We start from the raw sequence: 72,089 nt of genomic DNA on the forward strand, positions 1-72,089 counted from the left end.
TAAGTACTACGTTAATTATAAAAAAAAAGATCATTGTTGCCATCAAAAGTAACTCGTCGAGTGGAGCATTGGCGATTGATCGCCAATAAAATCTGCCATGACTTTGAGGCTTACTTACGAAAACTAGTCACACAAAGACACACTTGGAGCAGTATCTGACCTGTAAAAGTTGCCATAATTAAACTCGCCTGGCGTGCTAAGAAAACGCTCGCTTTCATTCGCCAAACGCCGACGATTCATCGTGCCCCTACTAAGATGGCGGGCGCAGCCGCCATCTTTTGGTGGGCACGGCTTCACTCTTGCGCAATAATCGCCACTCCAGCAATTTTTTTTATCCTCCTTGGGCGAACCCCACTCCACACTACTTGTTGAGGAAAAAATGAAGTTGTCAGCGGGCAAAAACGGATGTGCCACAGAAAGTGGGCAAACCCCATTGTTCACAACTGCTACATCAAAAATTGGTTGAGTTTTAACTCTTGCATACCTAGTAATAACGAGCAAAAGATGTTTGCCTTGGTTTTGCGGAGACTATGTGCATGCACAGTGTTTCATTAAAGGTAGGCTTTATTGAAAAAGTGATGGCGAAACCACCCTGACGTCGCAATTTAGTTGTGGCGCTGCAGCTGTGGACGGCAAAGGCTAGTGGAAGCATTTCAGCATCGTTTCGCTCTTTCCTTCGTTGCATTCCGTTCTTCAGTTCGTCTCTCCACCTTGTGTTTTTCGTACGCTCTCTGCTAGTATCATGCACAGGTGCCACGGGTGCGGCGAGTATCATGTTTGGTCAACGCGACGATGGCGAGCTGCTTTCGCTGCTGCAAGCGACGTGCATTCTGCGACCCCAACATCCACACCACCCGCCACGACGAATGAACTCGAATAGCACAACTCCATTCGTTTGCGAGCATTTAGAAGTCTAGCAACGGGGTTCCGTAGAAAGCGGAGCCTCCTCCAGCAGTGCATAAAAGGAGTGTAGACAACAAAGATATTCTACGGTAATTTTACTTTTTAAGAGCGGAGCTGTTTCAGCCGACCGTTAGTCCGTGCAAAGCGAACAGAAAGCTATCATCATCATCATGAACCGGCACGTGCTCTCTTCTTCCTTTTACCCTCTTCACCCTTTCTTCATCTGCTTCGCTCTCAGAACACATGCACCGATTTGTTCGGCGTGGGGTACAATAACTCCGATGGGTGAGAGAACGAGTACAAAGAGAGAGAGAGAGGGGGGAAGAGAGAGAAACAATGCTACGAAAGATAGAAAAGGGCAGAAAGACACAGAAATAAACTCAGATAGTAAGATCTAGAAAGAAACAGACAATAGAGATCGAAAGAAGAGAGAGCACGACACAAAGAAAAAAAGAGAAAGGGAGAGAATACAAAAAAAAGACAGAAATGAATAGAGAGGCAGAGAGAGAAAGAGATAAAAAGAAAGAAGAAACGAGAAATAGACGGAGAGAGAAAGAAAGATAGAAAGAGGTTGTAAGTCAGCGCTGTGTGTGTTTCCTTCCTGTGTCCCCGTCGTAGTTTCGCGCTGTGTGTTTCACTATGCTATACCAACATGCCCAAATTTGCTCTATTGCAAAGAAAGAGCGAGAAAGAGAAAGAAATAGGTAGAGAAGGAAAGAATTAGCAAGAAACATTGACAAAGGAGAAATAGAGAAAACAGAGAGAAAGAGAAAAAAACGCAAGACCTGCGCGGAAAGCGCAGCACAGTCACAGCGAAAGCTGGAAGAGCGGCATTTCTAGAGCCTGTTGTAAACTCTCTTGCGGCTAGTAATACAAGTACACATGGAACGTACCCACTACTCCACAAATAATAATTTTTGTGAAGTTGGGAAGCACCCACTACGCCATTATTCGTCACTCTCCGGATAAACCACGTACCCGCTACACATCTCTAAGGTATTATGTGCACTTTGTTGATGCGACGGCGGATGACGATGACGAATTTCGGCAGAGCCCATTGTAATGGGTTGGAAGCTTTAAACAACCCACCAGTTACGTAATTCGCATTGTGTGACACCCGGTCGTTATTTCACACTCCCACCACACCATATAACATACGTTGACGTGAGAAAGAGTGAGGGAAAGGGCTTTATTGAAACCCAGGGCAAATTGATCATTGGGGCCTTATGGGCTTCCTAGGCAAGCAATAGAGGTGCACTTGCGAGGAACCCACTACTCTTTACATCATCATAATTCTTGTGAAGTAGGGAAGCAGCCACTATGCCACTTTTTGTCATTCTACGAAAAACCGTGGTGCCCACTACACATCTGTAAGGCATTATGTGAACTTTGTTGGTGCTGCGCCTGATGATGATGAATAATTATGGCTGATCCCTTTGTAATGGGTTGGAAGTATTCCACGACCCACTCGTCGCGCAATTCGCAATGTGTGACGCCTGGTTACAGAATTAGCGTTGTGTGACACCCGGTTACTATTTTGCTCTTCTACCACGCTATATTACATATGTTAAGAAAGGGAAAATATACAGCCACCCATTTGTAGCACGAAGCCACAAGAAAATCCATAGAGGCTTTATTTCTGAGATATCCGTATGGATTTCCTTGTGGCTTTGTGCTACAAACGGGTGGTTGTCTATTTTCCCTTTCTTAACCCTTCCGCCCCCTTGCGGAATTCCGCAGAACTGATTTTCAACATTGCATATGTTAATGTGGTTCCTTCCCGACATGAAGCCTGTATACGGTCATTCCTTCAACGCTATGCTGAACCCATTAGCAGGTACCTTCATTTCATATTTACATAGTCAATTAGCGATTGTCGTCTTCCGGCGGACTGGAAAATCGCGAAAGTCGTGCCAGTGCACAAACCTGGTGAAACTTCTGTCCCATCCGACTACCGGCCAATTTCTTTAACTTGCACTAGTTGCAAAATACTCGAGCACATTATCTCAAAATTAATAACTAAGTATGTAGAAGAAAACAACCTCATCTCTCTTTCTCAGCATGGGTTCAGAAGTGGGCTTTCTACTGTCACTCAACTCGCAGAGGCTATACATGACATTGGGATGGCAGTAAACGAACAATCGCAAATCCATGTAATTTTTTTAGACTTCTTTAAGGCCTTCGACCGCGTCTCCCACTCTAAACTCATCACTAAACTCATAGAAAAAAGCCGGCAGATCCCACGCATTGTGAGAATCGATGTAATGCGAAGCAGCCAGCAAGGAGCTGCATACATCGTCTTGTATGCCATTGAGGAAAATGCGTGTCATGGTTTTCAGGTTAACTCCTATTGTTTATGTTCGTCACACAGTAACGTCGCGCTATACCAATTTCGGGGTGGACCAAGCTAGCGAAACGGCCGCCAGCGCACCATGAGCGCGGTACGTAAGTCATGCTGTGTATGACATGCGTGTCATAATTTTCGTGTTAACTCGTGGTATTTATGTTCGTCACACAGTCACGTCCGAAGATACCAATTTCGGTGTATATCAAGCTAGCGAAACGGCCGCCAGCGCCCCATGAGCGTGGCACGTAAGTCATGCTGTACATGACATGCGTGTCATGACTTTCATGTTAACTCGTGTTATTTATGTTCATTACACAATCACGTCACAAGATACCAATTTCGGGGTAGACCAAGCTAGCGAAACGGCCGCCAGCGCACCATGAGCGCGGTACGTAAGTCATGCTGTACATGACATGCGTGTCATGACTTTCATGTTAACTCGTGTTATTTATGTTCATTACACAATCACGTCACAAGATACCAATTTCGGGGTAGACCAAGCTAGCGAAACGGCCGCCAGCGCCCCATGAGCGTGGCACGTAAGTCATGCTGTACATGACATGCGTGTCATGACTTTCATGTTAACTCGTGTTATTTATGTTCATTACACAATCACGTCACAAGATACCAATTTCGGGGTAGACCAAGCTAGCGAAACGGCCGCCAGCGCACCATGAGCGCGGTACGTAAGTCATGCTGTGTATGACATGCGTGTCATAATTTTCGTGTTAACTCGTGGTATTTATGTTCGTCACACAGTCACGTCCGAAGATACCAATTTCGGTGTATATCAAGCTAGCGAAACGGCCGCCAGCGCCCCATGAGCGTAGCACGTAAGTCATGCTGTACATGACATGCGTGTCATGACTTTCATGTTAACTCGTGTTATTTATGTTCATTACACAATCACGTCACAAGATACCAATTTCGGGGTAGACCAAGCTAGCGAAACGGCCGCCAGCGCACCATGAGCGCGGTACGTAAGTCATGCTGTACATGACATGCGTGTCATGACTTTCATGTTAACTCGTGTTATTTATGTTCATTACACAATCACGTCACAAGATACCAATTTCGGGGTAGACCAAGCTAGCGAAACGGCCGCCAGCGCACCATGAGCGCGGTACGTAAGTCATGCTGTGTATGACATGCGTGTCATAATTTTCGTGTTAACTCGTGGTATTTATGTTCGTTACACAATCACGTCACAAGATACCAATTTCGGGGTAGACCAAGCTAGCGAAACGGCCGCCAGCGCCCCATGAGCGTGGCACGTAAGTCATGCTGTACATGACATGCGTGTCATGACTTTCATGTTAACTCGTGTTATTTATGTTCATTACACAATCACGTCACAAGATACCAATTTCGGGGTAGATCAAGCTAGCGAAACGGCCGCCAGCGCCCCATGAGCGTGGCACGTAAGTCATGCTGTACATGACATGCGTGTCATAATTTTCGTGTTAACTCGTGGTATTTATGTTCGTCACACAGTCACGTCACAAGATACCAATTTCGGGGTAGATCAAGCTAGCGAAACGGCCGCCAGCGCCCCATGAGCGTGGCACGTAAGTCATGCTGTACATGACATGCGTGTCATAATTTTCGTGTTAACTCGTGGTATTTATGTTCGTCACACAGTCACGTCGCAAGATACCAATTTTGGTGTATATAAAGCTAGCGAAACGGCCGCCAGCGCACCATGAGCGGGGATGTAAATCATGCTGTACATGACATGCGTGTCATGATTTCCATGTTATGACTTGCCATTGATGTTTGTCATGCAGTCCTGTTACGCCATACAAATTTTGGTGTACATTCGATTAACCAAGCGACCAGGAGAGCACAAAGTCGTAGGCGGCTAGATAGATAGATAGATAGATAGATAGATAGATAGATAGATAGATAGATAGATAGATAGATAGATAGATAGATAGATAGATAGATAGATAGATAGATAGATAGATAGATAGATAGATAGATAGATAGATAGATACGCTCAAAGTCGCAGAAGTTCGCTAAGAAATGCTTCGCATTTAAAACCAGGCAATGGTCCAATAGTTGAATAGATTAGAGATTACCTTTCAGATCGCTACCAGTTTGTGCACTATAATGGACAGAATTCTGACACGGTTAAAGTCCTCTCGGGCGTTCTGCAGGGATCTGTTCTTGCTCCGCTCTTGTTCCTGTTATTCATAGATGACATTGTTGACACAGTAGACGTTAAAATTAGACTGTTTGCAGATGACTGCATGATTTAGAGTGAAATCAAAGACATTGGCAATCAGGTTGCCCTTAACAATTCTCTAAACAACGTAACCCAGTGGTGCCAAGACTGGTAGATGGTTATTAATTCTGAAAAAAAAACGGTCGCGATGAACATTAGCAGAAAGAAAAGCAAACTATTATTTCCATACTCACTTAATGGTGTCACCCTTCGCACAGCAACTCAGTACAAATATTTAGGGCTTTTAATATCATCTGACCTCAAGTGGACTGCGCATGTAGATCAGGTGACGAAAAAGGCAATGAACAAGTTGTTTTTTCTAAAACGGACGCTACGTTACGCTACCACAGATACGAAGCGCTTATCTTACATTACTTTTATAAGACCGATGCCGGAATATGCGAATATAGTATGGTTCGCTTCAACAAATACTGACATAGCTATGCTCCAGAGCGTACAGCGCAAGGCGGTAAGATTCATCTTTAACCGCTATAAGCGAACGGATTCCCCTTCCGAGCTTCTGCACCGAGCAGAGCTACCTACGCTCCGCGATAGAGCAAAAATACGCCGGTTGAAGTTTTTTTACCAATTGTTGAATGGCCACTTTAACACTAATGCCTCCGCCTTCACTGTTATGAAAGAAAAAGGGAAAGTGCGCCAGGAACATAACCTGATCTTCAAAGAATATTTCTGTCATAACAATACCACCCGTTTTTCATTTTTCCCTCGCGTAATAAGAGAATGGAATGCTCTTGATACGGCTACTGTAGCACAGCCAACAATTATTAAATTTCTAGAAAGTGTTGAATATCTCATGTCGGTGCTCCCGAGTTCTATGTGCTAACCTACTCGCGTACGGTTGAAAGCATTCACACTCTAACGTTTTATTTTATCTTCATCTTTTGGTTGTAGGCAATGTATTGCTATGCTTGTATGTTGTGTACATTAGTGATTCCCATGATCGCGACGCTTGCACGTGATGATGTCATTACTCTTGTGCGCGTTTTATTCTTATGTGCTCTTGTATTGGCCTCTGCATTACTTTGCTTGCATAATGTTTGTATGTTTGTATATTGTTTGTATCTTTTCCAGTAATAACCCTCAAGGAGGGTTGACAGTATCGTGTAAATAAAATAAATAAATAAATAAATAAATAAATAAAAATAAAATTTTCAGGCACTAGCATGGCTCTGTAGTACAATACTGGGCTCCCACGCAGAGGCTCCAGGTTCGAACCCCGTTCCATCCTGGATATTTCTTTTTTTTATTCTGCTTTCTTTTCTTATTCTCATTTCGCGCGATAGCGGTTACAGACACCGGCGGCGGCGGGCAACTACGGCGCCAAAAACAGCTGTTGTTGTGATCTCATAACAGCTTTCCCTGTAAAAGTTTCCTCTACGGCTTGAACGCGTAACATTTTATACCCCAATTTTGTCTAACCTAGCAATTAGTTATTACGCTGCGGCTGTCCTTAAACTTGCTCCGCATGGAGCATATATCCTCGACATCGTTTTTACCGATGACCTTGGAGACGTACCTGCTCCAGCCGGTCTGACGCAACAGAACGTGAGACCGCCGATGGAAACACGAGACAGGTTGCTCGCTGCGGCCAGAGCGTTTGTGTGATTCAACACCGTCGCGAGAAGATCGCTTGATTATTGCACCGCACCAACGTCTGAAGGGCGGAATATCTCGCGGGTGCTGTCGCTTACTTTGTTTTCAAGTACGCTGCGGGTGTACAGCTGTCTTTTTTTTTTTTACTTTCTCGTTTCGTTTCAGTTTGGCGGACTTCTGCAGAACTCAGTGTCTGCTTGCTTTAAAGTTTTCGTAGTGGTCGGCACTAAAACAGAGAAACGGAGGCAATAAATTGATTGATGAATTTTTCTTGGCCATCTTGAGGTGCAACATAAAAAAAAATTCGACGGATCCCACGTAACGTGGGAATGCATGTTATGCGAAACGTGCGGCGCGAAGGTGACTGGCGCGTAATTTTTACATTGAGCGAAACGTTACGAAATGATGCTAAAGATATGCGCAAATGGCACACGCACTCTACCATGTTGAAGCGTCGCACGTGTGTTATATAACCAGGTGTTTACAGTCGCGTAATGATGCCAACAGAAACATCAGACGCGGTAAGCTGATATGCAGTGCTTATACTTGTCCGTTATTATGGAGAACGCACGCATGTTTCACGAACCCGTGTGTATGTGTGGAAGGCGTTCTTCAAAGTTGTCAGGTAGACGGCGGCGAGCGGAATGTCTTTGTTATTGTAATTGGTTTGCTCAACGCAGACCACTCCGATTCCACTGCTTTGTGTGTTTTCTGTGTCTGGCGGCCGGCGAAGTGGGATACGGCCAACCTTATAAGCCTTATATGCGTCGTCGGCATCGTCTTGCGTCCTACGGCGTCGGAGACGAGTGGTACAAAAAATTATCATCACGTTATGGCGTCATGATATTACGTCATCATGACGTCACATATCGCAATAATTGGCGTCACAAATTCTGGCGTGACGTCATGTGACGTAACGCCACATAATGCCGTTGTAACGCTCTCTAAGCGGCGAACAAAACCAGAGAGCGCGCGACCACAAGAGAAGACAATAGACAGATTTAGTTGGGCGTCCGCAGCAACGTACGGACGCAGCCTGCCAGCCATTTCCTATGGCAGGCTGCGTCCGTACGTTGTTGCGGACGCTCATCTAAATCTGTCCAATAAAGACGGCGCATCGCAGGGGCACATGAAGCCACGGCTCGTGTTCCCTGCGGGCGTTGGACTCTGAATCAGCCGTCTCGTTCCTTCGCTCCTGTGGCATGACTACACTGTCATCACATGACACCGTAGCTTGGTCAAAGGTGGGCTGATCACGGAGGCAGTGCAAAACCAGGTGAGTTGCCTCCGATCCTGGAAGCAGTGCGAAACCACGCTAGGTGCACTTAAGTTTCAGAGGGTGCCGGAGCAGGATGAATACATTTAGGGAGCCTACATGACCGACCGTTCATATCGGTCCCTAATACATCCACTGGGAAGAAAACGAAGATGGCTTTCGCCTTCGAGCCGCCTTAGGTTCACGCACAAGGGACCCTTCGTTTTTTGCTTGTACACGAACTTCATTTGCTGAAGAGGACCCGTGGGGAAAGAAATTCTAGGATATAATATACCAATGCTATCATACAGCTGTGAACTAATGCGATGCGACAAGCGTTGAAAGCTAGGCGAGTTGGTGAGGTTTCATCTTCTAGCAAACTGCGCAAGAGACGGGACACAACAAGGAACGAAAGGGACAGACGAGCGCAGACTCACAAATGATTTTTTTTGTAAACATAGTCGACCTAAAAGTGTCCAGCAAAATAAAATGTGTCACAATCAAAATTTATCAGCGTACCGCAAACCCACACATGTTTTACACTGCCTCCATGATCAGCCCACCTTCGACCAAGCTACGATGTCATGAGATGACGGTGTAGGCTTACGCCACAGGAGCGAAGGAGCGAGACGGCTGAACCCAAATCTGACGCCAACAGGGAACACGAGCCGTGGCTTCACGTGCCACAGCGAAGCGCCGTCACCACCTTGCTAGCTGCGCTGGAGAAGTCATGTTTGCATGTCATGCATGAGAGTTTCAAAAAGCAGTCTGAAAGGCTCAACATCTCCGGGTATTCTGACCATGCGACAGGCACGGTGTGCAACAAGCTATTGCGTGTTGTTAAGGAGAAAGGAACGATGACCCAGGAGGAGGGTAATAAGTCCAAGGAGAAGCAATCACTTGCAGGCGTTCCTTATGTTGCCGGCCTTTCGCACGGTCTGAAAAAGACGGAAATGAAGTATTGTGTACGCGTAGCATTTTCAGCACCAGGCAAGATGTCAAAAGTTTGGAGAATGATGAGTGAAAGGAAAGAATCTGCTAGCATGGCACTTAGAAATCACTGCCACGTTCAACATAAGGAAGGAAACCAATATGTGCCATGCGCTGTGGGTGTTGTGTATCAGGTGCCCTTGACTTGCGGGAGGTGTTATATCAGTGAAAGCGGGCGGCGCAATAAAATTAGATTAAGAGAACACGGGCGTTCACTATCCAAGAGCCCGGGTTTGCGTTTGCCAGCGCACTGCAGGATGTTGCAAAGCTGTTTTTCATGATGCGAATGTCATCTCTAGAGATAGCAGATACATTGAGCGAAGAATAATAGAGGCTTTCCATATTAGAAGAAAGGGAGAAGGGTACGCCGGTGAACCCTATATAAGTCTGTCGGATAAGGAGTATGCATATCTCAGTTCTACATGCTATTGACTTACGTGGCCGTCCACGTACGCCTGTTAGAATTTGTGTGTGTGTTTTTTTGGTGTGGGTTTGCGGTACGCTGATAAACTTTAACTGAGATATGTTGCCTTTTGCTCGAAACTATTTAGGTCGACTACGTTTACAAAAGTTATGAATCAGCGCTCGTCTGTACCTTTCGTTCCTCCTTTGTGTCCCGTCTGCTGCGCAATTTGCTAGAACATGAATACGATGCAACAATACTACATTGCTTATTTTCGCAACACCTTCAGTTTCCTTTCCAGGACAGCAACAATGAGAGCGCGCGTGGTCAGGATTATGTGTGTGAGCGTACGTACTACTTTCGATTTTACATTCATGGGACGACATTTATCTATACATGTAGTATAGTTGTTGGGGCTTAACGTCCCAAAATCAGGATGTGATTACGAGGGATGCCGTTCTGGAGGGCTCCGGAAATTTCGACCACCTGGGGTTATTTAACGTGCCCCAAAATTTGAGTACACCGGCCTCAAGCACTTCGCCTGCACTGAAATGCTGCCGCCCCAGGCGGGATTCGATCCCGCGACCACCGGGTCAGCAGTCGAGCGCCATAACCATTAGAACAGCGTTGCGTCTCGTGTACCAGGCGTGGTCTAATCACATTTAGGTGGGCTTAGCGTGCTGCAACTAAAAGGATGCATGGGCAACTGTAACACGAGGTCGCACTCTGCAGAAGGTAACGTTGGTTGCAGCCAGGGGCGTAGCCAGAATTTTTTTTCAGGGGGGGGGGGGGTTCAAGCATACTTCATGTATTTTCACGCGTGCGTTTGTATCTGTGCGTGTACATATACGCAAGCAAAATAGAAAATTTTCGGGGGGGGGGGTCCTGAACCTCCCCCCCCCCCCCTTCGATACGCCTCTGGTTGCAGCGTCCTGTATAACAGTTCTGATTTTCAGCGCCCCAAAACATGGCCTGTCCTCTGTGGATTCTCGCGTACCGCAAGAAAAATCTCCGGTGAAAAGGAATGCCTACTGCATGTGCGCGACGCTAAGAATATTTTCTAGTACGAACTTCGCGTTCCACCTTCAGAGAGGTATGTTCTTCACGCCGTCAAGCAGGCCTTGCGGCTGCCGACAATAAAAGAAGCAGCCTTCGACCTCATTCATAGAACGCTTCCCGTTTCATTGGGTCAATGATGGGCACTGGGCGTTGTTCGGAGAAACAGACGCAGACATAACAGGAGCGCAGGTTTTCTTCCTTCAAAACGGCATTGTTCTAGAAATAGCTTCAGTGGAACGCAACTATAATGGACCTGTTTTGTTTGGTGAATAAATGTCATAAATCAGCGCAAAAAAGAGCCGTTATATGCGCTACCTAATTTCCCAACCTAACTGCTTATTGCTTTACTAAAACGAAAAAAACAGAAAGAAAAAAAAGAGCCTCGTCTACCCACAGCAAAATGGTGCCTGTCCCACTCGGTTACCAAACTACTGTAGTAAGCGCGCCGTTTAGTACATTAGGTAATACGCAGCGGAAGTTAAATATTCTCAGTTGTATTTTCAAAAAGACCGCCTCTTGTATAGACATTACGGAGTGGATACATTTTTCTATCCTTTGCCAACGTCTACCGTCTTATCTCTCCTACAAGAGACTTCCCCGTCGACTGGCGCGCCGCCAAGCCGACCGGCCGACAAGCGCGGAGTGGGTCCCTCTCTTCACGGAAACAAGTCGACGTCGGACGCCGTTGACGCGCGCCACCCGAAGGAGAAAGGCACGCGCGCTGCCGCCGCTGGACGCGCTATACGCCGTGGGCGCCGACAGCGTGGCGCTCCCTTTCGAAGGTTGGCCACGCCCACCGCCTCGAGATCTTTGTGGCTGAATAGGCGAGCACAATGGGCCCACTACTTGCCGTGTTCTCCGACTGCGAGGTCTGTGCGAAGGGAAGCTTTCTTAAATGCCGGGCTTCGTCGAAGTAATGCGGAAAGTCGGCGGTCATTGCGACCGAGTTCGGACGGCAATCTTTTTTATTTCGTGGCGTGAATTCGCGACTGCCTCTAACAGGCACTGTGCTAGTCAAGCGAAAGTGTTGTTCTGACACCGATGAGCTAAAAGCACCGTCTTGAATGTGGACAACTTTCTGCCCTCGATTCAACCTTGTATCAAGCTGCGTCAGTTGTGGCAGCGAAAAACCATCTTTGGACAAGAACTGTTATCTGCCTCGCCGTTGCTTCCAGTGTTCACCGCCGTTGGAGTACACCACGTTTTGCGTTTATCGAGGCGGCTACTGAGGTCACGGAGATACCCGAAAATGATTCCGCAGAAGAGCATCTGGCTAGTCTGGACGCTGTTGGTCATCGCAACGGCGCTGGCAGCGACGCCAGCCCCCGTGTCAGTGTTCCCGGTTCCGAATGAAGAGAGAGAAGGTGAGGATACAGCTGGTTCTTTGCTCGAATATAACACTCTGCCACTGCAGGCACGGAGCACCCTATGTCACCTCGTTGCCAAAGTGTCGTAGGTGCGCGCTATCGCACTCATGAAAAATGCATGAATGTTTGTTCATAGTCGTGGTGCCTACTACAGTGAGGAATTTGGAACCGTATTCGGAAAAAAAGTTTCTTATGCGTGAACCACTTCGCGTGAAAAGAATTCTGCCAATAGTGCTGCTGGACACATCATTACAAAAGGAAAGGCTTGAGATTCAGGCCCTAGAACACAATGCCCCAAAGCGGTAAAGTAATCGTGAAATCCCTACGAGCCAAGTGCAGGCATTTTGAAAGGGAACTTTCTGTTGGCAGGGGGACAACAAAGCCACGTGGATGGAAACGCTTGCCGTAATGCGAGAACGACTCCCGACACTATCTTCCGTGGCCCACTAATAATCGTTGGGGTTTTACGTCCCAAAACCCCGATATTATTATGAGGGACGCCGTAGCGGAGGGCTCCCAAAATTTAGACCACCTGGGGTTCTTTAACGTGCACCGAAATCTAAGTACACGGGCCTCAAGCATTCTCGCCTCCACCGAAAATGCGGTAGCCATGGTCAGGCTTATTTCCGGCGACCTTCGGGTCAGCAGTCGATTACCATGGCGGGTCTTTTATGGCCAACAACTGGGGCGAAATTCACAGATGTTTTCTTTGGGGAGCGATCGCTATCATTGATCAGCAGCCGGCTTCGCTAATGATACGGCCAACAACAGGATTGATCTAAACGTCATTTTAAGGACAATATTTGCGGAAGTTCTTTTTGTGAACAGCCAACAAATATCATCGCAGCCACAAATACTGTGAGATACTCAAGCATCCTCCATGCCGTGCTATCAGCCGTCGTGATAGCCTAATGCCTGAAGTGCTGCGCTGTTAAGCCCGAGGTTACGGGTTTGGTTTCTCGTCACGGCGGTCGTATTTAATTTGGCCGAAATGGAAGACCATCCATGTAGTCCATTCGTTAGGAGCTCAGATCCTCACCTGGTCAAAATTACTTGAAGAAAGTTCGCAAGAAGCCGCCCCTCATAATTATAACACTGTTTAAGTATGCAATGCCCGTGATTTTAGTCATTTTTATATCGATTAGCAGAACGTTGGTTAGCTGTCGACCACGCGTGTGCGCGATACTCTTCGCAGCGGGCTGTCAGCTGTGTTCACGCTGTAGCGAGCTGTTGTTGCGATTACACGAATGAATGCGACAATTACTCGCTAACTTCTACCCACGGCATTTCCACATTACTGAACTGAGCAGAAAAAAACATCTCTTTTAAAAAAAGAAAAAAATACCCAACAAATTGTACGCCCTTGACAACTTTCAGCTGAAGCAGCAGCACGGCCTTCGGCAACGTATGAAAGTGCAATATGCCACTTTGAAGAACCATTGAGGCGATTTATATGAAATGGCAAATATAAAATCGCACGCGATATACATAACGGTAGCATGAACATATATTACGTTAAAAGTAAACGTCCAAGCACAATGCATCATGTTAAGAAAATACAAAGACGGGCATGCACGGAACGCGCGAAAGCTGGAAGAGCGGGCTTACAGCACTGACCTCCATTAAAAATGCTGGACGGTGCATCCCCGCTCTGCGAGGCGGGCGCTTGTGAAGCCACCGGAAGGTCCCCTGTTTGTCCCGGAAGCTGACGTCTTCTGTCCGTCTCAATCGCGCATTCCAAATATTCCCGGGTGGCAGCTGTTGTTATGATCGTTTTTATTTTTTATTTTTTCAAACTCTGCGATTACGCCTCACTTTAGACGCCGACGAACGCTACACGAAATATGACAGACGCCGTGCCGACACCGTCCGAATACGGCGGAGTGCTGCAACATGCAAAATGCGTAAAAAGTAATGCAACATTGAGGTACTTACGCGTGAAATGTCTTTGCTGACGACTTTTCCGGTCGATTCGTACAGTTTACTGCGCTGCAGGCAGGTATTTCTTTTAAAAAAGAAGAGAAAAACTCTCTTCCGGGACAAAAACGCCGGCTTCCGGTGGCTTCACGCCCGCGTGCTCGATGCGCCATCCAGCTCCTCCTAGTGGAGATCAGTGGCTTACAGAGCCTTTTTGAGACATTCTTGGGGCAACTACTACAAGTACACTTGCATAGCGCCCACTGCATCATAAATCAGCATAATATTTGTGAAGTAGGGAAGCACCCACTACGCCATTATTCGTTATTCTGCGGAGAAGCGAGGTACCCGCTAGACACCTGTAAGTCATTATGTGCACTTTGTCGATGCAGCGACTGATGACGGTGAAGACTAATGGCTGAGCTCTTCGTAATGGGTTGAAAGCTTTCAACAACCCACTAGTTACGTAATTCGCAGTGTGTGATGCCCGGTCGTTGTTCTACTCTCTTACCACGCCATATTAAATATGTTAACGTGATCCCTTGGCAACTAATGCAAGTACACCTGCGAGGTACCCACTACGCCATAGACCATCATAATTTTTGAGTAGTAGGGAAGTGACCACTGCGCCATCATTCGTAATTTTTCGAAGAAGCGTGGTACCCGCTACACGTTTGTAAGGCATTATGGGCGCTTTGTTGATGCTGTGGCCGATGACGATGAAGAATTATGGCTGAAACAATGTAGAAACTTGAGCGAGTTGGTACATCTTCATCATGCGTAAGTGCAACGCGCACGGGAAACGACGGACGAAAAAGAAGCAAGGATGTGATAATCCTAGATATTTATATTGGCTTCCTTGCAATAAAATTTCAGTTGAGAGTTAGCGCTAGTCCTGTCTGCTTCTCTTTCGTCCGTCGTTTCCCGTGCGCGCTGCACTTTACGCATGATGACTCATGGCTGAGCCTTTTGTAACGGGTTGGAAGCTTTCAACAACCCGCTCGTTACGCAATTCGCATTGTGTGACGCCTGGTTGTCATTCTACTCTTCACAAAACCACTTCTTTATTCTGTATTATTTCTAATGGAGAGTACAAAATGCATTTGACTTGCTCAACAACGAGTCACAAGACACAGCAAAGAAAAGCGAACCCTTTAATTACGCCTTCTTTTGTTCACTAAGCATATGAAAATTTCTTGAGTTGTGAGCGGAGCTCCTACTACTTCCATGAAGATGTGCAGGCGTTCCAAAGGAAATCTTAAGCCTTTATTTACAGGAGATTTGCTTAAAGGGATACTAAAGAGCAAAACGATTTTTCTCATATCAGTAAAGTACTCTTTCACGATGCCAAAAACACTACGCTTGCTGCGAGAAGACGTTTAGTAAAGATGAAAACATGCAAAAACAAAATGTGGGTGGCGACGCCACCTTGAAGTTTCCGCATCATTCGCCGTGACGTCACATGTTTTGACGGCGCCTACTAGGGACTACGTAGTTCCTAATCGGTAAAAATGAAGTGCAGTGTTCTCTGGGGGGTGGGCATAGACTTAACATACCAAGTTAGTGGTAATTTTGTTGAGCCAATGGCGCCAAAATACGGTAAATGCACGTTGAAATTCGTGACGTCATACGAGGAGATTTCAACTCGAAATTTAAAAATGAAACTTTCAACTTGATTTTCTCCTCTATTAATAAACCTATGATGGCAAAATTAACGACATTAGAGTTCATACAGCACAATTTATCGATCTAAACCAAATGATTGTTTCTCTTTAGTGTCCCTTTAAGAGAACGGTGGCGTTTATGCGCACAGAAAATTTTATTAGTATTTTTTCGCCCCTAGCATTGACTGAACAATACCAGTCTTCAGCAGAGAAAGCCGAGCGAAATCTGCTTTTTCGAATAATATCCACTAATTTTCAAGCAGTGGTTTCTTCCTCTAAAATCCCAACGGAAAATGTCGGTGTCAAATAGAATGATTACAGATACGCTCGAGGGTCTTCTAAACCGGAGCTTTTTTTGTACCTATGATGCAAAATAGCAGCCGCGAACTGAATCCTAGATTCTTCTGGCTTGATAGGAATGTCTAAGCTGCAAGACATTTCTAGTTGGGATTCCTATTTGGCTCAAACGTGTAGGTCCAACTTGAAAGTCTCTTCCATTGTATCAGGTAGACTTGTCTCCATTGTAGATAAGGGAATCACAGTAAAATAGATAGTAAGAAATATATAATTCAATCTTAAATTTCACTGCAACATAATAGAAATAGGCGCAAAAGCAACGAAGAAAAATTAATAATATTTCAAAGGACTCGATACCTGGCATGTAGCCTCGACTTTAATAATAGGGATATCTGCACGCAGGTGTGAAGTCTGGTTAATGCGCATCGATAGCACAGTGCTATCATAGATGGACGCGTTTTAGAAAACACCCTCTAGACATGGTATTCCCTCGCAGCTTTGTCTGAGGCAGAATATCTCAAAGAATTTAATTTCTGTCAATATGATAACATGTGTCTTTTTTTCTTAGATTAGATTTTTTAAACACACGTGTGCTGTACAGCGCAGAGCCACCATTTAGGGCTGATTTTGCAGTGACGCGGAAATCACCTCCTTGATAGTGATAAAGTTGAAATATATATACACAATAACCTTCACAATATTTTTTATGGGCAAATATTTGTGATCGTGGAACTTGAGGTGAGCATGAGTGAGGTCACGCCTCTTTAGACTAAATCCTTACTCTATCGCTATATATATTCGCGATATGCTTTCTTAACTGGACTGAAAAACGATCGGAATGTGTCACAAGACCCTGGTGGGAGTGTAAAGGCTGTGAATTACAGTCACATAAACGAGCTTTTTTTTTTGCTCAATATGATTAGGATTTGTATTGTTAAATTGTAGTTTGAAAGTCACAATGGCATGTCGCGTTGCCTGACGGGCAAGCCTTTTAGTGCACGAATGAGATGTTCCGAATGCTGTACGGAGTCCGCTGCTATTTAGTAGAAAAAAAATTGCGCTTAAAATTAATCCGCATGTTATTTGGCATCTTCGCTTTATTCTCTGCTTATAAAAGAGTAAAAGGAGTTGACGTTCGGCTGAAAAAAAAAGAAAGAAAACCTGGAGCGCCGACGCCAGTAATCGGACCGATGACGGCGGGGTGATGCCGAGCGCCGAACGTGACCGATTAGCTCACCAGGCCACGGACGACACCTTGTCGCTTGTGATAAGCAAGGGTTTATCAATACACCACAAGCATTTGAAGGGCTGCATTTCACAAAACGCTTTAGGGAACAATGTTATGCCAATTGCGAGAAGTTGTGAATGGCTGCAATAGAAAGCTGAGCGCCAGGACTACATGCGATGTACTGACCATTATTATAACTTCCTTAGTTTTACCACAGTGAGCGTTTCTGTCCCGAAAAACAGGCCGCATATTTCGCCTTTTCCATAGACTCCCAATGTACAATCTTCAACTGCTCTGGGAGCAATAATGAAGCTTACTGCAATATGATCGCTGCAGTCGTCTCGTGCGTTTAGGTTCCCAGAAGCGCTCTGTGGTCTGCGTTTTTCAACATTCACCTTCTATGCTTAATTATTCGGGAAAAACTCGCTAAGTCCATTGAAAACGCGCTAGCTTCGCGCCGCGGCCGCCGGGGGCACTCGCTGTTATGTGTCCACAAAAGCTGCACGTGGACGAAGAAGAGGAAGAAGCGCGCGTGCCGGTTCACTTCTGTTCGCACTGCCCGACGCTTTAACAGCTCCTCTGTTCAAATTAATGTCGATCATCGCGGTAATTCGCAATAATTGGTAATTCACATGACCCCTGTCGGCGTTCGCTTCCTGAACTCCGATTTCAAGATGGTCGAATAAATCATGTAGCGCTCAGCTGCGTCTTTCTTTACACATCATAAACAGCTGCGCAGTTCGGGAAAATAACTTCTCTATTACTACCGCCGCACCAAGTTCGCGACAGACGTTGCTGGTGACATGGAAGGTTGGTTGAGAAAAACTGCTTTGAGAGATAAAAAATCTATTTTCGGAGATAACTGTTTCGATTCACCCAGCGCCGTGCACTCACAATTTGATTAAATGAGAACTACCACGAAACTTGGGCATTATAACTGCAGCTAAGTGTATTGACGCCGCAAGGGCTTTCCCATGTCATGCATGGGCCGCTCCTTCGGCCCATGCATGACATGGGACTCCTTCGGCCTATGCATTGATGGCGCTACCACGTGGCGTCGCTCTCAGCGCCGCAGCCCACTCGATCTCGCGACCCCTATCTAGCTCACTGTGATATTGCTTTTTATATTGTTATGATCTACTTTTTATCTCCTCTTCGGAATAATGTACGTAAAAACTGCAATGCACGTTTAATTTTCTTTACTTACAAGCCAAATTACAACAGAAATTTTGGTGAAAAAGAGCGGCAACGGTTGTAACAAATGCGGAAATAATGTCAATAGAGCCAACTCTCGATAAACAAGGCAGCAGATTAGCGGAAAATGATGGCATGAAGAGATGCAAATCTTCGAAAATGGGATGTCGCTTGAGGCAGTGTTTCTGCAAGCGGTCTTGTCTTCTTCAAGGCAGCAACGGCCTTCGTCAGCGCGTGTATGGTATGGTTCGTGCAGTCTCCCTCAGCCAAAAAAAAATGTGCGGGAGGAGAGGGGGGGGGGGGGGAGAGTGAGGAGATAATATGGGTTGCCCAATTGGGTGAGAAACACCACAATAAGAGAAAGAAAACAAAAATTCTGCGGGTAATGCAGCGCTAGTGTAGGTCTTGGTGTAGTTCTCAAATACTGCGCTCAGTGTAGCTCCACTGCCGTGAAACCTGAGCAAGTGCGTAGCACGGACAACCACACGATTCAATTGAAAATCGTGGGTTTGCCGAGGTGGTGGCGCCCTCTCGTGTGCGGCGCCGCTATCATCCGGGTGCTTCAGAAGCGTTTCTGGCGACTTTAGGCAGCTCATTGAGATGAATTCTTGGTTATTTCTGTAGTTTATATTATTTTCTTCCTTGTTTATTTTGCACTTGTTTTGAGCATTTTTAGCCTTGTCTTGGGACTATATTGACTGTATTGACCGCTGCATGGCCGTGCGACATGAGAGAGTGCATGGAGCATAGAGCTTCCTACACTTACCTAGAGAGAAAAGTGCCGCTGCGAGCTGTTGGACGCATGGTAATGCCGGGATATGTGAGCTTCGAACTTGACTCGCATTCGTATACTTCACTTAGAGCCAAGACACCTCGACAGCCCGGAAGACTCGTCCGGCTTCAACGCGTTCCTTGCGTCGAAATGGTTGATTTCTTACTGAACGAGCACGTAGTGAGCTATTTCTTTTTTATTATTGCAGAAAACAAGTTTTATTAACTATTGGAAACTTATGCGTCGATGTATAGTTTTACGAAGCGTAAAAAGTAACCAACGGCCGCTAAACTTGGCAGGCAGACGACAAAGGCGGCGTTATCTCTGCCACTGTTCGTCGTCTGTTTCTTTCTTCCGCCGTTTGGTTATGCCGTCAAGGTGAGTGGACGTTTATTTTAAAATATAATACGCGTAAATGTCATCTGCTTATAAAAGTTTTGTTTGAGAGAAGCTGTATTTGCGCAGTCGTATCCGCTTTTGAGCCGAAGTCTCGCTCAAATCCAGGCAACACAAGCCTCGCAGACACATATACCGTCATTCCCAGCGCTCCAACGGCGCCCCTTAAGAAATTCGCATAGATGGTGGCGCCAGATTTCCCTCTAGGTATTTTTGTAAGAAACTCTATGGCCTGGAGGACCAGTCGGGCCCCTAACGTGCTGCACACTGGAAAGGGCAGGGACAATGTCGGGCTCTTGTTCGCATCGGAAGTGTAGAAGGGGGAAGCATATCCGCTCAGTCATGATTGTCACATGTGAGCAGCAGCAAATGTTAATTTCGCGGTGATCATAATGGTTAGATTTTTATTAAAAAAAAGGCTCAAGTCTCGCTGGTTTTCGTTCTGTATCTGCCTCACCGGGTAAATTCAAGAGTTCCCCTTGAAACGTGTTTGGGGTGGAGTACACGAAGCATGCACATGCACGCGCTAACGTTTCTGCCTACAAACGAAGTTGCTCAAATGTTGGCTCCAGCGACACCTCTGTGCAAGGGTTTTTCTATCTCGATCTGTATAAGCCCCTCATACCACAGATAGCGCTAACAACCGGCATAAAGGGAGGAACGCTGCCGTAATTGCGGTGGAGCGTGCTATCAGTGCTGATAGTGAAACTTGTTTCTGGGGCAGATGATGCATGCTTACTGGAGTAAACAAGACGCACAACTGCCACAGAAAGACAAAAGACAGAGAACACCTTCTGTGTCGTCTTTATTCTCTACGGTCGTTGCGAGTCTTGTTTACTCGATCATATGCAGCTTTTCTGGATGGATGGATGGATGCTATGAGCGCCCTCTTTATAACGGGGCGGTGACAAGTGTGCGACCGGGTTCGACAAAAAAACTTTATTCTCTTTCTTGTTAGTGTTGACCTATTGCCTCTACTTCAATTAAATCTATGTTACTACAGGAAAAACACATAAATTCTCAGCCCAGTTCTCTGCCCTTTACGGCAGAATGTCCTTACTTTTTGCAATATTTATTTTTGTCCTTTCTCTCTAATTTTCTACCACCAGTACTCTAACCGTCCCTTACTTATTTCAATCGCGGGTGTGCTCAGCTTTCCATTGTTGTCCCTAAAACCCAAGGCTTAATGCAGGCTCGTGCCCAAACGTACACCTGGGTGGATATCTGCACATTCAATCAAAACATGTTCCGCCGTTTCCTTATCTTCCCCGCAGCATGTGCATTGTTCTTCTTTACTGAATCTCTCTTTATAACTACGAGTTCTAAGGCAACCCGATCTGGCTTCAAACAGTAAAGCGCTTCCCCTTGAATTATCGTAAAATGCCTCCCTCCTTATTTCATTTTCGCCCTTTCGGTAGTTACTCAAAGCCGGTTTTGTCTCCATATCTCTCGTCCAGTAAATCCTCTCCGCCTCTCTGAGTTTTCGCTTAACGCTGTTTGTTGACATATTGCTTACACTACCAGCTGTATATTTACTAGTGAGCCTCCTAGTTCTTTTTCTCCACTGTGTGTCCACACTTTTCCTATACAAATAACGGAACACCTTCTCTGCCCATCTACTCTCCTTCATATACCTTAGCCTTTCTTCGAACCTTATTTTGCTCTGTGCTTCCCTCGCCTCAAAATCTGCCCATCCCATATCGCCCTTTTACAGCCTCATTTGTCGTCTTCCCGTGAGCCCCCAACGCGAGGCGTCCCACAGTCCTTTGATTTACACCCATTTCCGATTGCACCTCTCTTTTATGCACACCACTGAGTTCCTAAATGTAAGCCTTACCATTACACCTTTCCACAGGCCTCGAAGCACCTCGTACCTTTTGTACCCCCACAGCGCTCTGTGCTTCATTATTGCAGCATTCCTCTTTCCTTTTGCTCCAGAGGCTTTTTCCTGTACTTCCATGTATCTATCACTCTAATTTACCCATACTCCAAGGCTCTTGTATTCGCTTACCCTCGGTATTTCATGGCCTTGTGTTGACACCGTCTGATCACAGGGATCATTGAATACCGTCAATCCACATTTTGTTACACTAAATCCTAGTCCTAGAGCTTCACCTTCCCTTCCGCATATATCCGCCAGCCGCTGTATGTCATCTCGACTGTCGACAAATAAGACGATATCGTCCGCACAAAATAAACCTGGAAGCTTCTGCTCAATCATCACGCCGCCCTGTTTGCGTGACAGATTAAAACCAGTGTTGCTACCTTCTAGCGCTTTTTCCATATTGACCATGCACAGCATGAATAACAGCGGAGACAAAGGACATCCCTGTCTCAGCGCCTTGCTAATTTCAACGTTCTCTTTGCTACTCATTCCTTCCCATTCCATGCAAACTGTATTTTCTCGGTATATCTCCCTCAAAAGCTGTATACAGTCGTCCCCTATGCCCATTGCTTTCAATATATCCCACCAAATTTCCTGATTAACGCTGTCGTAGGCCCCGGTGATGTCTAGAAAAGCCACGGGCAGGGGCCTATTTTCTATTTTAGATATTTTATACACTGAGTGAGAACAAACAGGTTATCGTCTAACCGCCTGACGATTCAAAATCTGTTCTGAAGCTCTCCCAACATATCGTTATGTTCTGCCCATGTTTGTATATTCATTTTTACTGCTTTAATCGCCAACCTGTATAGTACCGATGGTCTATACGAGCGAATCTTATCCTTTTCTCCCTTGCCTTTATAGATTAAGTTCATTCTACTTTTTAGCAAGCTGTGCGGCATTTGTCTGTCCTTTAAGCATTTTTCTACGGCTGTCAACAACGCTTCCTTAGTGTTATGTCCTATTTCGTTAATGAGGCTAACGGGAACCCCATCTAAACCGGCGGCAGTGAGCTTGGGAATTTTTCCTTCCACCTTTTTCCAGTTGAAATTCTCGCTTCTTTTCCCCAGCTGGTTCGAAAGAGATGTTAAGAGTTGCACCTCGACTCTTCCGCTGTCACTCCCCCTGAAGAAGGAATCGAGTTGATCCCGAAACGTCGGGAAATAAACCCATTTTTGGTTGGAGACCTTTGAAAGTCTTAATTAAGTAACCCAACCAGACAGGCACATCTGTCAAAATGTTCATCTTTAGCTCTTCGTCGGTTGCTCTCTCCGCCACACTTTTACTCACCGGGCAAATCACCTGGACGCTCTTTTTAAATGACTCGGCTGTTACCTTACGGATGTAACCTAGCGCTTCGTACCCTTCCAATTGATTTCCACCTTCATCTACAATATATTGTTGCATTGTGACAGACTTCCTACCTAGCGCCTTTATGTGGCCCCAAAATATCCCAGGCGCGGCCTTCTTTTTTACAGCGAAAGCTGTTATGAGATCATTTCGGCGGCCGTTTTTGGCGCCGTAGTTGTCCGCCGCCACCGCCGGTGTCCGTAACCACTATCGCTGGAAATAAGAAAAAAAAAAACGAAATAAGAAAAAAATTCCAGGATGGAACGACGTTCGAACCTGGGCTCTCTGCGCGGGAGCCCAGTATTCAACCTCTGAGCCATACCGGTTTTTTTTTCTTTATTGCCTTGCATACCAAGACTATTTACATACTCACAAAAAAAAAAGGTAGAGCTATACAATTACAAAGTGAAATTATGAACCGTCAGCACTGAGCTGACTACAATCAAAACTTTGGCATGCGCAACAATAGCCATACCGGTGCTTGAAACTGCTTTGCAAAAAGACCCTATACAGGCTTCATGACGGGAAGGAACCACAATAACATATGCAATATAGCGTGGTAGAAGAGTAAAATAAGCACCAAGCGTCGCACAACGCGGATTCTGTAACCAGGCGTCACACAATGCGAATTGCACAACGAGTGAGTTGTTGAATGCTTCCAACACATTACAGAGGGCTCCGCCATAATTCTTCGTCGTCATCAGGCACAGCATCAACAAAGTGCGCATAATGCCTTACATGTGCTTAGCAGGTACCACGGCTCTCCGTAGAATGACGAAAAATGACATAGTGCCTGCTTCCCTACTTATCAAAAATTACAATGATTTATAGCGTAGTGGGTTCCTCGCAAGTGCACTTGTATTGGTTGCCAAGGAAGCCCATAAGCGCATGATCCATTTCCTTGGGGTCTCAGTAAAGTTCTTCGCCCCCCCCCCCTTTCTACCACGTCAAAGTATGTTATACAGCATGGCGGGAGAGGGAAATAGCGACCGGGCGTCACCCATTGCAAATTACATAACTGGTGGGCCGTTTAAAGCTTCCAACCCATTACAAAGGGCTGAGCCATAATTCTCCATCGTCATCCGTCGTCGCTTCAACAAAGTGCACATAATGCCTTACAGACGTGTAGCTGGTGCCTCGCTTCTCCGCAAAATGACGAATATTGGCTTAGTAGATGCTTCCCAACTTCACAAAAATTGTGATTTATGGCGTAGTGGGTACCATGCTAGTGTACTTGTATTAGTAGTCCCAAGAGAGCATACAACGGGCTGTAGAAACGCCGCTCTTCTAGCTTTCGCTGTGGCTGTGCTGCGGTTTCAGCGCAGGCCTGGCGTTTTGTCGTGAATCTCTGTCACCCAGCGTTCAGTTTTACTTTTATTTTTGCCTCGACCAATTTCTGTACAACGGATTTTTTCTCTAAATATATTTCCCATATTTCCTTGACTTCGTCCTGCGGCCGCTTCTCCTTTTTTGCCGTTATATGCTCCCGTGATGCTTCGTGTCGTTTGTCGATTGCTTCCCGGATTTCCTTGTTCCATCAATTTTTTGGCTTTCTCTTTCCTTTCCAGCAAATAGTTTTCTTCTCTTTCCCGATCAGTCCTTGCCTGGTATTTCGCCTACTTCTTCCTCTACTGTTGCGGCTATATTTAATATTTGTTTGTCATTTAATTACGAGCTGCCAGACTTTGATTCCATGCTCTTATTTTCAGTTTCGTATCCCATTTGTAATGTTATTCGTTTATGATCACTACCCAAGCTTTTCATCCCTTCCTCGTCTATTCTCATTTCTCTCAGTTTGTGATAAATTCCTTCAGTCATGAGACAATAATCAATACTTGATTGCTTGTTTCCGACTTCCCGCGTGATCTGGCCTTCACAGTTAGGCCTCGTGTTAACTATCTCCAGACTATGCTGCTCGCAGAGATATAGTAGTAACTTCCTATTGGTGTCTGAATATCCGTCAACATCACGTATGTGGGCATTCATGCCCCATAGAAGAATGATTTCGGCCCCATTACCTAATTCCTTAATATCCGCGCTCATGCAATCCACTATCTCCTGATTCTTTTCTTTGTAGTTATTCCCCGTCCACAAGTAGGCATCCTCTAGCCACATTTCCTTTCCACCTATTGTGTCCAAAACCCAGATGCATAGGTCGGCAAACTCACTCATGAGTCGACTCACTCAGACTCGGATCGAGCCGTGATTCTGAGTGTGAGTGAGTCCGGGTGAATAATATTTTGGTGAGTTTGAGTCCGAGTGAGTCCGGTTGCGAAAAATTTCGCGGAATCTGAGTCCGAGTGAGTCCCGTTGAGGGAAAGTTTGGTGATTCTGAGTGCGAGTGAGTCCTAAGCGCAATATGTATTTCTTGAGTGAGTTTGAGTGAGCTCCGCGCTTTTTTGCCGATGTATGGTTCTATCTAAACAACCACAGCATTAATATCAGCCTTATTTCGGCTCACGTTTATACTCCCGTCGACTCACACATACTTCATAGCGCTATAGTGTTCATACGGCAGCTCAATATTTATTGATAAGCGGCCTGAGTTATTGGGGGGAGGGGGGGGGGGCAGGTGACCCTTCCCCTCCCCCCACAAGCTCTTGCACTGGTAGTTCTTGATAAAAATATCTCATGTGAGTTGTTTTTCAATAAAAATGTCCTTACTGGATTGCAACTACTGATAACTCATACTTGAAGTTTCGAGATCAAAAGGCGCCAAGTAGAGTACCATTTATGCGAGATATTGGCGTTGACACCATCATTGAAAAAAACTCATTATGCGCTAAGGGACTCACGAGTGGGCTCACTCAGACTCACTCAGACTTATATAAAGCCATGAGTCTGAGTTTGAGCGAGTCCGAGTGAGTAAGATTTTGTTGAGCTTGAGTCTGAGTGAGTCCGGCTGATAAAAATTTAAGCGAGTCTGAGTCCGAGTGAGTACAGTTGAGTAAAATTGTACTCAGTATGACTCCGAGTGAGATTTAAGGGCAAAATATATTTCATGAGGAAGTCTGAGTGAGCTGCATATTTTCTGCCAACCTATGCCCAGAGGTGCTCTGAACACGTCTGTTTCACTCTAACCCATTTGGCGCCGCGGTGAATTAGCATTCCTACAACCCTACCTTTCCTTTCTGATATGATCCTGTTACACCCTTCCCAAGCATAATTTTTAATATGTGGTGGCTCTTCCAAGTCTATAATGTGTGTTTATGTAACCGCATAAACACCTATCTGTTCTTTGTTTAGCTGCTCCTCAATCTCTAACCATTTTGCCTTTTTTCTGCCACCCTGCATGTTTATGTAACTAATTGCAACTCTCTTTGCCTTCTCCCTTTTTCTTTTACTTTTTTTCTGGTTTTTCGCAATACTACCTGTCAAAGCGTTCTCCTGGTTGTTTTCCCTGTTACTAGATACCCGGGACTCCGAAGGGCCCGTGTGCCCCCCCAAAAAGCTACTGCGCGTCCTGCCAGTCGCCAGCCCACCTCATGACCAAGCCTCTTATCGAAGTGAATTCTGTCTCTTTGGAAACCACCCCACCTGTGCACCTCCCTGTTTATATCCACTACCTCGAAACCCGTCTCTCGTCTAATTCGCCATATCTGTTTGCGTCGACAACCGCTCTTTGCAAGTTGCCGTTGCGCACTGGTACTTCCGGTACTGTGCATACTACAATTTGCACCTGGGGGTACACGGCGCGCATTTCCTCGACCCCTTTCACCAAGGTTGTCGCTAGTCCTGACGATTCTTTGTTCAAGACGTCATTTAGCCCTCCCGCAATCACCACGAGGTTACGTCTGTTAGCTTTAGCTGCGAGTTTTCCACTCGCTTGCCTCATGACTGACCCCAGCGTGTGTCCTGGGAACGTCCCTATCAAAACTCTCTTATCGCCTTTCACCCTCTCCTTGATTGCCTCTGCGCATCGGACTAAATTTGAGTCACCGGCGATAATAACCTGTTCAGACATTCCTTCTGAAACCTGCACCTGGCTGCTGACTAGGTGACTAGCGTGAGTCACGGACGGCTGCTGCCTTGTCCCCTCCCTTCCTCAAAACTACTTCCCGGTAGCTGGGCCCTGTGACCTCTGTATCTGCCTTTGTCATGCCTGATGTTCCCTTCGCTTCTTCCCCACGGGGGGTCGTGGCCTTAATGCTTCCGCCGTCACCTGCGTCTTCTTTGTTCGCTTTGATGACCTTCGATAGGTTCTCCTCGGCTGACCTGAGCCTTTCTCCCATGGCCGTCGTTTTCTCTCGCTCTGTCGCCAATGCATTCTCCAGCTCTGCGATTTTCGCCATGAGCCCACTCTGGAACTCCATCATGTTTTCCATTTTCTCCTCGAACTCGCATTGTCTACACTTGGCGTCACCTTCTTCTCCTTTCTCATCTGCACAAACTTCCATTTTCCATCCTACCCCGCAACCTGGACACTTTACGGTAATTTTGACCATGGCTAGATCAGTTCGCCGATGCCCAACTGTCACAACAAATAATGACGGCGTACTTAAATACACTGCCCTAAGCCAAAAAGAACCACATTAATAAATAAATACGCTACACTTCAAAGCAACTGTGCATGCACGTGGTCGGTCTACGCGCAGACCTCAGCCACGTGGTGGTAGGAAAAAAAACCACAGTACAAAGTACTACACAAAAAAAAAAACCGTACAACGTAATATACCCAATGAAGCTTTACGCTAGCGCCTTATGTACTCATAAAGCTACAGACAGAGGCAAGCTCGAATCATGCAAATACGCTTATCTGTCGCTGTCACTCCGGAGCTCTCGAAAAACACGTCTTTCCTCTTCAACTGCCGACGAACCTTTTCATGGATGGATGGATGCTATGAGCGCCCCCTTTATAACGAGGCGGTGACAAGTGTGCCACCAGGCTGGACAAAAAAAAAAACCCCTTTACTCTTCTTTTTCTTAGCGTTGGCCTAGTGTCTTTACTTCAATTAAAACTATTTTACTCCAGAAAAAAAAAGCAAGTTTTCAGCTCCGTTCTCTGCCCTTTACGGCAGAATGTCCTTATTTTTTTCCAATATTTATTTTTGTCCTTTCTCTATGGTTTTCTGCCACCAATACTATAACCGTCTCTTACTTATTTCAATAGCGGGTGTGTTAAGCTTTCCATTGTCTCTAAAACCCAAGGCGTCATGTAGGCTCGTGCCCAGACGTACACCTGGGTGGATATCTCCACATTCAATCAGAACATGCTCCGCCGTTTCCCTATCTTCCCCGCAGCACGTGCATTGTTCTTATTCTTTACTGACTCTCGCTTTATAACTACCCGTTCTAAGGCAAGCCGATCTCGCTTGAAACAGTAAAGCGCTTCCCTTTGAATGACCGTAAAATGCCTCCCTCCTTCACACACATAACATCCAGCGCCCCTGGCGGCCGCGGCGCGAAGCTAGCGAGTTTTCAATGGAAATAGCGAGTTTTCCCCGAATAATTAAGCATAGAAGGTGAATGTTGAACAACGCAGACCACAGAGCGCTTCTGGGAACCTAAACGCACGAGAAGACTGCAGCGATCATGTTGCAGTAAGCCTCATTGTTGTTCCCAGAGCAGTTAGAAATTGTGCATTGGGAGTCTAAGGAAACGGCGCAAAACGTGGCCTGTTTTTCGAGACAAAAACGCTCACCGTGGTAAAACTAAGCATGTTATAATGATGGTCAGTACATCGCATGTAGTCCTGACACTCAGCTTTCGATTGAAGCCATTTTCAACTTGTCGCAATGGGCATAACATTTTTCCCTAACGCGTTTATTGAAAAGCGGTCTTTCAAAAGGTTGTCGTATATTGATTAACCCCTGCTTACCCCCGGCGACAAGGCGTCGAACATGGCAGAGTGACCTAATCGCTCACGTTCGGAGGGCGGCATCAACTTGCCGTCATCGGTTCGATTCCTGGCGTCGGAGCTCCAGTTTTCTGTTCTTTTTTTTCAGCCCGTGACTTAGTTCCACAGCTTCCCACAAGATGTCGCCGCCGAAACAGGAGGCGGAGAAGACTTATTGGATGACAGCGATGGAAAAGAAGCCGGCTCTGAGTAACTACCGAAAAGGAAAAAACGAAATAAGGAGGGAAAGGTTTTATGATAATTCAAGGGGAAGCGCTTTACTGTTTGAAGCAAGGTCGGGCTGCCTGAGAACGCGTAGTTATAAAGCTGCCGTTTCCTTTTTCTCTTCGTTTTAGGACTTTTTAGTTCGTTTAATTTTTAGTTCCTTTAAGTCGCTTTAAGCTGTATGTCGGCACGGAACGAAAACCAAAAAATGAATTTGTATAGGTATTTGTATAGAAAAAGCGTTGACACGCAGTGGAGAAAAAGAACTAGGAGGCTCACCAGTAAATATACGGCTGGCAGTGCGGGCGATATGGCAACAAGGAGCATTAAGCGGAAGGTCAGAGAGGCGGAGAGGACTTATTGGATGACAGCGATGGAAAAGAAGCCGGCTCTGAGTAACTACCGAAAAGGAAAAAACGAAATAAGGAGGGAAAGGTTTTATGATAATTCAAGGGGAAGCGCTTTACTGTTTGAAGCAAGGTCGGGCTGCCTGAGAACGCGTAGTTATAAAGCGAGATATTCAGTAACGAAGAAGAACAATGTACATGCTGCGGGGGAACTAAGGAAACGATGGAACATGTACTGATTGAATGTGGCGATATTCACCCAGGTATACGTGTGGGCGCGAGTCTACATGTAGCCTTGGGTTTTAGGGACAACAATGGAAAGCTGAACACGCCCGCGATAGAAATAAGTAAGAGACGGTTAGAGTATTGGTGGCAGAAAAGTAGAGATAAAGTACAAAAATAAATAATTGGGGGGAAAAAAGGTTATTCTGCCTTAAGAGGCAGAGAGATGGACTGTGAATTTATATTTTTTGTTATAATAACATAGATTTAATCAATGTAGATAAGACATTAGGACAACATTAAACAAGGAAGTTTTTTTTCTTTTTTTATCCTTCGAGCCTGGTGGCAGACATGTCACCGCCCCGTTATAAAGGGGACGCTCATAGCATCCATCCATCCAAAAGAGTTTTCGTTTCAGTTTCGGTTTTTTATTCTAATCTTGAGCTGCCGTTTCCTTTTTCTCTTCGTTTTAGGACTTTTTAGTTCGTTTAATTTTTAGTTCCTTTAAGTCGCTTTAAGCTGTGTGTCGGCAGGGAACGAAAACCAAAAAATGAAAAAAATATATCCGAAACTTTATCTATTATTTCGCTCCAGAGTAAAACCGAAAATTTTAATCGTTTTTCGGTTCACGAGAAAACTTGGCAATCCGGAACAACTGAGGTCATGCAACGTGAGCAATTTTGCATATCTCATGGTACAGTGGCTGTGTTCCCATTCTGGACATCATCCTAGACAGTCTGCGCTGGCAGCTTAGAAGACAGCAGCGAGCCCATGTCCGAGAAACGGAACGCATCTGCATGACGTCTGCACGACGTGACGCCAGCTCGCGTCGAGAAGACAAAGCTAACGAAAACAGACGTAACTGTTATTTTTTTTACTTGTTTCGTGTTAAAATGTATGAGAAATTGAACTTAGCTCACATTGAGCGCCTGCAAAAGCGTCTGCTTATATTATAAATGTGAAGAAAGTAAAGTGGACGAAAAGATAACTTGCCGCTGGCAGGGACCGAACCTGCGAACTTCAAATAACGCGTCCGATGCTCTACCACTCAGCTACGGCGGAGGTACGGCGGCGGTTTCACTTTCATGTTATACAGATTCCTATGACGGAGGGATCAACCATGTTTTTTTCTTTTCACTCTGCTAGGTGACGCCACAGTGAGAGCTTGGGCACGTAAACGTTATTGCGCTGTCCCGATATACTAAAACGCGCTGTGCTCAGCCAACGTTAGCGCCGCGGCTATTCCCTTAACCCCCGCTATCACGGTAACACTAAACTAAAATGGTCTATCGCATGCGTAAATTATGAAAGGTAAGACGGCGTCCAAGCTATTGTGGTCAGCATTAACATATAGGGGGTATGCACTTGACGTCATCCGCGAGGAGCGCTAGTGGCGGGGTCACCATTTTGCAGGTCCGCGCGCTCGCCGCACGCGCAAAAAACTCGCTGCACGCGCTGTGTCCGAGATCCGCACGGCGACTTGAATGACTACAGACCTCCGGTACACCCCCTGCGCGCCGACGCACGGACAGCACGGACGTCGCGAGTGGACGGACCAGCAAAATGACGCGGCGATGGTGTTGCCGGCTTGCGGATCAAGGCTCAGTGCATATCCCATATATCGATAGCATATACGTAATAGTGCGATTTGTCTTCTCGGTGAGACCATTAGCTTGCGGATGGTAAGGAGGGCAGTGGTGATAAGAAGAACCACAAACGCGCAATAGTTAAAAAACGTCGGCGAGATATTGTCATTCACACAGTGATGACAACCCGTGGAGCGCCGTGACGCAATATCACCCGTTGTAGCGAAAAAAATCAAGAGCCTGACTGTCATAGGATTGTTATAGAAATCTCTATTTTATAAAAAAAATAGCCAGTCTCACGTTTCCGCTGTCCAATCTTCGTGTTTTTTTCTCAAAACGGGTGCGTATTGCGTCATTGCACTACAATTTTGTGTGTACTGATAACTGCGGTCTGCATGCCACGAGGAGGTTCCTAATTTTACACCTTTTTCTGTGCAGCCGACCGAGAATTCTGGATTGATCAGGGCCATTCGGGGATTGAGCAACGACTAAGGCTACTCCAAAACACACGCCGTGCTCGCCAGGTGGTTTTTTTTCTCGGCGATGGCATGGGTGTTTCCACGTTGACCGCGGCTCGGATCTACAAGGGCCAGCGACTGCGGCGCACAAGCGGCGAGGAGAGTGCACTGGCGTGGGACACGTTTCCGCACGTGTCGCTAGCCACGACGTACGGCCTCGACGTGCAGACATCGGACTCTGCGAACACGGCGACCGCCTATCTTTCAGGCGTCAAAGCCAACTTCGAGACTTTAGGCGTGGACTCTACGGTGAAGGTAGCTGCAACGTCACTACATCCTACATTTTTTTTTTTTCAGACGCTGTACATATACTGCAGATAGCGTGTGCAAATGAGCAATATTGCATTTGGCGTATCACTGCCCATTTTTTGAGCACTGGTCTTTGCACAGGCAGTCGAAACAAAACAGAAGTGTAAGGGAAAGTGGAGGCGTGATGTGAGAGAACTCGTTCAGCAGGAAGTGTCGCTGGAGCAAACTGTTCGACCGGAGAGCTTAGCGAAGACAAATCCCTTTATGAAAACGCTGGCTCAAGCGACACCTCTGCTCATCATTCCACATGTAATGACTGGAGGGCCGCTATTTCAACTACTGATGTCTCCTCTTAGAGACAGCACGCCCACGCGGCGCTCAAGTTGAGAAGAGACAAGTGAACCAAAAGCCCTACACCATCGGAAAGCAGGCGCACGACATTTATTAACTGCGAAGCATTTCTTAGCGAACCCAAGGTACTTTGAGCGTTTCTATCTATCTATCTATCTATCTATCTATCTATCTATCTATCTATCTATCTATCTATCTATCTATCTATCTATCTATCTATCTATCTATCTATCTATCTATCTATCTATCTATGTAACCGCCTACGTCTAGGTGCTGTCGTGATCGCGTCCATACCTTTGTTTACACCAAAATTAGCATGGGAGGGTGAGAGGGTTGACAAATATGACTGTATGGTCATGACATGAACAACGTGAAAATCCGGCTGCGTACGTCGTCAAACCCTTTCTTCCAGACTAGTATGGCACGTACCCGTTTACTACGGGCGGCTGCCGTATACGGGTATGCGCCACAGGTGATTGACAGTTTATATGTACCTAGGAGCGGCGAGGACAAACATTCGTACTTTAAATGCGAGAGCGTTAAGAAAAGCCGACATCGGCAGCGTTGACTCGACGAATGCAAAAACTAAAAATTTGCAGTGGCTTAGGTCGGCTATGCCAGGATATACGTAGCGTTAGCAAAGGTTCAGCTGATTATTCTGAGCTTTCCAGAATGTCTAGGATTAGCTTGATTGTCATGCTTACTGCTGCTCCAATGACACACATTCGGCCACATCGTTCAGAACCGGTAGACCTGGCGGCATGGCCGGGTAACGACACCCATTGGTAACGCTAAAGAGCGGAATGTTCTGCTTAACGAGAAAGTTCTTGCACGTTGTACAAACCTGCGCCACGGTTTCACCCCACTCAGGCGCCGCCACTAAACTCAACGTTTCACGCATGGCACTACATGGCGGCTTGAAGTCTTTCATGTGCCATAGTCTTTCACAAACGTCGCACACGTATCCAAACGGATTGTTTACGAAGTCCGTCTCGAAGGTCCGAGTCGCACTGGCGCTTTCGCTAAGTTTCACAGTATAGGCAGTCGATCGGCGAGCCTTGACGTCATCGACGGCGTCTTGTTGCTGCTGCAGAGGTGGTCGGGCACGTCGCTCAGCATCCTGGCGACGCCGCTTTGCTAAACGTTCGTCCCTTTCCTCCAGTGTCTCCGCAGCACGTTTAGCCTTCCTCTGTTCATTCTTCGTACGCTGAACCGCTAATTGCCACCCAACTACTTCGGGATGCGATGACATAAGCTTCTCGGCTCTTCTGCGCCGTTGAGCAGCATTGGCGCTCTCCTTCTCCATAGCGTTACCCACCTGCAAACGCCAGTCAGAGGCGCTATCAAGCGGCACCAGCGCATTGTCAGACGGCGACTGCACAGCGAAGGCGAATAGCTGCGCGCCGCCATGGCTACGACGTCACCCCTCTCGAATGTGCAGAGCAGCAGCGGCGAGTCGCGCGCGCCGGCGCCAGTCTGTCTGCCCGGCCGACGCCACTCCTCTCGCTCTCCGCCACCAGCAGCGGCGAGCCGCGCGCGGTGGTGGCGGAGAGCGCGTGAGATGCCGGCTCCGCACTGATCCTCGCGCATGCGCAGCACGGCTCATGATGACCCACGCGAAATCTGCTCCGGCTAGGCAAGTGTAGCTAACGCTACAAAAACCAGGATCCCAGTAGGAATCGAAGCCAAGTGTTCTGCGGGCAGTCAGGTAATCTACCACAGAGCCACGCCAGGCCTTGCAACTGAGTTCCAAAAGGCCCTATGCAGGCGTAACGTCGGTGCAACGTCAATTTTGGTTGCGGTACTGGCGGTTAAATTTTATAACAAAGAAATAAACGATGGAAGAACGGCAGACGGGGCGTGATGGTTCAGCATATTTGAAGTGTAAGACGCGACGACGACAACGGACAAAAGGGAGAGTGCACAAACACATTACAAATGTAGTCCTATGATACAGGCGTCATGTCGGGTTAACGTCAATTGTGGTGACAGCGCTGTCTGCGCTTTTATAGCCGTCTAATAAGCACTACATTTGTATTCGTATGATTCAGCAAGCTATATTTAAGCGTTTCTGGAGGCATACGCTTACGAAAGTTACGTATAATATTCACATCATCGCACCGTAAAGTGCACTTCGTTTCGATAATACTCACGTATGTGCTCTAACGTGAGTGCTGACGTTACGTCAGTCCATAGGTTACCTTTAAACGCCTGTGTTGTCGACGTGCCTGGAAATCCACGACGTGTACACAACTACTACACTTACAAAAAAACGTCGATCCACCTCGTAACGCTTGCCTCAAGGCCATAAAACACAGCATAGAACTACTCGCTGACTGCTTCGCATGAAACCGATTTCCACAAGGTGCGGGATCTGCCGAATTTTTTGGTGAAAGTGCTGCAAGGATTCGCCTTCGCTGTGCAGTCGCCGTCTGACACTGCGCTGGGGCCACTTGATAGCGCCTCTGACTAGTGTTTGCAGGTGGGTGACGCCATGGAGAAGGAGAGCGCAAATGCTGCTCGACGGCGCAGAAGAGCCGAGAAGCTTATCTCATCGGATCCCGAAGTAGTTGCTTGGCAATTAGCGGTTCAGCGTACGAAGAATGAACAGAAGAACGCGAATAATCCTAGACAATCTGGAACGCTAATAATATATACCTGAACATTTGCTAACGCTACGTATATCCTGGCATAGCCGAGCTAAGCCATTGGAAATTTTTTTTCTTGTACACTTTTTTTATGTGTGGTGTTTGTGATCTCTTTTTATCGAGTAGGGAGGTGTAACAATGTGGGTAATATATTATTGATGTATTTGCTCTTGAAAAGTGTTCCAGTTGTGCTCGTGTCGTCCCTGTTTCCTTCTTGAACATATGCCGTATCTTACAACATGCCCGTGATCTTGTATGCCCTCTCTTTGTAAGAGTCGGCAGAAGACGTGCAGTATTCAGAAATAAAAATAAAAGAAATAGACTAGTAGGTAAGGTAGATGAAGCTTTAAGTCATGTTCTCCAGTTCTCGTTTTATGCGTATAGCTTGCCCTTCACTGCTTTTTAATTAGTCACGAAAGCATTACGTCACGCTGCTTTATACGTCTGCGTCGTTGATCTTAAGTCTAGATTTTGAGCATCCCAGCAACGTTCATCAAGGATTCTGACACAAGTAGCAGCCAAAAGCAATACTTTGGACAAGAACGACGCAATCTTGATTTTAAATGTGCCTATTATTGACAGTAAGCGAGAGAATACCTGTGCTTTGCACGGAAGCCAGCTGTCACGGCACTTACACACGTTAATTGAAGGCGCGCCACTGTTTTGCGGATGGATGGGTGCAAAACTTTATTGACAGTCGTGAGTTGCACGACTCAGCGCGCAGCGGGCCTCTACCACGTCAGGCCAAGACCGAGCGCCGCATCGCGGGCCGATCTGGACAGTCCGTCTATTCACCTCGTGATCTCTGAGTGGCGCCCTCTCGCGTGTGACGTCAGAGAGAGAATTCGGGCGCCGCTCTTCGCGCTCGCTCGCTATCTGAAGGCTGCTCGATGCTGCTGGCCAGTCTGTTTTGCTCGACTTATCGAGACATTACTGGGCAAGTTCCTAAAGCAAATTGTTCTGAATGTTCAAGCAAAATGTCCAGCGAAATCAAGCGTTATTGCCGTCAGGAGCACGTTCAGTGTGGATTGCTCCTGCTGTCATCTCCTAGCCACCACTGTGCACGTCTGCATGTATGGTGATGATTTCTTTTTGCGACTGTTCTATGGCCGTGGCGCACTCGAAATGACTTTCTGGCCCGATTTCGATCACTGACTTCAGCGTTCGGGCTTCAGCTTCAGCGTCTGCCTTAAAGCGCACTATATGTATGCCACGTGCTGCGCGTGTTCTGTTGCCAAGACTGCTCCTTCGGTTCAATTCCTTTGTTCGGAGCTTTAAGTGCATGAGAAACGACGTGTGATATCATACAAGTAAATTAAATGGTCGTTACTGGCAACAAGCTTTGATTAAATCCTAGTTTTCAACAACTGCTCTGTAAGCGCGTCGCGAGTACTTGAAATTTAAACAATAAATGCAAAGGTTACGAGGACGACTCAAACAGAGATGCACGACGGTGACATGAAGTATTGGTAAGTTGTGCGGAGTTGTTTTTATGGAACATGTTTTAATCTCTACATTAATAAATCGACATTTTCTGACTCGTTCATCTTGAAAAGCATTAGTGTAACCATACTAACGTACATCAACACAAAACTTTTGCATCAGAAAGCTGTAATAAGATAGATTTGCAATAAAATAGTGTAAATCACTCTCAACGGTCGATTCCTGATAGGGCGTGGTGCGATCACTGTGCTAAAATGACTCTCATGGTCCCTTATGCATTTGCGTAAAGTGACTCGACGGCGAAAGCCATCTTTTTCTTCTGTCGATGTACTACCTCTGTGATCTGCCCACAGATCACGGAGGCAATGCAAAGCGACGATATCATGTGAGGACGTCGTCATGTGAAGCGACTTTATGATGTCACAAATTTTGGCGCTCTGTGGTGTCATGATGACGTCATAAGGTGACGCCGTCGTGTGATGATTTATCGCGTCACTCGTGTTGACGCTGCCGACGAAGGATGCCGACGGTCAATTTTCGCGTTTGATGCGGAATCTGAGGCTTCCACCTTAAAATATTCAACCTTGTTGCAGTGCGGTAAAGAAAAGCAATAAGCAGCCAAAGGGGCAAAAAGAATGGTGAGGAAGAGCTCCCTTTCTGCTCTTCCTGGACACATTCGCCAATTTTTCCTATTTACGAAGCTGTACTATCGGTGTCAAATGAAACACGAAAGGTGGAGCGCATTTCCCAAGCATTAGGAGCTGCATAGTACGCGCCGTCCTGTCATCACCATTGACAGGCCCGCACAACCGATTAGGCAGCACTGCGTGATCGAAAGCTTGAATGTGTCTCACGAGCGGCAAACTGCAGCAGTGCATGTATCTCTAATCATATGGGTGCGAACTGTACCACGCGCACCACTGCTGGCATATCATTCGGAGCCAATAGTACGTGTAACACGTTTACCTGTGCATCCAACGCGCTCAATCTACGCTGGTTGTCCGTAATAATCTGCTGGTCGATGAAGTTATCAATTTCACTTTGTCGGCAAATGTTTTGTGTACACAGGTCCACATGACTACCATTGGGAATGAAGTGTGAATTATTCATTCAGCTCAAGTCTGTTTACACAACATTAACTTTTATTGATCCAGCTTCTTTTCCAAAGCAACGTAGACTTTCTTTAATTCAGTTGGCGGGCCGTTCGCGCTTTCACGTAAGATAATTCAACGACATGCAGCCCAGTTAGTGACGCTGCGAACTCGGAGGCATGATCTTGACCGCGATGGCTGTGGGTATATAGACGATAACGTTAAATGTTAACGTTTCTTAACGTCCTGTACTGCTAGCAGCCACCTAAAGAACTATCAGAAGATACAGCTAGTAGTAGAGGAACGCCGTGTGACGCGAGCGAAGTATAACGGAAGTGCTGCTGTTCTAGCCATAGCCTCGCAGACGACAAAAGCCGAATCCCTGCCTCTGCGGCACCGGAGCGCCGTTCGCAGCGCCGCCATCGGTGGCGCACGAGGCGAATATTTTTTTCAGCGGTGTAACCGACTACATGTTTTTGAGAAGCTGTTTGTTACTAACCAAGATGCCAACACTGCGGAGGCGCGGCCGTCTCTGCACTCTTGGCATCGTCTATGCAGTTTTGGGACGCAGACTTGTCCGGCTGCGTTTCTCGAAGTACCGCTGCTCGTGGGGAAATCCACTTCTTACGTTTCGGAATGTGACCGTAGGGAACGTGTAGGTGACGCTCCCGTATATTATATTATTAGTACAATAACCTCTTAAGCAGTTATGGCACACTAGGTTGGTCCACCGAGGTGGTGCAGCGCTTACGGTGCTGAGCTGGTGACCCGAAGGTCGCGGTTTGATCCTGGCCCCGGTGGTCGCATTTCGGAAGAGGCGAAATGTTAAGCGGCCCGTGTACTGTGCGCTGTCAGTGCACGTTAAAGGACGCCAGAGAGCCCTCCATTACGACGTCCCTCATAATCATAACGTGGTTTTCGGACGTAAAACTTCAAGAAATAATATTATTAGACGCAATAGGTTGGCTATTTCCCTGAGGTGCAATGACTACAGTTCTATTAAATCGCACCGATTTTTCCCGCAGAGGCTGCAGTGCCACAGTGATCCGACCACCCACCTGCCGAGCATCATGAATTGGGCGCAGGAGGCGGGCATGTGGACGGGCATTGTGACTACGACCAGAGTGACAGACGCGACACCCGCAGCGGCATATGCTCATTCGGGCTACCGGAAATGGCAGTCGTCCGTGCCCGAAGGTTGCAACGCTAAGGACATCGCGCGCCAACTCATACAGTCCACCCCGGGATCCCGATTCAAGGTACTGTGGAAGCAATGGATCCATAATTTCTTGCCGTGGTGAAAACGCGAAGCCATGGGTGGGGCACACAGGTCTCAGGTACGTCTGCACGGCACTCCCCCACGCCTTCATAAATCACGCTACCATAGCAACTAATCAAGCTATTCATGCCACTCTAAAGATGCGCCTGTCGTGGCTGTAGTACTTTTGCGGAGTGATTTGAATAAGGCAAATATGATTGTAGAAACGTCTCACAAACTCAGCATTTGTTGATATAATATTGTTTAAACGGAACCACACCGGCGTGACATCCAAAAATATCAAACTTTATTTATTTATTTATTTATTTATTTATTTATTTATTTATTTATTTGTTTGTTATTTATTTACTTTCTTATTTATTTTTTCGAACACTCTCAATGTCTAGTGACGTTATGGACAGGGTGGCATTCTAAAATGCTAAATAAAGCAGCTTCAACAGATCAATTATCAGGGTTGATGGCGGCCAAGTCGGTGAGGTGGTTCCATTCACATGATGTCCTTGGCAGCTAGGTACTTGTGTATTCACGTTATTGTTATGGTCGATTCGCCGTGACGCATAAAGTGATGGCACGAGCAGGTCCTGCAGAAGAATTGATGACTGGGCTAGTTGGTAAATAGTACTTCAAAGCATCTTGAAAACAGCGCAAGAACGACACAGACAAGAAAAGAAGGAGAAAACACCACAGCGCTAAACTCGCAACTAAATTTCATTTGAAGATCCACGCACACTTAAATCCCTGTTACCCATGTGACGACATCACACACAACGTCCGAATGCACCACTCTGAATCCTGAAAATCAACAACAACGCTGTTTTTAAGATGTTCAAGAACGAGAGGGTCGTCTGTTTATTTTTATTAGTAAAATAAATTTTCTGAAACAGCTGGCGAGCTTCCTTATTGATTTTTCTGGAAGGCCAAGGCGGGTGCACTGCTCGAATGAAACCCGCACATCTGTTCTGAATCGCTTCAAGTAAGCATAAACTATTGAAGCGGAATTGATCCAGGGCTCGTTTTCTTTATGCAGACACGACCTAATGAAACTAGCATAGCCAAAGAAGCTGTAGGAGACATTACTTGCAATCGTCAACTGCAGTTTAGTAACGATGATGTGACTGCAAATAAATTGCAGTGGACGAATTCATAACTTGAAAATGAAGAGGGATATTAGATGGTACACTGTGTGCTTGATCATAAATATTAACAAGAAACAGCAAACGACCGAGGACTGTGCCTTGCGGCACACCAGCAGTTACGGAACAAGTTGGTGAAACGGAGGTACTATGAATTACGAAGTGAGCTCAGTTGTTAACATTCAATCCATGTAGGTAAATACGGGCCAAAGGTATACCGATCTGCTTAATTTCAGAAGAAGGATACGATGGCACACGGTGTCGAAGGCGTTCTGTTTGTGCAAGAATGTTGGTATAACAATAACGGTTCGTTTGTAAACAGAGCTAGTCGTGTTTTACATGATAAGTGCTTTCTAAAGCGTTGCTAATGTTTGCTAAAATGCTATTAGATTCAAGCAAAAACACGAGGTTAGAGTACAACGTGTTTTCTAGAAGCTTACAAGAAATGTTGGTTCACAAAATGAGTCTTGTTGATAGCGCATGAAGAGTTGCCTTATTTTACAATAGGCACCACCTTACCAGCCTTCCAGTCGTTGGGCAGCACATCACATTCTAAAGACTCGTTGAAGAGATGAGACCAAATACTAGATGAGTAGGTCAGAGTGCATTTAAAAAAAAACTGAGCGGCTATTCTATCGGCACCTGGTGCATATAATTTGAATCCTCAGCAAGTTTTGTTATTATAACCCAGTCATTAGGAATGGACCCATCGCGGGAAATTGAGGTAATAAAATAAAATACGATTGATGAAAAGGAGTGATCATTAGAAAGCGAACCTTGAAATGCGTCATGCAGAGTAACGCAGAGGGTACGACGTTGCCTTTTTCGTCAAACAGTTGGATGTCGTCTTTGTGTTTCCCCTTTACCTCTTTCAAGCAACGATGAAGGATGTCCGAAAAAAAGTGCGCTTAGCCGCTTCGATTCCACGCTTGTACTGAATGACGCAGTTTTGATGAGCATCCCACCGCTCAACTAATTACATGACACCACTTTTTCGGAAATACATTCTTGTTTGGTACTTAGTCGACCACTGAACGGATTTAACGCAATGACACATACTTTCCGATAAGCCAAAGTCGGCAAGCTGCGACCCGCAGGGAAGTATTATGCGGCCCCTGGGACGACGTGAGATCCCCCTCATCCCCCCCCCCCCCCCCCGCTAACTAACCGACGAACACCGCCCCAACCTTCTGCGTTTGTCATTGAACAACCTTGATGTAGACATTGGCCAGTTGGCAAAGAATTCTCAGCACAAAAAGTCGCATTGCAAGAGTTTTTTTACTGCTTCTAGCCTATGTTGATAAATTGGAACCTGGTGACATGCACGGTCGAATCACCTTGCGGCCCCCGCCGTGCCCGCTTCATGCAACTTGGCCATCCGCCTAAAAAGGTTGACGTCCCCTGCGATAAGCGAAAGCATTTCAGCTCTATAGGTTGTGCAATTCTTTTCTACGCTATTACACTAGTACAGGTGCAAGATCGACTCACGGAATCATTGCATTTCGACGTAATTAGCGGCGTGATGTGTTTTAGCGTAGCCTCTTATAATACCGACGTGCTGTGGTGCTCGCTCAAAGGGAAATTGCAAAAAAAGGTACAGAATACAATGGTCGCTTCGCCCAGGCAATACGTAAATGCTGAAAACACAACTTGAGACGATGTAAGGACTAAGTCGAAGACTTTTGACGAGCTCGTAGCAGTTCACGTAGGTTCTTTCACTAAATCTGTTAAGCGTAAATCATAGCAGAGATGAATAAACTTAGAGTTTCAGTTAGTACGCGCATAAATAGAAGCGCAGCTGGTGGTGGTGGCGGGAAATTTTATTTCCAATGAAGGTGTCCTGAAGGACACTCGGCTAAGAGCCGGGTGTAGAGTGCACCTACCACATCGGGACACAGAGCCTGAAGCTCTCCGCAGCCTCGCGGGCCTCTTGGACAGCCCGAAGTTGGTCTCTTAGTGAAGCACTTTTTAGGACTTTATCCCAATGTTTCATGTTATTGACGTAAGCTTCACCTGATCCACAACCACGCAGCGTACGGTTTCAATCTACACGTTCGCTGCACTGTTCACACAAATATTGTCCGTCGTATTCTGGCTCGATGTGCTTCATGCGCCAGGGGATGGGATGAGAGTTCGTCTGGAGCAAGTATAACCTGACCGGTTGGGTGTGCGTTAATTTCTTACCCGGGAGGGGGAACTGTTTTCTACCTTGGTAAAATCGCTTAGAGAGCTCATTGTAAATAAATAATTAATTCCTGTACTCTATATGAGGGTTATCAGGGGAAACTGGAGTGACGCTGTCGATGAGTCCTCGCGCCGCCTCGTGTGCAGTCTCGTTGAAATTCTGCAGGCCGCCCCCAAAGCTGTCCATGTGTGCCCGGAACCATTTAGTTTACTTTAATTTCACAGATATATAGTGGGACAGCTGCTGTGTTTCAGGAGGTAAAACCACAGCTGCTCTCTCACGGTGTATGAACTAAAGTAACCTTGAACTAGAAGGGCAGCGCTGCCCAGCGCTATAACATCACTTGCGCAAATCAGGTCTACTGAAGTTAAGATATAGCGATTGGATACAAGCCTCAGCGAACGAGCGACCTGCGAAAAGAGTGCTTCTTGTGACACAGGACCGCAAGTTCTAGAAGTGGCTTATATAAAGCCTTTTCGGCCCGACTGTTAGTGTTTTGCGAACGTTCGTGGCTTCAGCATTTCTCACATCCCCCCCCCCCCGCCCTCCTTCGTGGGGCCAAGCTGCTTCATCCGTCACTTTAGCCGCCAAAAGGGCTTGCTGATGATGGTCAACCTTCGTAATGGTCGGGATGTAGAAGGCATGACACTAGGTGTAAACTGGGGTGCATGTGCGTCAATGAATGCCATGGTGGTCTAATAGCAATGCGCACTGTACATGCTGCATTTCTTATCATACAAGAAAGCGGTAAACACTTAGATGAAGACGCGTTTTACATTCCTGTTATGAAAGAACCTTATCAAGAAGAATTCTTACTGTTTGAACAATTTCTACCACGCTTTACGCCGCACTTTGGTCGGCTTGCTGTTGTGTAGCTGTTCGTGGTGCTCAGACATGCAAATGTAATGAAAACAAAGCAAGGACCGAGTTTGCGTCCCTTAACTGGATAAATGGCGCAGGTGATCATGGGCGGTGGTCGAAGCGCGTTTCTAGACAAGGAGCTCCGAGATGACGAGGACAGACCAGGAGAGCGGTCGGATGGCCGTAACCTTATCAAGGACTGGGTGGACGAGAAGAAGTCACACTCGGCGCACGTCAAGTACATCTGGAACCGCAAGCAGCTTCATGCTGTCAATCCCAACAACACGGAATATCTCCTGGGTGAGTTAAACAGAACGCATTTACAACGGAGCTTTGACACTCTTCTGAGAAACGGGCGAAAGATTGCGGGCGCGTATAACTGTCTGAATGTGCCTTTGTAAACTGCATTGACATTACGACACCGAGCAGGCTTTTGCTTGAGGTGTAACATTTTAGGCATCAAGACAGAACCTTTAACACAGTGCTGAACAAGTAAACGCATGGGCGCAGAGAGTTTTTTTGCAGTAGACGCAATGATATTATCAGAACTGCTTTAATTGTGGATGATGATGATGATGAAAACATTTATTGTAAAGAAGAGTTTGGCGACGAAATCATGACCCGGCTACGTGGTCGGCGTCCCTAGTTCGGGACACCGCATGACGAGGCCCCATCTCACGCCCGTCTCACCAGAGGCCGTTAGCACTCCAGCGAGGAGCAGTTGAGGAGGGCAGTTTTTCATGCCTCTGGGGAAGGGTTAGAAGAAGGGGGCTGGTGCGGATTTTTTGTACATGCCCACACCATGCGGAAGATATCGCAAGTCTCCACAGAGTGCGGGCACCGCCCATCCGTGTTTGTGCGGTTATGCTCCATGATTGCAGGAAAGAGTAGAATACGTGTCTGCAGGCACCTTAAAGGTCGTTCCTCCGCCGTACTCTGTCCATTTGCAGCAACCGGGAAAATGCGGTTAGTGTCGCGTTAATATTTGATAATTTCTTTGAACCGCAGCAGCCGTTTATTGGCCTCCGAGTCGTAAGAGCTGGGGTGAGGAGCCCTGTGGGTAAGCGCTCGGGCACCCGCGCAGCGCCTCATTACCACGGAAAACCTGATGGCCAGGAGCCCGAATCATACGTTTCGGAGTTGGATCAGTGACAGCCCGTCTTGGAATTTGGCTGGCTAAGGGAGATGTCGCCCTTGCCAAGTAATGCATGAGCACATGCTTTTCGGGAGTCCATGACTACGATTCTCTAATCGGGATCCGTGGCAGCAAGCGCTATCGCTACTTCCTCAGCTCGCTTTGAATTTTGTGCTCGGAAAGATAGCGCATCGACGTGATTTTCCTGGTGAACTACTGCGGCATTATAATATCCCTTGGGCGAAGGTCCTGCTATGTCTACGTAATATACACCAGGTCGGGAGCCATGTTATCTTTCAAGCGGCCGAACCCACGCCTGTCGTCTACTTTCGCGCGTTTGTGTACCCATGTTACTGGGGAGCGTAGAGACCCAGAGCATACCCAGTTTTAGTATATGCTCCGCCTCAGCTGGAGTGCAAGCATGTTGCGTTTCTAGGCGGCGCCCAGGCGCCGTCTGCATGGGCCATGTATATTGGTTCATGAGGTGGTCCTCCCGCAACTCCAGGTAGGAGTTGAGGGCCATTCGCAGATTCATATAAAAAACGAATAATGGTTCCCCTGCAGTTACGACTTACTCTAGTTTTCTGAATCTTCACTGTTACATTAAACATTATTTGCGAGTAGCTAGATGAAAAATCTTTAAACAAAGAAGGCCCTGCACCGCCATCTGTAGTACTAATGCTTCCGGTGGACTGATTTAGCTTTGCTGCCGAGGTCTTCGAAAACCCACAGGTCCTGGACGCGGAACCACCATCGGTAGCACTATAGTGCGGCTGAAGGCGGCATTCGCTGTCTCGCGGAGGCAGTTCTTGGTCCCGCTGCAACTTGCATTAGAAATCAAGCGATAAGAGCCCTTGTGGACGCCATTCATTGTGTTGTCGTTTTCGCCCGGCGCCCAGCGGGAGCTTACGCCGTCAGAGTTTCGTGCTCAGGTCTAAACTACGCTTATCCATGTCAGCTTGCAGAGCGTCGAAATACTTGCCAAGAGGAGCATGCCTGCGAGTTCAGGCAGTCTGCGAGACGTGCTCATCGGGAATTCGCACAGTTGCTTCTGCCTCACCGTCATTGCACTCTTCTGTCTTGCTACCACAATGACAAAGCATGCTCTCTGATGGATCGCCTCCCCACGCGTGACCATGACCATAGCTGCACCCAACATAGCAACTGCCTAGATTGATCAAAATTAACTCGCTGCCTCTACCGAGCTGGTAGCGGTCCGAGCGATTAGCATGAGATCGCCAGGTAACTAGGGCCGCTTCGCGGTAAGGCGCGCCGCACTCAGGCGGTAGGCCGAGAGTGAGAATTGAGCGTTTGTCCCCGTCAGCCGACTCACATACAATGTAGCCGAACGAGCTGATGCCGGCTCCGTCGGCCTGGGGTGGATCTATAGGCCCAGATCTTGACCAAACGGGCTGAGTGAACATCGGTGATTATAACTTCGACTGCTTCGGCTTCTCTTAGCTAAACGTTCGCACATTCGGCCAATGACTGTCGCGAAGTCAGCAGATGTGGCACCGACTAGTTAGAAAGAACCTTTTTGGTATCAGCGGGCAGACCATTCTAAGGTAAGGGAACGTCCATCCGGTTATGGAGATTGATCGGGAGGTCTGAGTTCTAGAATGGTAGCTCTACAGGTGCTGGTATTTCCATTTCTCCAAGTGGAGGTAAGGTTGGGGCCAGCGTCACCGAGCGCTGTGACTCAGAGACTGTCTTGGTGTCTGGCAAGGAAGGTCCTGTGGTGGGTCGAGGCCACGAGTCTGAGACCTGGACCACGAAGCCCACCTTGCAGCCTGCTTTGGTTTCCTCCGCGGGGCATTCCGCCAAGTTGTCTCTTTGTGGGTTGCAATGCACAGCCGTTCCGCCGGGAGAGTTTGTTGCGGCTGTACTGTTGGAGTGGTACCCTTGACGTGGTTAGTCTTTGGAAAGGATTCTGGTGGCTTGTATGACAAATCCGGCCGAAAAAGCAATAATACGGACAATCGCTTCCAGCTATGGCCTTTGGTTCACACTTGTTTACTTGTCACGCCGCGGTACCACCTCGAAGGCGGTCGATGGCCACCAGCCTTTCTTGAGTTTCTGGTCAGGCATGGTTAGAGCCCAGCGCGTTGATGGTCGCCACCCATACATCCACGTCATCCTGGAAGCCATGGAACCGATGCTCAGAGCCTGCAAGCGGTCGAGGTGTTGCGACAATTGCGGGAGGGCACGCAAGAGCTCCGCGCCGCTGTCGTGCTAGGTGGCCGATGAACCAAGGAGAGCGGTCGCAGCACTCATGGCAGCCAGATCAAGAGCCGAGGTAACGTGGACGGCTTCCTTTGGTGGCTTGGATATTTCTAGAGGCTTGGTCATTAGATACTGGGCATGGGAGAAGTCAGCGATGTCTAGGAGTAGCACGTGAGAATTTTGGTCGTGAATAAGTTTCTGCCGTCTCTTGTTTCTGCCGTTCCTCGTTATCTGGGCCTACTAAAAACGTTTAAACACGACTCATTCAATTATAATTGCAGGGTCGCCTGTTCCGCACTATTTTGTGGATTTATTGTTTTAATTTCATGTGGAAACACACCAAAATCTTTTTTTTCGTCCCTTCATTCATTCTGGTTCAATAGAAATACATTTCTGTGTCCCTTATAGAAGAACGCGTTGTTTTTGTTCCAGGTCTCTTCGACAGCGACCACCTTCCGTACTCGTACGAGCGGCGAAGCCTAAAAACCACCAAACCGAGCTTACCGGAGATGACGAGAGTTGCACTGGAAATTTTGCAAAGATCACCGAAGGGATTTATTTTGCTTGTCGAAGGTTAGTGTACGCTATTATTTATTCATTCTGAATTACTTCCCAAATTACCAAAATGTAGGCAAACTATATGTTGATCGTGTCGGAATAACAATTCTGTGTTACGCCATGGCCACGCATGAATGTAGTAAAAATTTTACAACATGGGTCCAAAACGCCTACGTATAAGTTTACGACTCCTCAGCGGTAAAAAATGTGCTGCCTCCAAGTAGGGCAATAGATAGCCTTGAAATTTGTGTTAAAGTACATGTAGCGCAGAAGCTTTCATATATGTGTGCGTGTAGCTCATTCATGCATCTAGCACACATTGTCATGTAAAGATTTCATTAGGGTGTGTATTCGTCAGGGTAATCAAATGAAGGAAGCATTATTTATTGTAACAAGTTAATGCCGTTCCGGTTCACTTTTTTAGCCTCTTCATCTTTAGTAGATTCAGCCAAAAATTGAGGTAATCACTCTCATGATAGCAAAGTCACTAATATTGCATTACTGCTTCCATGCAAGTGGTAACTGTAGTAAGTGTCATGGTAGTAAAGGTGCTAACCTGGTAGTTACTACCTGCAGTTACTGCGTCGGTATAGTGAATATTCTGGCAAGCATTTACTACCTTAAAGTTAGTAAATCCCAGTACCCTTTTGTGTGGCGTACTCAGTCAGCTCAGGATGTAGTCCTTCTGCATAACCATCACCTGAATTTTTGAGGACCATTAGAGCGCTTAGAAGCTCAAGGCAAGAAATTATAGCGATATAATGTGTATTCATAAACACAAAGCAAGAAATATTAAAGTCTTCTTGCTACAAGAAAAAAAAATGGCTGCGGCTTAGCTCGGTTAGGCCCGGTTATTCAAGCGAAAGCTAGTTTACCTGGTTATTCTTGTTTACCCTCGTAGCCGAAGCACAGTTTGCCAACCGAACGATATGGCTAGTCGTGCTTTTCGTGCTGCGAGCACTTACTACCGTCGTTTAATCAGTTACAGAAGCCGTCGCCACAGTCGACACGAGAAACGCCAGGCCCCTAAACCACAAACAGACGCTCGCGCTCGCGTGCTCCTCTGCTAGCATATGTGCGCGCTCCTTGCGTTTTCACCTCGGACGCTGGGGAAGGGCATTCGGATGGGTAGACAGACGAGCCGACGAACGCGTTCGCTCTAGGCTTGTGCTTGGGAACCCTGACGCGCGTTTTGTCCGCTTTAGGGTGAGGACATCTGCTCCGTCTGCTGCGGCGCGGCTGCCATATTTGAGCCAACGGCGTCTTACCGGCGTCTCGCCGCTCTACGGCGGCTCCGCTGAAAGGCGCGAGACGCGGGGCAAAAAATGGCGTCGCGGTGGCATCAGCCCTTTCAAAGAATGTCAACATCCTAAGGGGGGCACACACATCGAGGCACACTAGCTCGTGCACAACTGCAACGCCACAACTAAGTTGCGCACGGCTTGCCACCGGGTATCCGTTCTTCGCTTCAAGGCCACGCGGAGATACACAGCGACACAAAGTACCTTTAGCATCAGATAGTAATTTAATGGTGAAAGGAAGCTGTCAAGGCGTGTGAGCCTTAAGGTCTCCAATTTCAAGTAGCTTTTGCTGACAGTGTAGCGCGGCGCCACTACGGTCACACCTGACTGGACATATGACCACGTGCACTCAAAGGCTGTGCCATGGAGGAGCGCGCTCGCTGGCATACTGTTGAATTTTCATTTCATCTATATATGTTTACAGGCAAATAGCCCAGCAATAGAACGCATCAGAAAAAAAAAAAGAAAGAAGCTTCAAGCGGTATCGCGATGTGCGCCAACATTTCTGAACACGATGTCGGCAGTTCTCGTGGAACTGGCAGACGGTCACACATAATCGATAAACGCGTCGTATCCGACTCATTAGCGCAAACTGTTGCCGCTCAGATGAACACTTCCACTCACTTTGAAATGGCGTTACTATAACCTGAAAGAAATGCTTCCCGTTAACACTCCCTCCGACCTAACAGGCCATGTAGGGGAAGCCAACAGAAGCGCTCCGGAATGTTGCTATGCAGCTTTCTTGCACTATGTGGCGTCTGTCATTGAAATGACATGCAAGTAAAAAGCTCTCGTTCGTGTTCTCTCACACTTGTCGATCAGGGAGCGACTAACTTGCGTACGCATTCAGCATCTTACTCACAACAATGCGTATACGCTTAAACCACATACACATGGACGCGCTTTGGACGCATTATATTACCAATCCTTTTCAACCAAAATAAGGTGTTTGCAATTGTGGTGCTTGGACCAAGTTCCAATAGCACTGTCTGCACAAACATCTGGTACAGCGCTTCGGCACGAACAGCACCACGACGTAGAATACAGCGTAAATCTGAAATCACAACATGAGCTTCCACCATTGCCACGTTGCCCGTTACATGAGCATTCCTCATTCGCATTCGTGTAGTTCAAGCAGTGCATAATACCAGCTATACTGGTTCGCAGGTGGCCGCATCGACCATGCGCACCATACCACCCGTGCTGGCCTCGCTCTTGAAGAAATGTTGGAGCTTGACCGGGCCGTGGACGACACGCTGGAGAAGTTCGGGGCCTCCGGGGACACGATGGTCGTCGTGACGGCGGACCATTCGCACACCTTCTCGTTCGGAGGTCTCAACACTCCTCGGGGAAAGAACATTCTCGGTACGCGAAGCTATCACGTTTTCATCATTGTTAATTATGACGCACGGCATCATACAAACCAAACCCATTGCTGGGTGATTCCACGTAAGATCGAACAAACGATGGCTGGTCGACCTCTCAAACTTATTTTAAAATTTTATATATTATTGCCTGATGAGTGGAAAAAAGAGATCCGCAATTTGTTTTGCCACCAAAAATTTTTTCGAACCACAGGAAATCAATAATGACGAAGAGGTGGAGTGGAGCGCTCATCCGCTCTGCTGTTTTGGCCAACTTTCGTTATGAATTGCACAAAATATATTAAAGTTAGGTAGCTGAAATTTATTTACCTAAATGTATGCATGTTTTTGCTTCTGCTCAGCTATTTTTAGTTTTTATGTGTAGTGTAGATGTTTTTATAAAAAACCTCAAAAACGGACCAATCGGCAAAATTTTCTTTACTTTGAAGGTCTTTATCTCAAAAAAGCCTTGTAGCAGAGCGACAAAAATTCTGCATTACGTTCTTCGCATACTTATCTACCAAGCTGCCAAATCTTGTATCTATATAACTTTTTGGGAAAGAGATATCATCGGGCTAAGTTCAACAAAACACCGAACAATGAAAACTTCTGACGACAATTAAAAAAAAACCCCATTTTTTAAATTTCTTAAACTTTGTCCACTTATTCTCCTCCACATCGGCTTTCACAATCATTAAAAACATGTTGCATAATGTCGTTGCACTAATAGTTACGGCCCCTCCAATGAGACCCTTAGGCAAGGATGGGCCATTCCGACTTCTTCCCAGCAAGTGTATAAAATGCAGGCAGGATTGAATTTCTTTTTATTAAAAGGTCAGCAGGTACCTAAAAAGGTGTCGCCGGCACTGAAGACGTTAATTTTGAAATTATTTGGTCACTGCAGCGGCCACGAGCGCGGAGCTACCGAGTAGGCGCGCGCGCACCCGAGATGCTCGTTGTAAGAGACGGCGCAGTGAGAGCTCGTTTTCGCGTCCTCAGACCGATTGGCTTCGAAACAGCAGCACCTCTCGTGTGCCTTGAACGCACGTGCACCGGTAGTCGCAGTGATCTGGTTAATTGCGTCGCTTTCTTTTTCAGGGGGCGTAAGAATGTCATCGTTAAACTGTGGTTCCGTGAAGATCTTTCATTGCAGTGGTAGCAAAAGCACGCGTAGCACAAGTAGTCCGTCTCACTGACAGTCACTGATGTTTCGGGCGTTAAACGCTCCTTCAAAGCATTTATGTCTAGGTCGGTAACTCTCCGAAATTTTGGCTTCTTTGCAATAATTAAAGGAGTACTGACACGATTTTGAGACATCGCAAAAGGGACATTTTTTTGCTTCGTTGGTATGCAGTGTCCACGCTGTCCACACACTGGAGTCGGAGAACACGTATAAAATAATTTTATTTGACTTTGAAGTTTTCGTCACTGAGCATTTGCAAGCCAGCCACACTGCAAGGACATTATCCCGACAAGTCAAGACAGTTCCTCCGAGTTCGCGAGTTCTGCGTCCTGCATGCAGCCTAAATCGTAGAAATCTCTGTCAGGGTCATTGGACGACAATTCACTCATCGTTGTCTGTTGCACCACGAGCAGATGACGGATTTCCCGCTAGTACGTCGCGAATTTCTGTATCTCCGTGACGTCACACTGCTATGAAACGACACTGAGAAGCCACCCCCTCGATGTCGAAACCGAAAGTGTCTTTTTAAGGTGGCGCTAATTAAAATATATAGGATGCATTCCCAGGCACCACAATAGTCGTTTTAGGTTTCACGACACCAGTATTTTTATTTAGAGCAACAATCCGAATTTTTTTAAAATTCGTGTCAGTACTCCTTTAAGCTTCTTGTGCTTCGAAATGTAGTCTCCACAATAGACTCATTCAGAGCTATACTTTCTCGTCATGAGACGCACAGGAGGAGTAGAGTAAGAGCAAAGCACAAGAACTATCCGCGCCGAATGAGGTGTGAACAGCGCACCGAACGCGCGGCCAGTTCACGCCGTCTGCTGCCGACATCTAATATAGACAAGCGCATCCGGTTACCGATAGTTTTGCTTTTCTTTCCTTTGACAATCCATATTTTGCTTTGCCACTGGAGCGCCACGTTCATGCTTTCCACTGATCGCAACTGGCGCAGCGCAGTTTCTGTGGCAGCAGCGTGCGTGAAGCGAGCGCTCATAGCTCCCTTATAGAGTTTTCATCTTGCTTCTATCTCCGCCGTGTTATCAGCGCCTAGCTGAGATGCGAACAGAGGGCGGATAGAATAGCGAAGCTCCAGTGCACGTGCGTTCAAGTCACCCCAGAGGTGTTACTGTTTCGAACTCAATCGGTCTGAGGACGCGAGAACGAGCTCTCACTGCGCCGTCTCTTACAACGAGCATCTCGGGTGCGCGCGCGCCTACTCGGTAGCTCCGCGCTCGTGGCCGCTGCAGTGACCAAATAATTTCAAAATTAACGTCTTCGGTGCAGGCGACACCTTTTTAGGTAGCTGCTGACCTTTTAATAAAAAGAAATTCAATCCTGCCTGCATTTTATGCACTTGCTGGGCAAGAAGTCGGAATGGCCCATCCTTGCCTAAGAGCCTCATTGGAGGGGCCGTAGCTATTAGTGCAACGACATTATGCAAGATGTTTTTAATGATTGTGAAAGCTGATGTGGAGGAGAATAAGTGGACAAAGTTTAAGAAATTTAAAAAATGGGGTTTTTTTTTAATTGTCGTCAGAAGTTTTCATTGTTCGGTGTTTTCTTGAACTTAGCCCTATGATATCTCTTTACTGAAAAGTTATATAAATACAAGATTTTGCACTTTGGGAGATAAACATGCGAAGAACGTAATGCGGAATTTTTGTACATCTGCTACAAGGCTTTTTTGAGATAAAGACCTTCAAAGTAAAGAAAATTTTGCCGATTGGGCCATTTTTGAGGTTTTTTTATAAAAACATATACACTACACATAAAAACTAAAAATACCTGAGCAGAAGCAAAACATGCATATATTTAGGTAAATAAATTTCAGCTACCTAACTTTAATATATTTTGTGCAATTCATAACGAAAGTTGGCCAAAACAGCAGAGCGGATGAGCGCTCCACTCCACCATTATTGATTATTATTGTCCGTCATTATTGATTTCCTGTGGTTCGAAAAAATTTTTGGTGGCAAAACAAATTGCGGATCTCTTCTTTCCACTCATCAGGCAATAATATATAAAATTTTGAAATAAATTTGAGAGGTCGACCAGCCATCGTTTGTTCGATCTTACGTGGAATCACCCTGCTTTCACCATCTTAATAATGCAAGGTCTAGCAACCCACGCATTTTAATCACTCCCGAAATGCATTGGTTAGTGCTGGAAAACATCGCTAGCCATCACTACAAGGTCAAAAACAAAGCTATAGATAAGACATTCTTGAAAATTTGCTATGGAAATGCTAGCTGAGATCATCGAAGCTATTGTTTTCCGGTAAGCACGGCAAAGTCAGCTGTGAAAGCATTTGACTTGCTGCCACCAGCTTGAATGATACGCCCATGGCTGCTTCGCTAGCCAGTTACCATGACCTGATCAAACAGGGCCGCGCCTATCGCCTACATCTTAGTCCATGGTTGCGATTTAGAAACAGGGATACCGTTACGGCGCATGTACGATTTGCGTGCCCTTCCCATTTTTCAGGTAGGGGCTTCTGGAAGGATGAGGCAACTACGCTGAGTGTCGCAGGGGACAAGACATCTTCTTTAGGAGATGGTGGCGCTTATCTTACTGCCAGTTATGTTGAAAAGCTTATCGAACCTACATAACGCGAAGCCCTGTGCACTTCGGCGCTAATCGAATGCAGCACTGTTGGCTTGAAAGCGCTTGTGTAGTCTATTATACAGGTATTCCCAGCAATCACGCAGCTCGATTTTTAAAAAAGAGGCACGGTGTCATGCGAAACAAAACTAGCGCATATTGTTCCTAGTAGACTAGAGTAGCCATTGCTAATTGTTTTTTTAATGAGGCTTAATTATTCGGACGTACATATCCTTGTACCTCGACAAGTACTACCGTAATTATCAAGATGTCAATTAGGCATACGTAAGCATGTTTAAGTGACATCTCTCTGGACTATTTTCAACAAAGTACTAATTGCATGTTAATTTTTTCCTACTGATGAAGAAAGTCCGCAAAATCTGAAAAAAATGAGACGTGACTTGACTGAAGCGTACTATCGCGGTCAGTATGAGCTGCATCACGCGAGCGCGTGGCTGAGCGCTTTGCAAGGTTGTACAGTGCCGCCGATTATGGCATATCTTCAAGTTATCGGGAGAGAGTTTGGCTGTCCCAGCGAGCGCGCATTGCCCCCACTTGCCTTCACCCTCACCTTATTTGACCTGCGGTGATATCAGCTTCGAAAATGACAACTTCGAGGATGAAAGCAAGCAAGTGGGGTCGATGCGCGCTCGCACGAGCAGCCCAATCCTCTCCCAATAACTCGCAAATATGCCATGATCGGCGCCACTGTACAAGCTTGCAGAGCGCTCGGCCACGCGCTCGCGTGATGTAGCTCATACTGAGTGCGATAGTACATCAGGAAGCAGTGCCCTTAAACATGCTCACTGTGGGGTAGCCAGTGTCAAGGAAAAGTTTCGGAAAGAAAAAAAAAAACATATGAATTGCCCTATTTGCCACTACCCAGCCGAAGAAACGAGTCGCTTTGGTATTACCACGGTCCTTGAATACTTTTCTTTGCGCAGTGAGCCGTAATCAGAACGGTGCCCCAGCCACAATATCAATTGTAATACTCGGTCGACATATACGGTTAATGAAGCGGCGTACAGTCTCTGCAAACTTCCGATGCCTGTTGGCGCCTTTGGCAAAGTGCTGAACGCTTTCTCTTGCAGCGACAACAGGCAAAGCAGTTGCTTGCCGTAAGCGTATATAAGGATGCTACTTTCTTTTTCTCGTGGGAACGTAGCCACGTGTTATTTTTCACATTTCGTGGAATTCCTTTTGAACCAGAAAAAATGAGCATGCAACTAGTACGTTACTGAAAATAGTGCACTTAGATGTCAGTTGGAAGCCATTTGAACGTGCCTACATACGCCTCATTGAAGCATTCATAACTAGGCGAGTTGTCGAGTTACAAGTATTGTTCTAACTAGCTTAATTGAACTTCATTAACGAAACAAAAATAATAGTGGCTGCTCCACTGCGCTAGCCTTGCTTAGGGTAACGCCGTTGCTCTTTTTTAAATCGTGCTGCGCGATTGTTGGGACACCTTGCATATAGAGAGCTTGGCGGCTTTTACTTTTTACCGCACAGCTCTGAGGCGCTTGCTGCATCGTTGAGCGTTGTCCCTTATTGGTCCTAACCATATACGTCTGTGTTGCGCGCTTCGAACTAGGTTCTTTTGCCGAGGCCGGCTGGATTACTGTAGAACGTTCGTCTCCGTAACAGAAAATAAAAATGAAAAATAAACATTCAGGAGCCTTGCCTGGTTAATATCAGGCAAGCATATTATCAGGCAGAATATCAGGATAATAGCAGGCAAGCGAAGGCTGGCCTGTGCATGTTTGACTTACTGCTTTTTTTTTCTTTCTTTCTTTCTTTCTTTCTCTCTTTCTTTCTTTCTTTCTTTCTTTCTTTCTTTCTTTCTTTCTTTCTTTCTTTTATTGTTTCTCTCGGTCTTTCTATCTCCGGTGGAAGCGAAACGGCTCTATTTGCGGGAATAGCGTGAAGGCGCACCTGCGCTTTTTAAATTGGGCCAAATGACTTAAATTCCGGTGCCGGCGCATGAAAGTGAAGTCATGAGTTCATATCCAGGCAACAGTGGGCACGTTTGCCCATGTTTGTCTATCCAGGCAAGTTTGCGGGCCCTTGGATAGTTCGTACCATAAATTTGTGCCTAACCGTTGTATGCGGAAAGTCGGACATAGGCGCATCATTCGACCAATGACGCACAAATTCGCACCCTGTGTTATCGCGCCTAAGTTTGCTTTCACTTTTACACTTTGAACCTTGATTAGGATCATAACTATTAAGCCGAGCGGGTACTTTCAGCTCTGCATGGGTAGAAAGCCTCAAGCGCACACGTTGTATCATTTTGTTCAGAGACACGTATGTGAATGTACTGCTATTATAAAACTTGGTAGACAATGTCGGCCTTTCTTTGGGTCTCACACAGGCATTGCTGGTCTGTCGGACATGGACCATCAGCCGCTCACCATGACCGCATACGGTAACGGCCCTAGCGTTGCGGTGGACCGGAGCAACATGACTGAATGGGAAACCTGTAAGTCATTTTGCTGCAAGCAACATCCCTCATTCGGCTCACTTTTTTCCGTTTATTATGGATTCTATCTTGAAGCTACGCTAAAGGCAAACAGCTAAAGGGAAACGGTGTGACCATCATCGTTATGGTTACACTAGCTGTCATTTTTCTCGTCCAACAGGCGTAGGTTCACCAGCCAGTGCACAATTCGTTGTTATCCTTGTTCGTAAACCACGACCCAAACCCGCGAAGAAAAGTCAAAGTTACATCAGCGAAAAAATGCAGCGTGAGAAGAAAAGAATGACTGCAGACAGCAATATATACACATTAGATACTGAAATACAATCAAGTTTATTGAGACGTTAGCGTAAAACACCATACAGAATGAACACACAGAAGGAGGTCCGATTGGGCTAACCAATAGGGGGACCTCCTGCTCAAGATTACCAATTGAAGTAAGTTGGTTAGCAGTAACATTATTACTACAGGAAAGCGTGTGTTTTAATGAAACAAAATTCAAGTTAAATCTACAGAAGTGCTATACATAACAAACTATTTTAAAAGAATAGGAGTAAACTTACTAATTTCGTAAAAAAATTCAGTTTTAAATAAACGAATTCAGGAACAACAGTTTTGATAAACAGAGTTGCAAACATATAAAGCAATAAATAAGCAGTACGTCGTACATAACTACTGCGGATAAGACATTGTGAACAAAGCCACAGTTTCGCCGCAAGGGTGTAGCAATGAATGCGATAGCAACAAATTGGAATGTGATACCCGGAAAGGCTAGCAGCTCGACATTTGCAACGCGCTGCTCAAACGCATAGAAGGACGCACAGAACGAAATCACATGGGTACACAGGACGAGCGCGAACGAACAATTGTCACAGCTCGGCATTTGTAGCGCGCTGCTCAAACGCAAATGAGGAATCACGAAAATAACACACAGGCATACACAGGACGAGTGCGAACTAACAACTGTGACAGTTGTTCAAGCTCGTCCTGTGCATAGTTGTGTGCTCTTTACGGGCGTCCTTTCTTTTGTTTGAACAGTGCGCTGCAAGTGTCCACTATGCCCAACAAACTGTCCCCTACTTTGGCTCTTCCAGCAGCTGACTCCTTTCGCAAACATGTCCGTTGCTCTAACGCAATATTTTTAATCAAAGCACAACACGTACAAACCTGCCTCTTCAAGAAATATGCGCGGACAGCACGGACGACCACGCCCTGTAGGTCAAAATATAGGGGGGGGGGGGGCGGAGGCGTGCATGCCAACTCCGGCGAAAAGCGATTCGGACGACGACCTTTAAAGCGCGCCCTTTGTGCCAAATCGGTGGTGATACGGAATAAGCATCTGCCACGCTGAGGCACCTCAGAGCTCTGCGTACCTTCAACGAAATGGTGTATGTGCTGGATAACGTATGCTGCGAGGCTGGAGTTTAATGCTTCGTGGTGCGGAGAGAACGGCAACAGGATCGAGCTTTCGACGGGCTTTCACCATCGGCGACTCCGTGCTGTTCTGTGTGCGTGCCTATATATATATATATATATATATATATATATATATATATATATATATATATATATATATATATATATATATAATATAAGATGACGCAGATGTTTTTTTAACTCTAGTTACCTAACGTGCTAAAATGAAACGACTTCATGTGGACGACCCTACAGCCTTCGAAATACGCGTCCGATCCTCTACCAATAGAGCTACGACGGAAGGTAGTTCCCGTATACTAGGTTGGGTATTTCTGTGTACGTAATGCCATGCAGTTTTAGCCAGCGCCACTCGTAGCCAAGGTGGCGAGTGCGGCACACTCTTTTTGCCAGAGAGCGTCACGTGGAAAGTGAATTTCGCCCTAGGGGGCAACTCGCCAGTAAAGCCTCGCATGTTAACCTGAGATAGTCTTGCGTGGCGAGGCCCTCGCTATGAATAAGCGAAAGAAGAGGAATTGTTTCGAGGGGCTTGTTTCCTTGTTCGACACAGCCAAATGAATGCAAGGGAGGCCGAGGAAAGCTTAGGGAACATTAATTTTCTTTTAATTCTTGTGTGGTAATTATGGCTTAAATTCGAGCGGATTTCAAATATGTTCAATTCCTACACCACAGCTAAAACTCAAGAATTAATGTCATCTGTGCCTTCCTTAGCCTAATTGTTTTTCGCATTCATTCGTCTGTATCTAGCAAGGATGTCACGTGGGTTTAATAACTGTACGACAGAGCCGCATCCGCCACCATTATTCATCTCATGTACTTTCTTTTACTCCCAGCGTCGATGAACTACACGCAGCAGGCGGCATTTCCGAAGAGGCTGGAGACACACGGCGGCGAGGACGTGGCTGTGTTCGCAATCGGGCCCTGGGCCCACTTGTTCAGCGGTGTGCATGACCAGACCTACATCCCTCACGCCATAGCGTACGCGGCCTGCATCGGTCAATTCCATGATAAGTGCCACACTGCAACTCCAGAGTTGAGGAGACGGTGAACGTGTGTGAATGTGGACCAGGGATATACGAGCCATGTGCGGACCAAAGCCGAGTCCACTGAGCGCACCTGCTTGACTGTGGTACATCTTAGCGTCGAAAAGCAGTGCATCGCCCTTTTAACCTATCTTGCGGATATAAAGAGTCGCTGTTTATTGTGAGTACCGGTCTGCTCGTAATGTCTGAAAACTACGGACGTGTGCACGAGCACTTAAACTTGTTGATTTATTGTCCGTACGTTGCCCATCTAAACTATGACGGCCAGGAAGAAAATAAGTTCTAAGGCAATCTTTGAAATCTCAAAACAAGTGTTGTTCTTCTTTCGCCATACTTCGTAACAAGGTCTTCTTTGCTCCTCTGGCCCGTGTAAGCCATTTAGCTCGTCTTGTACCGAAAAATTGACTCGTACCGACTGCGGACACTTCACTGGCCAAGATGTAGGCAGCTTTACTTCGGTAATTTTTTTAACAATGTTATAAGGATTGAAACGCCATAATACAACTTCTTTGTTAGAATACATCATTATAAATGAAACACAATAAAGTGCTTTCCAAAATACACCCTTCAAGATACTGGAAATTAGATGAAACGAAAGAAACATCACACAATCTGAAATCTTAACAAGCTAGCAATTTCGATATAGTTATCAATTGCAATACCAGTGCTCTTCTTACGCCAAGTGCTAAACCACCTTGGTGAAAGTTGGTAAAATAAGCGTGTTAACACTTTTCTTTGTCTTGATAATCAGACGCAGTGTCAAAGGTAGAATGACCTTAATGGAAGACTCAAGGGTCTGACAGTGGCACTCGGACTGTGTTTGTAAACCTGTGATTTCCTATGGGCATTTTTCTTTTTTAGGGGCGTAGCTCCTCTTAGTCTAACCTTGTCACGTCTCCGTTGTCCGGCGTATCTCGGCAGCCGGCAGTAAACGGCAGTATCTGTCCGGTGGTGGTGGTGGTGGTGTGACCACCCTTACTGCGCATGCGCATACCTTCACCACACACCTCCTCTCCACTCCCCCTCACCATTCCCCATGTCCTCTACCCCTCTCCCTCTCCACTCACCCTCTCCCCTCCCCCTCTCCCATACCCCTCTCCACTTCCCCTCTCCCATAACCAGTCTTAAAAACGGAGGGGGCGTGCACACATGAAGGCTCCCTAAAGACAATGCGCTGCGACAGTACGTGATATGTATCGCCCTCTCCCCTCCTACGCTTCCCCCTCTTTCTCCTCTCCTACGGTCCCCCCGCCCTTCTTGCCTCGCGGCGCAGCGGCGCCGACGGAGGCAGCGTCGCGAGGCAGCGTCGCGGCAGCGTCTTGATTGAAAAACCGACCATTCGCGCTGCACAACCATTCACTGACCACCCCGTATATATAGGCACTGGATTTTGACCTCCAAGGTAGTGCGTGTGTGCGATTTCTCCTGTGCGTGATTAAACAATGAAAATTCACAGCGTACATGTAAAATTAAAGTGAGCTGAAAGTCGTCATAACTCTCATCGAACCTTTAGTATAAACGCGCCCGATCTCACGTCGGTGATGATGTACTGGGCAGAATTCACGGAAGATTCACGGTTTACCGATGAACCTCCGCAGCTTCGCCCACTCATCATCATTCACTCCGTGGATATGCTGTAATTTTTTTGCTTCAAGTCTATGCATTGATCCTGCGTACCCCCACCACCTTCAAGCTTTCTGTATCTAAAATGGTCTTGCGCTGCCATCGAGATTGGCACACCTTCGACGATGCGCTGATTTCGTCTGATGACGTGATCACGTGATGTCATCATAAGTCATGCTATGATGACGTCATGATGAAATCAAACATTTCGGCGATTATAACGTCATATGACCTCAGATGACGACGACGCAGTAATTTTTGATCACGTGACTTTTTTATTCGTTCGTGTTGAAGTTGACGGTCACTTTTGTCGTTCTATTAGGCATGTAAGGCATTCGCGCTGAAATAACTCTTCATATGGATTCCAACCATGAATTTCGTACCAGTTTGCCAAAGCGTTTATACTAACATCTGTTTTTACTAATTTTCATTATTCATACTCTATGTTTATTTTTACAATTATATATTAATACCTCCTTAATAGCGACTGCCATATATATACATCCCTTACCTTAACGCATTACGCCTCATTCAAATTTGCACTCATCATATTTTATTTTACATTGTGATAATCGGATATTTATGACAAACCCTAATGTCCACTTCATCATATACAAACCTTATTTTAACCCATTGCAGCTTTTTTTTATATATTAACGCGATAGCGTTAGAGAGCTCTTCTCGCGAAATTCCGGTGTCGTTGGTTGTGAGCGAAAAATTAGCGTTGTTCGTGAAGAAAAATCCAGAAAGATAAAAAAAATGCCGCAGTCACGTACTGCTGAAACATGTCGCACATACAACCTGTGATGCAATGGAACATGCTTTTAGGGGCGAAGCACCTCAGGGTCTCGGCGTGTCGCCGGGCATCGTCGCATTTTGTCGCCGCGTGCATCGTCGTGTCCTGTCCATTTGTTTCCGCGCAAGAGAGGGTGCCACCGCCTCAGCGCTCGCCGTGTGGCGAGAGAGAGCGAACGGCGCGCGTTGACTATGGAAACGCTGTTTCTGCGATAAACACTGAACTACCAGCTCGCAAGGAACGAGAACGCGTCTTCGCCCGCGAAAGACAATGCCGACGCAGGCAGCGTTTGTTAGCGAATTTCTTGATTGAAGCAGATCCACTAACGTGGAAATGTGGAGGGGCGAAGCACGCATTGGGCGCCGATGTTTACCACAGCAAAATCACTGCTAATTGGCAATGAGAGACAGAAAAAAGATTAGGCACAGAGACCCGCAGTCCGCTTTCAGTTAACTTGCACGCTGCGAATCTTTATTGCTCAACTACGCACAAGAGAAATCTCCTACCGGCACTCCATTGCAGGTAGGACATTTGCCTATATATACGTGGTAGCCGGTGAACGGTTCTGCAGCGCGAGCAGTTGCTTTTTTGAACCAAGAAACTTGCTAGCAGACGCTGCCTGCGTCGGCGTTGTCTCTCGCGGGCGAGGGCGCGTTCTCGTTCATTTCGAGCTGGTAGTTCAGCGATGATCGCAGAAAGAGCGTTTCCACAGTCAACGCGCGCCGTTCGCTCTCTCGCCGCACGGCGTGTATTTACACGTCGTCTATTTCGTTAGAGCCCGAAGAAGTTGCTTTCGTGGAAAGTGCCCTGTAAAAGCATTCTTGATGCCTTTTGTTGCGTTGTTTGTTGGTTTTGTGCGAAAACTGCGGGCGACCGCAATTTTTCCACAAGGGTCTTACTGTTTTACTTTGTCACTTTTAATTTCGTCGTCTTCACCTTTAGTTCTGCTAATTGTTGATTTTCATTGTGCCATATTTTAGTGTTCATGTGGTTTTATTACATATTCATTTTGTTGAGCGATCAGTGTTTTGTTTACATCAAGCCGTGTTACGCCCTCATTCCTTCACCTTTCTTCAGGTTGTATGGTAAGTGACGGCTGGCTTTTTGGGTCCCTTCACATACGCGAAGCTCAGAGAGATTGGTCCCACGTTTTGCGGTGCTCGGTTGGCCGCTATCTAAGGCTGCACTCTCATCCAGCAATGTTCGTATTTTGTCGGTACATGCGAGGTCCACAGATTGGTCAAGTGTACGGGCTCCTGGCTGACATGTCTGTTCGTTGCTTACATGAAATTAAACATTTAGCAGTTGTGCGCTCGTGTTCTCCGTGTTTTCTTGCTTGTGTCCTGGCCATTTCGCGCAGTTTAAGAACGTATAACAGCAATGAACCAACTAGCCCACCAGAACGTATTACCAAACCCTAGAATTAGCGATTTTACGTTGCGGAATACTGTGGCAAGCGTTGGTGGGGTATGAATAAAAACTGCACTTCAATAAAGTGAGCTAGCTTCCAAAAAACGTCATTTAAGATGTGGCATAAAATCCGTACAGGCATGGGCAGAAGCACAAGCACGAAATACCTTCTTAAGATGGTTAAATGTATGCGCTAAATTACTTCTTCAGTTGCTCTTACATCTATTTTATATAAAATTGATTTGCCCCCGTGAAGCATCGGTAATAGCCGAGAAGAGGATACATCAGATAGTAAATGGCGACACGATAAAGTACTGGGAGAATACGACAACCGACAGAATTAAACTACAGACGCGACTCAAGAACCACTCCGTGGCGCGAGAAAAATATTTTCCAAGAATCGCAATATAATTTATCCGAAGTTCCTTGTCTTCTCTAGTTTTTATTTCATGTTAAACTTACGTGGCCTTAAAATACAGCAAACGTCGGGTCACAACATAGCACCAAACAATAGTTGCAGACACAGCAGAGGGAGGTACCGCTATGTTCACAAAATAGCGTGCGACAGCCGCTCCAGTTATTGCGCATAGTGGTATGTGTGAGCTCGCGGTGAGTCACAAATGTGGCGTGCTTCAGGCGCCGCTTCAACTTCATCGAACTAGGGACGGCGTCATCTCTCCTAGGCGTTGAACAGCTTGAGATGTATGCCGGGAAGAGCGTTCGAATGCGAGGCGGTTGGTGCGGTTGTTGAAGTCGCGCTTGTGCTGCTCCTTGTATCATCGATTTAAATGGGCTTTACGCTCCGCGTTTGGTGACGTGCGTGGTCTAATCGTCTTTTGTACGTGAGTGGCGTGCAACTGGTGATACAGTAAGCAAGGACTCCCGTAAACCTGCGCTATCCGCCGCAAATCAGCCACGAGGCAATGCAACAGGGACGTTGAGTGCGCTGCGCGGCCGTTGCAACGAGCTGCATTGCTGATTTTCCGCTTGTATGAGACTGGCAATTGTCGTGCGTGTTGCATCCGTTGTTACGTTGGCCGAAGGCAGCAGTAAATGTGATCTACAGGTAAGGAATATTTTCTCTTCAGTACGTTGTTTGCTTGTGTATATGTGTTTATGCTGCGTGTTTACCCCAATTCACTCTCAAGTGCGAAAGAGTGAAAAGCCGTGCTTCCGTTGCTGCGGCACACCTGGCTGATAAAGCATGCGATGAGCGTAAGCTCCTGGAAGGCGTCGAAAAAGAGCGAAGAAGGGACGGAGGGTGCTGGCCGTATAAAATCTCCTGCAAGCCGTTTTTTGTAAACAGCGTACCATGTCCTGTACGACGTAACCTCTATTTTTACGTGAGAACGCTCGATACTGTGAGCCGGTACTAAAGGTTATTCCTGTAACTTCTATTTTAAAGGTAAATTTCTGCATTTTTAGTAAAGGGTAATATTGCAAAGATTACTGGATAACTTCTATTTAATAGGTACACAAATTTGTGAAAACGTGCAAGTTTAGTAAACGTTACCGTGCTTAGAGTGTAGGGCTACTCTCCGATGCTAGCGCGGCCAGTGTTTCTCGCTGGCATCCTTGGCCGCTTTAACGCTTTAACGTTGGCCTCCGAGAGTGCGTGCCGGCAGGTTTATCGGAGGCCACGCCTAAACTCAATCGTGGCCGAATTGTTCCCTGTCGGCGCTAGTAGTAGCATGCCGCAATATTTCTCTTCACCGCTCTGAGGCGGCCGCACCGCCCCGTACCGCCAACAGCGAGCACCGCGCGAGAGAGAATGTGTGAGATATATAAGGCGCGTTTGTTGCGTGTCGCGCACCTGCCTTGTTGACTTAGTCGGTAGCGTGCCGGACGCTTATCTTCGCGGACCGAGCGGTCGTAGGTTCGATTCCCCGAGCGGAACGTTCTTTTTATTTTTCTCATCCGTTAGCGGCCATTTTATCAACGTCATATCCGTGACGGAAATACGTCACTGAAGTCTTGTGGACCCCGGCATAAAACACTGTCGTGTTAATGAGAAAAATTTTTGGTTCTAGTGGAAATCGAACCCCAGCCTTCTGCGTGGCAAGTAGGCGTTCTACCACCGAGCCACACCATTGTTGAAACTGCTTTGAAAAAATAACTAACAGGAATGTCACGTAGTGGGACAAGCCTCTTTAACACACGTAATATTGCAAGGCAGAAGCGTAGAATGGCACCAGACGTCAAAACTTGTGAATTGCGCAACGAGTGAATGTTTTAAATGCCAACCCATTACAAATCGACAATCTAGAATGCTTTGAAACCGCCAGGGTTACGCGCATGGAAAATACCGTCAGATACACCTTAAGAAGTACGGAAAGGCCCCCACGGATAACCGAAGCGCGGCAGCCAATCATCTCCGCGACAAAAGAAACAGTCCCGCTCTTGCACTCGACAATGTTCTTCGAAGGAGGAGCTACCGGCCGCCCGGCTAATGGCATCATTCCGGATTGCGCGCCCATTGGTGCAGGCCGGTGTGCATCTGCCTTTCAGGAGAAAATGCCGTAGACTTCTAAAGTTTCATCCCACTATAGTTTCTTTGCGGCATGGTTGAGGTGTCCACCGACAACCGAAGCCTGGCTAGCGATGGAGCAGGCGATGCGCAAGAGGCCCGATTGCGCTGTCGCGTTCTGCTCTTGAAGGAGAAACTCAAAAGTTTATTTTTAGGGACTTTTCCGAAAACATGCACCGGTGCTTCACAGGGTGGTCTGGAAACATGCCGAGGAGTGTCACTCGTGCCACTAAAAAGATACTGTATGCGTGTATTACTTTGTCCTACGTCCGCAGCTCATATGTGAACCGTCAAAGAGGATTACAGTACAATGTAAATAGATGCCGTAGGTATACTTCTCAAACTATTTCCCCTCACTGAAATAATTCTGCGATTTACTGCTTAAAGGGGCCAAGAACCACCCCTCGCATCAAAGGTAAACATTCGGCAGATATCTGCCTGGTTGGCGGTAACATATTTTAAAGGAAAACTGAAAACCCCAACCAAGATTTACTTTAAGTGCGGAGCACTTCAGGGTCCAGGGCTGTCGTCGTCGACTCATGTCACTTGACGTAACGCAGGTAAAAGCATGTATAGCATAGTCTTCTATAGCACAGCCATGTATAGGAAGAGGGCACGAAAAGGAAGTGAGGCTGAGGAGGAGTGATGTGAGGGTGAGGAGGATAGAAGGGTGGAAGAGAGAGGGTAGAGCGAAGCATATCCATGTATGGCGTTACGCAGCCAAACCCATGTATAGCACAGCCATCTATCGCATAGCCAAGTATAGCAAGGGCGAGTCAAAGGTAAGTGAGAGTGAAGAGCAGGGAAAGGAGGAGAGGTTAAAGCATATCATAGCCATGTATGTCATCACGCAGCCAAAACCATTATAACGCTCAGCTATCTATAGCATAGCCATGTACAGCAAGGGGGTGGAAAGAGGATGTTAGGGTGATGAGGAAGGGAGCATGCCGCCATCCTCTGCTGTTGTCTCATGTCATCGCTTGGGGTCACGCAGGCAAAAGCATGTATAGCGTAGCCATGTATAGCAACAGGGTGCGAAAGTGAGGGTAATGAGTAAAACAAGGAAGGGAGAGGGTAAAGTATAGCACAGTGTAGCTAAGCATAGTACGGTAAGTAATGTTGCCAGAAAGGGAAGGGGGGTGAAAAGGGAACGGTGGAAGGGAGAGGGCAAAGCAAAACGTAGTCTTGTAGGGCATCACGCAGGCAAAACCATGTATACATAGCCCTCTACGGCACATCCTTGTTCAACGAGGGGGTGAGAAAGGGAAGTTAGGGTGAGGGGGATGGATCTAAGAATGGGAGAAGATGAGGCACAGCATAGCCAGCATAGTGTAGATAGCTATGTGTAGTATGGTATAGTAAGTGGTGGGACAGGGATGTGTGCGTGAGGTGAAGAGAAAGGACGAGGGGGAGATTAATAAAGCACAGCATAGCTGTTTATAGCAAGGGGTGTGAAAGGGAAGTAAGGGTGACAAGAAGGGAAAGAAGGAGGGGTAGGGTAGAGTATAGCATAGGCGTACAGTATAATAACAGGGGTTGGAAGCGTGAGTGATGGTGAGGAGGAGAGATGCAAGTAGGAGATGGAGGCTAAAGCAAAGCATTGCCGCGCGTAATATAGGAGGGGGTAGTAGAGTATTGGCCTCGAGGAGTTACGGAGTCGCCCTCTATCGGACGCGCCTCGATTGCGTGCTATAGGCAGGATGCCGCCGGCGCGCGCCCCATAGGTTTTGCTGTCGGCGCTCTATAAAATCACCTCGCGGAAGCCCTCTGGGACATTTCTGCAGGTACTTTCGAAAAGAAATATGTTCTTTCCTGTCAAAAGAATAATTTTCGACGAACAGAAATCACGAGATAGTCTACAGTCGCTGTTTCTTTGCAGAAAACGGAGCGCCCGCTTCACACTATCACCGCGATAAAGACCCATGAGCCGGCTTCTTGCGCAAAAGGTATAGACAGTCGCTGAGTGCAAATTGTGTGAAATATCTCGTCAGAGTAGACTGCCTGTATAACCGAGCGGAGCATTAGAGAAAGAAGCCTCAAGCCAGCGATCGCACGGGTTCGTGACGACTGACGGCGCCTCTGCATGTATGAGCGTCTGGATGTATGTTCGTACTGATGGTTTCGCTTTTGCTACGAGCGCGTTTTCGCACCGCGCTGTGAACTTTAGGCCGCAAAATATGAGAATTTGTGAGTACACAAACAACTACTGTTGCGCAGACGCTATCAGAGCAGTTCAAAAACAATTTCATCACAACTACGGCTTCGGTGCGCATGGCAACTTTGTGATGTGCCGTCCCGACGATTCAGTTTTTTTTTTTTTCGGTCTAAATTCGTGTACGTTTCAATGTCATTTGACAAGCTGTCTCGCACTGCGTATTGATCGGCCTTCTCAGCGGGCACATGCCGCTGCTTCCGTTTCTTTATTCAGTGCGTTCGTTTCGTTTGGTGCTCACACAAAACGTGAGCCAATGCGACGCCTTGTTTTAATGCTCCTTAATTATCGTTCCATTTGCATTCCAGTGAACTTGCCGCTCTCTGTCATCAACAAGTTCATAGACCAAAGCTTCACCACTTCGAGATTGCTGGTGGAAGGAGAAGTATAGTCTACGAGACAGAGCATGGTAGTAGCATGCAACGCCAAGGAAAAGAAATAAAATACAGTAACGCTCGCCGGACTTGTTTTGCAAACGTCGGCTGTGAACTAGGACCCACGTGAACTTGAAATAGCGGTGAATAAAATAGAAGTTACTGCAGCAACCAGCAGCCGCAAAACAGGATAGTAAATATTTGACGAGTACCCCAGCAATTTTGGCAGTAGTGTCGTGTTTAACGCCAACAGGGTGGCATCTTTCCTACGTAAATAAATGAGGCTCCAAGAAAACACATGGGGTTCGAGAGGCCCAACGTCAGTTTGAGACTGACATAAATAAATGTGGGACATAGTGTTTGCGTCAGGGGAAAGCAAGCTTCACTGAAAAAATGTTATTGCCAACATAAATGCAGCACACAGCCGCAGCATTTGACTCTCTCGCTATGCACGTCCACAAGCAAGCGTCGCGTAGCTTATGAAGGCGAAAGCCAGATGCCTTTTCAAACGGGAAGATTGACCGTCGCGGAGCCAAGACGAGCGACGCAAAAAGTAATCGTGACGTGATGAGGTCCACATATGACGTCATCGTGACGTCACAGACCTCATAAATTTACAACTTCGTTATGACATCACCATGACCTGACATAACGTGATGTCACATGATGACGTATTCACACGACATGGTCCCTTTGCATTGCCTCCGTGATCGGTGATGGCGTTATCATATGACGTCATCATGACGTCACAGATCGTCAAAATATGTAGCGTAATTATGACGTTACATAACGTGACGTCACATGATGACGCATTCAACGTCATGGTCGCTTTGTATTGCCTCCGTGATCGGTCACGGAGGCCGTGCAAAAACCGCGTTCGGTGCAGAACGCTTTGGAGGGGGGCGCGGGAGAATCAATACATCGACTGACAAGAAGAAGAAGATGGCTTTCGCCTACTAGTCATCTTTGGCGAATGCATAAGGGACCAGTGGGTTTTAAATGCGAAGCATTTCTTAGCGAACCTCTGGCACTTTGAGCGTTTCTATCTACGTATCTATCTATCTATCTATCTATCTATCTAGCCGCCTACGTCTGGGTGCTCTCATGATCGCCTCCTTAACTTGGTGTAGACCAAAATTTGCATGGGAGAGTAAGAGGATTTGACGAATATGATTGCCGGGTGATGACATGAATAACGTTAAAATCCTGTCGCGTACGTCGTCAAACCCTTTCCACTAGACACGTGTGGCACATACCCGTTTACCACGGGCCGCGGTATACGGGTATGCGCCACAGGTGATTGACAGTTTATATCTACCCAGGAACGGCGAGAACAGACATTGGTTACTTAAATGCTAAAGCGTTAAGGAAAACCAACATCGGCAGCATTGACTCAACGAATAGAAAGAATGAAAATTAGGATCCCAGCAGGAATCGAACCCAAGCATTCTGCGTGGCTATCACGTATTCTACCACTGAGCCACGCCAGGTCTATAAACTGGTTTGGAAAAACAGCCTACGCAGGCGTAATATCGGTGCAACGTCAATTGTGGTTGTGGTGCTGGCTATCTAATTTTACAAGAAAGCAATAAACGCTACATGATACTCCTACGATATGTACTCCTACGATACAGGCGTCATATCAGATTAACGTCTGTAGTTCCAGTGTCTGCTCCGCTTTTATAGCAGTCTAATAAACATTACGTTTGTATTTCTATGATTCAGCAAGCTATATTGAAGCATTGCCCGACCCCGGAGGAATACATTAACGTTACATATGACATCCACATCACCGCACCGTAATGTGCACTTCGTCCACCAGAACGATGCAGTGTCCTCTTCATTTCTTACGAGGCTGGGCGATGGCCTCGCGCTGACCGAGGATGATGCCAGAGTGACTGACAGCCGCTTTGTAGACTAGGCTACGTAGGCCACATACGCCCAGGCAGTCTACAAATACGACAAACACCATCCACTGATGTTGGTCTATGTATCACTATCCAGGCCTACCAGCCTCGGCGGCCTATACCTCACCCACGCGAAGGGTGGCTTCAGGTTCCGAGATGTCGCCGGTTCGGTCGACAGACAGTTTGTCGACGAAATGACCGAGGCATCCACAAATTCCAACAGCTCTACTATACCACATACTTCACTACACATGGACCCCTCGTCACCACGATCACGACCGGATCCTATAACAAGTCATGACCAGCTGCTGGTGCTCACTGATCACGGTGATGATGCCCTTGTTCAAGAACTGTCAAGAACTTCTTGCACACGTGCACACGGGTCCGTGCAACGTGCGTGCGTTCTCGGGACACGCATAAGCACCTGCATAAGCACTACATATCGTCTTACCGCTTCTAGTATTGGTAATACCCACGTTGCCATTGGCAGCGTTACCCAACCGTAAACAACTGGTTATACAACGCATATGCGGCTCTTCAACGTATATATATATATATATATATATATATATGTGTGTGTGTGTGTGTGTGTGTGTGTGTGTGTGTGTGTGTGTGTGTGTGTGTGTGTGTGTGTGTGTGTGCGCGTGCAAAATTTATACAAATCTTTAGCGTCATTTTGTAACGTGTCGTTAAGTAAAAAAAGTTACGCCACAGTCACCTACCCGCCGCATGCTTCGCATAACATCGACTTCCACGGTTCGTGGGATCTGCCGAATTTTTTTTTATTTCAACGTATCTAAACAATGACTTGCGCATCTGCAGCCGATTTTGTGGACGCTGAGCACGGGGCCGACGATCAAGAGGTCGCACGGGATGGATCTGAGATGGTATCGCACGTGATAAAAGCGCCTTTTCCATCCTGTGGCCTATAGGCCGGATAGGCATCATTTGCCGGCGGGAAGCGCGCGTGAGCCATCGTCTCAGTGCGCGCTGTCTGCTACTCACCGAACATCGCAGGCCCGACGCAGTAACGAAAGTCTTCGTCGCGGAAGTGCTTGGTGCACACAAGACTCGTAGCCGATGGCTACTTGCCGGTTCTTTCTTTCTTTCTCTCTTTCTTTCTTTCTTTCTTTCTTTCTTTCTTTATTTGTTTCTTTCTGTGCAAGTACAGAAAATGGAGCGAAGGCAAAAGGCTTAAAAGCCTGACAAAGGGCCTTTGCTCCAGGTGCAGTGAGGTACGCAGGCCGTCATACGCACTTTGCAGGATACAAATAATAGGAATGAAAGAAAAAATAAAAAAGATACATGTGCAAAATAATGTAACAAATACAGCAATAATAAAGCATTATTTCTGGTACGGAAATGTATACACTACAATCGTAATGTTCAACATACCAATTTGACATTAGTTGCGAGTGCTCATCGCAGTTACATAAAGCATACAGAAACGACAAATAATAAAAAATACACAGGGATGCTCGGGGAAAAAGTACACAAATATGCGATTAGGAATTGTCGTACGGTGTAGTATTTGTACCAGAAAAAAAGACAAAAAAAACATGAGATACAATATGGGCAAACAGGAAACAAAAACAGTAGTCAAGAAAATTCAACGTTGTTTTCACTCAGTACTATCCTGATCATTTGCTTAGAAACTGTGCAATTTATATCTAGAAGGCTGTCGATTTTGTTTAAAAAGGTGGGTACCTGGAAAGATGTGTGTTGCCGTCCGTAGGTCGTTCGAGTCTTTGGAGTCCTTCTAGCATAAGTACGAAAATCATACAGAGAACCACGAGGATCCTGCGAATGATAGAGTCTATTGCGTTTTATGTACTGAAATAACTTAAAATAGAAAATCTGGCTGGCTTTGAGCATACTAAATTTCGAAAATAGCGGTTCTGACCGCAAGTCACGTATAGGGCCACGAAAATCCTCAAAGATTCTCAGGACCCTCTTTTGCAAAATAACCAATTTAGAATAGTTCGTTAGTGTTGTAGTCCCCCACACAAGCGCGCAATACGAAAGTCGTGAGTAGAAGAGAGTGTAATAAAGTGAATTTTTTAGCCACAGTGGTATGAGAGAACTTTACCTGTATAAGCATCCAATACATTTACTAAGTTCTGACATTAACTTCGCTATATGCTCATTCCAAGATAAGTCCTCTTGAAACCAGATACCTAGGAACTTCTGACTCTTCTTAGCTTACAACCCATGCTTCACGCAGTTTCTTGTCCCGCAGCTACCGGTGCAGGCTGACACTGGGCTCCATTGCGTAAGCCCGGCACTGCGGTACCGAGCGGTAAAGCCCCATGTTCGTCGCCTTCGGAGGCAGCCACTCTATTAAAATGCTTTCAATTGAGCAGAAAATGCGAGAAAACTTCCGTATTTGAACAGACCGCAGCGCATATGGTAATTGAAACTCGTTTTCAACGCACGCGGCAGCGCTCCTCAAGCAGCCGACGCGGCCGCTGAGACCACGTGATCCTGCCAAGCACGTCACGCCGACGGTGGCGCCGGCGTTTCCAGTGGTGGGCCTCGAGGCCAATAGCAAGGGGGTGGAAAACAGAAGCGAGGTTGAGGAGGAGAGATCTGAGGGTGAAGAAGGAAAGGAGGAGGGGTGGGCAAGCATATCATAGCCGTGTATAGTATAGTATAGAAAGGGGGTGGAAAACGACAGTGAAGGCGAAGAGGAGTGATGTGCGGCTGAGGAGGGAAAGGAAAAGGGAAAATGATGGCACTGCATCACATATAAAGGTTTCCTTTCCCATCATGGATGGCGAGCAGGCTGCACGTTTGGAACGCCAGTGCGCGCTTGCCCGTGAACGCGAGCATCGCTGAAGGACAGGCGAATCACCGCTCCGCACTTCCTACAGCTTTCACGTGGAGTGCACCTGCATACATTACAAAATACCAGACGTTTGAACTTCTGACCGGCTTCTTCTTTAATGCCCGAGATATACAGCACTTATATACGCTTTCTTGACGTACGGGCGAAGTTTGCAGATACTTGTCGGAAGCATTGGCAGTAGACGGAGGGCAGCGTCCGTGTGGTCTGGTTGATGCTTCCCGGC

The 72,089-nt window shown here is 46.6% G+C and overlaps 1 protein-coding gene across 1 annotated transcript; it reads left to right on the top strand.

Moving 5' to 3' along the window:
* Nucleotides 1-11,532: 11,532 nt before the first annotated feature.
* On the top strand, nucleotides 11,533-58,333 carry LOC119386578 (alkaline phosphatase). Its single transcript, XM_037653867.2, has 8 exons — nucleotides 11,533-12,162; nucleotides 31,523-31,857; nucleotides 38,410-38,643; nucleotides 42,941-43,142; nucleotides 46,633-46,773; nucleotides 49,227-49,424; nucleotides 55,588-55,695; nucleotides 57,960-58,333. The coding sequence occupies exons 1-8, from the start codon at nucleotides 12,048-12,050 to the stop codon at nucleotides 58,172-58,174; spliced, it is 1,548 nt and encodes a 515-aa protein (XP_037509795.1). The 5' UTR covers nucleotides 11,533-12,047; the 3' UTR covers nucleotides 58,175-58,333.
* The last annotated feature ends 13,756 nt before the right edge of the window (nucleotides 58,334-72,089 follow it).

This window comes from Rhipicephalus sanguineus, chromosome 3 (genome assembly GCF_013339695.2).
Source record: "Rhipicephalus sanguineus isolate Rsan-2018 chromosome 3, BIME_Rsan_1.4, whole genome shotgun sequence".
Taxonomy (NCBI): Eukaryota; Metazoa; Arthropoda; class Arachnida; order Ixodida; family Ixodidae; genus Rhipicephalus; species Rhipicephalus sanguineus.

What these genes read in the sequence shown, in the direction of transcription:
- LOC119386578 (XM_037653867.2), top strand. Translation starts at nt 12,048, where the DNA reads ATGATTCCGCAGAAGAGCATCTGGCTAGTCTGGACGCTGTTGGTCATC. An exon ending in CCCCGGGATCCCGATTCAAG is followed by an intron (nt 38,644 to 42,940) that starts GTACTGTGGAAG and finishes TAAATGGCGCAG; the next exon opens with GTGATCATGGGCGGTGGTCG. An exon ending in CAACACGGAATATCTCCTGG is followed by an intron (nt 43,143 to 46,632) that starts GTGAGTTAAACA and finishes TTTTTGTTCCAG; the next exon opens with GTCTCTTCGACAGCGACCAC.